Source organism: Aegilops tauschii, chromosome 2, assembly GCF_002575655.3.
Source record: "Aegilops tauschii subsp. strangulata cultivar AL8/78 chromosome 2, Aet v6.0, whole genome shotgun sequence".
NCBI classification, from domain to species: domain Eukaryota; kingdom Viridiplantae; phylum Streptophyta; class Magnoliopsida; order Poales; family Poaceae; genus Aegilops; species Aegilops tauschii.
In genome coordinates this window covers 631,814,539-631,886,064 of record NC_053036.3, presented here as the reverse complement: position 1 = coordinate 631,886,064, position 71,526 = coordinate 631,814,539, and the positions used below count along the sequence as shown (strand labels likewise).

The 71,526-nt window shown below is 46.1% G+C and overlaps 3 protein-coding genes and 1 pseudogene across 3 annotated transcripts; 2 read left to right on the top strand and 2 right to left on the bottom strand.

Moving 5' to 3' along the window:
- The first annotated feature begins 35,389 nt into the window (after positions 1-35,389).
- On the top strand, positions 35,390-37,438 carry LOC109765117 (2-methylpropanoate--CoA ligase CCL4-like; annotated as a pseudogene).
- Positions 37,439-39,109: 1,671 nt separating this feature from the next.
- Positions 39,110-41,963, bottom strand: LOC109769574 (CASP-like protein 5A1). Its single transcript, XM_020328304.4, has 3 exons — positions 40,973-41,963; positions 39,801-39,933; positions 39,110-39,640 (listed from the first exon to the last, which is right to left on the bottom strand). The coding sequence occupies exons 1-3, from the start codon at positions 41,257-41,259 to the stop codon at positions 39,437-39,439; spliced, it is 624 nt and encodes a 207-aa protein (XP_020183893.1). The 5' UTR covers positions 41,260-41,963; the 3' UTR covers positions 39,110-39,436.
- A 7,821-nt stretch (positions 41,964-49,784) lies between these two features.
- Positions 49,785-52,855, bottom strand: LOC109769572 (2-methylpropanoate--CoA ligase CCL4). Its single transcript, XM_020328302.4, has 3 exons — positions 52,835-52,855; positions 51,595-51,921; positions 49,785-51,452 (listed from the first exon to the last, which is right to left on the bottom strand). Exons 2-3 carry the CDS (start codon positions 51,790-51,792, stop codon positions 49,986-49,988), a joined length of 1,665 nt encoding a protein of 554 aa, XP_020183891.1. The 5' UTR covers positions 51,793-51,921; positions 52,835-52,855; the 3' UTR covers positions 49,785-49,985.
- A 10,048-nt stretch (positions 52,856-62,903) lies between these two features.
- LOC109769573 (palmitoyl-acyl carrier protein thioesterase, chloroplastic-like) lies at positions 62,904-64,859 on the top strand. Its single transcript, XM_040401169.2, has 4 exons — positions 62,904-63,296; positions 63,383-63,799; positions 63,973-64,041; positions 64,405-64,859. Exons 1-4 carry the CDS (start codon positions 62,904-62,906, stop codon positions 64,711-64,713), a joined length of 1,188 nt encoding a protein of 395 aa, XP_040257103.1. The 3' UTR covers positions 64,714-64,859.
- The last annotated feature ends 6,667 nt before the right edge of the window (positions 64,860-71,526 follow it).

The following is a 71,526-nucleotide window of genomic DNA, read 5'->3' as shown; positions in this document are numbered from 1 at the left end:
TTTAGTATGTTGCTATTGCTTTCTTCATGACTTATACATGTTCCTATGACTATGAGATTATGCAACTCCCGTTTACCGGAGGAACACTTTGTGTGCCACCAAACGTCACAACGTAACTGGGTGATTATAAAGGTGCTATACATGTGTCTCCGAAGGTACTTGTTGGGTTGGCGTATTTCGAGATTAGGATTTGTCACTCCGATTGTCGGAGAGGTATCTCTGGGCCCTCTCGGTAATGCACATCACTTAAGCCTTGCAAGCATTGCAACTAATGAGTTAGTTGTGGGATGATGTATTACGGAACGAGTAAAGAGACTTGCCGGTAACGAGATTGAACTAGGTATTGAGATACCGACGATCGAATCTCGGGCAAGTAACATACCGATGACAAAGGGAACAATGTATGTTGTTATGCGGTCTGACCGATAAAGATCTTCGTAGAATATGTGGGAGCCAATATGAGCATCCATGTTCCGCTACTGGTTATTGACCGGAGACGTTTCTCGGTCATGTCTACATAGTTCTCGAACCCGTAGGGTCCGCACGCTTAACGTTTCGATGACAGTTATATTATGAGTTTATATGTTTTGATGTACCGAAGATTGTTCGGAGTCCCGGATGTGATCACGGACATGACGAGGAGTCTCGAAATGGTCGAGGCATGAAGATTGATATATTGGAAGCCTATAGTTGGATATCGGAAGTGTTCCGGGTGAAATCGGGATTTTACCGGAGTACTGAGGGGTTACCGGAACCCCCCGGGGGCCTAATGGGCCACAGTGGGCCTTTGTGGTGAAGAGGAGAGGCGGCCAGGGCAGGGCCGCGCGCCCCTCCCCCCTAGTCCGAATAGGACAAGGAGAGGAGGCGGCGCCCCCCCCCCTTTCCTTCCTCTCCTCCACCTCTTTCCCCTCCACTCCTAATCCAACTAGGAAAAGGGAGGGAGTCCTACTCCTGATGGGAGTAGGACTCCACCTGGCGCACCCCTCCTGGCCGGCCACACCTCCCCCCTTGCTCCTTTATATACGGGGGCAGGGGGCACCCTAGAGACACAACAATTGATCGTTTGATCTTTTAGCCGTGTGCGGTGCCCCCCTCCACCATAGTCCACCTCGATAATACTGTAGCGGTGCTTAGGCGAAGCCCTGCGTCGGTAGAACATCATCATCGTCACCACGCCGTCGTGCTGACGAAACTCTCCCTCAACACTCGGCTGGATCGGAGTTCGAGGGACGTCATCGGGCTGAACGTGTGCTGAACTCGGAGGTGCCGTGCGTTCGGTACTTGATCGGTCAGATCGTGAAGACGTACGACTACATCAACCGCGTTGTGCTAACGCTTCCGCTTTCGGTCTACGAGGGTTCGTGGACAACACTCTCCCCTCTCGTTGCTATGCATCACCATGATCTTGCGTGTGCGTAGGAAATTTTTAAAATTACTACGTTCCCCAACAGTGGCATCCGAGCCAGGTTTTATGCGTAGATGTCATATGCACGAGTAGAACACAAGTGAGTTGTGGGCGATATAAGTCATACTGCTTACCAGCATGTCATACTTTGGTTCGGCGGTATTGTTGGATGAAGCGGCCCGGACCGACATTACGCGTACGCTTACGCGAGACTGGTTCTACCGACGTGCTTTGCACACAGGTGGCTGGCGGGTGTCAGTTTCTCCAACTTTAGTTGAACCGAGTGTGGCTAAGCCCGTTCCTTGCGAAGGTTAAAATAGCACCAACTTGACAAACTATCGTTGTGGTTTTGATGCGTAGGTAAAAACGGTTCTTGCTAAGCCCGTAGCAGCCACGTAAAATTTGCAACAACAAAGTAGAGGACATCTAACTTGTTTTTTCAGGGTATGTTGTGATGTGATATGGTCAAGACATGATGCTAAATTTTATTGTATGAGATGATCATGTTTTGTAACCGAGTTATCGGCAACTGGCAGGAGCCATATGGTTGTCGCTTTATTGTATGCAATGCAATCGCCCTGTAATGCTTTACTTTATCACTAAGCGGTAGCAATAGTCGTAGAAGCATAAGATTGGCGAGACGACAACGATGCTACGATGAAGATCAAGGTGTCGCGCCGGTGACGATGGTGATCATGACGGTGCTTCGGAGATGGAGATCACAAGCACAAGATGATGATGGCCATATCATATCACTTATATTGATTGCATGTGATGTTTATCTTTTATGCATCTTATCTTGCTTTGATTGACGGTAGCATTATAAGATGATCCCTCACTAAATTATCAAAGTATAAGTGTTGTCCCTGAGTATGCACCGTTGCGAAAGTTCTTCGTGCTGAGACACCACGTGATGATCGGGTGTGATAGGCTCTACGTTCAAATACAACGGGTGCAAAACAGTTGCACACGCGGAATACTTAGGTTAAGCTTGACGAGCCTAGCATATAACAGATATGGCCTCGGAACACGGAGACCGAAAGGTCGAGCGTGAATCATATAGTAGATATGATCAACATAGTGATGTTCACCGTTGAAACTACTCCATCTCATGTGATGATCGGACATGGTTTAGTTGATATGGATCACGTGATCACTTAGAGGATTAGAGGGATGTCTATCTAAGTGGGAATTCTTAAGTAATATGATTAATTGAACTTAAATTTATCATGAACTTAGTACCTGATAAAACCTTGCTTGTCTATGTTGATTGTAGATAGATTGCCCGTGCTGTTGTCCGTTGAATTTTAATGCGTTCCTTGAGAAAGCAAAGTTGAAAGATGATGGTAGCAATTACACGGACTGGGTCCGTAACTTGAGGATTATCCTCATTGCTGCACAGAAGAATTACGTCCTGGAAGCACCGCTAGGTGTACCACCTGCGCCAGCAACTAAAGACATTGTGAATGCCTGGCAGTCACGTGTTGATGACTACTCGATAGTTCAGTGTGCCATGCTTTACGGCTTAGAACCGGGACTTCGACGACGTTTTGAACGTCATGGAGCATATGAGATGTTCCAGGAGTTGAAGTTAATATTTCAAGCAAATGCCCGGATTGAGAGATATGAAGTCTCCAATAAGTTCTACAGCTGCAAGATGGAGGAGAATAGTTCTGTCAGTGAGCATATACTCAAGATGTCTAGGTACTGCAATCACTTGATTCAACTGGGAGTTAATCTTCCGGATGATAGCGTCATTGACAGAATTCTCCAATCACTACCACCAAGCTACAAGAGCTTCGTGATGAACTATAGCATGCAAGGGATGGATAAGATGATTCCCGAGCTCTTCGCAATGCTAAAGGCTGCAGAGGTAGAAATCAAAAAGGAGCATCAAGTGTTGATGGTCAATAAGACCACCAGTTTCAAGAAAAAGGGCAAAGGGAAGAAGAAGGGGAACTTCAAGAAGAACAGCAAGCAAGTTGCTGTTCAGGAGAAGAAACCCAAGTCTGGACCTAAGCCTGAGACTGAGTGCATCTACTGCAAGCAGACTGGTCACTTGAAGCGGAACTGCCCCAAGTATTTGGCGGATAAGATAGATGGCAAGGTGAACAAAGGTATATGTGATATACATGTTATTGATGTGTACCTTACTAATGCTCACAGTAGCACCTGGGTATTTGATACTGGTTCTGTTGCTAATATTTGCAACTCGAAACAGGGGCTACGGATTAAGCGAAGATTGGCTAAGGACGAGGTGACGATGCACGTGGGAAATGGTTCCAAAGTCGATGTGATCGCGGTCGGCACGCTACCTCTACATCTACCTTCGGGATTAGTTTTAGACCAAAATAATTGTTATTTGGTGCCAACATTAAGCATGAACATTATATCTGGATTTTGTTTGATGCGAGATGGTTATTCATTTAAATCAGAGAATAATGGTTGTTCTATTTATATGAGTAATATCTTTTATGGCCATGCACCCTTGAAGAGTGGTCTATTTTTGTTGAATCTCGATAGTAGTGATACACATATTCATAATATTGAAGCCAAAAGATGCAGAGTTGATAATGATAGTGCAACTTATTTGTGGCACTGCCGTTTAGGTCATATCGGTGTAAAGCGCATGAAGAAACTCCATACTGATGGACTTTTGGAACCACTTGATTATGAATCACTTGGTACTTGCGAACCGTGCCTCATGGGCAACATGACTAAAACGCCGTTCTCCGGAACTATGGAGAGAGCAATAGATTTGTTGGAAATCATACATACAGATGTATGTGGTCCGATGAATATTGAGGCTCATGGCGGATATCGTTATTTTCTCACCTTCACAGATGATTTAAGCAGATATGGGTATATCTACTTAATGAAACATAAGTCTGAAACATTTGAAAAGTTCAAAGAATTTCAGAGTGAAGTTGAAAATCATCGTAAGAAGAAAATAAAGTTTCTACGATCTGATCGTGGAGGAGAATATTTGAGTTATGAGTTTGGTCTTCATTTGAAACAATGCGGAATAGTTTCGCAACTCACGCCACCCGGAACACCACAGCGTAATGGTGTGTCCGAACGTCGTAATCGTACTCTACTAGATATGGTGCGATCTATGATGTCTCTTACTGATTTACCGCTATCGTTTTGGGGTTATGCTTTAGAGACGGCCGCATTCACGTTAAATAGGGCACCATCAAAATCCGTTGAGACGACGCCTTATGAACTGTGGTTTGGCAAGAAACCAAAGTTGTCGTTTCTTAAAGTTTGGGGCTGCGATGCTTATGTGAAAAAACTTCAACCTGATAAGCTCGAACCCAAATCGGAGAAATGTGTCTTCATAGGATACCCAAAGGAGACTGTTGGGTACGCCTTCTATCACAGATCCGAAGGCAAGACTTTTGTTGCTAAATTCGGAATCTTTCGGGAGAAGGAGTTTCTCCCGAAAGAAGTGAGTGGGAGGAAAGTAGAACTTGATGAGGTAATTGTACCTGCTCCCTTATTGGAAAGTAGTTCATCGCAGAAACCGGTTTCTGCGATGCCTACACCAATTAGTGAGGAAGTTAATGATGATGATCATGGAACTTCAGATCAAGTTTTTACTAAACCTCGTAGGTCAACCAGAGTAAGAACCGCACCAGAGTGGTACGGTAATCCTGTTCTGGAGGTTATGCTACTAGACCATGACGAACCTACAAACTGTGAAGAAGCGATGGTGAGCCCAGATTCCGCGAAATGGCTTGAGGCCATGAAATCTAAGATGGGATCCATGTATGAGAACAAAGTGTGGACTTTGGTTGACTTGCCCGGTGATCGGCAAGCAATTGAGAATAAATGGATCTTCAAGAAGAAGACTGACGCTGACGGTAATGTTACTGTCTATAAAGCTCGACTTGTTGCAAAAGGTTTTCGACAAGTTCAAGGGATTGACTACGATGTGACCTTCTCACCCATAGCGATGCTTAAGTTTGTCCGAATCATGTTAGCAATTGCCGCATTTTTTGATTATGAAATTTGGCAAATGGATGTCAAAACTGCATTCCTGAATGGATTCTGGAAGAAGAGTTGTATATGATGCAACCAGAAGGTTTCGTCGATCCAAAGGGAGCTAACAAAGTGTGCAAACTCCAGCAATCCATTTATGGACTGGTGCAAGCCTCTCGGAGTTGAAATAAACGCTTTGATAGTGTGATCAAAGCATTTGGTTTTGTAGAGACTTGAGAAGCCTGTATTTACAAGAAAGTGAGTGGGAGCTCTGTAGCATTTCTTATGTGGATGACATATTGCTGATTGGAAATGATATAGAATTTCTGAATAGCATAAAGGGATACTTGAATAAGAGTTTTTCAATGAAAGACCTCGGTGAAGCTGCGTATATATTGGGCATCAAGATCTATAGAGATAGATCAAGACACTTAATTGGACTTTCACAAAGCACATACCTTGACAAAGTTTTGAAGAAGTTCAAAATGGATCAAGCAAAGAAAGGGTTCTTGCCTGTGTTACAAGGTGTGAAGTTGAGTAAGACTCAATGCCCGACCACTGCAGAAGATATAGAGAAAATGAAAGATGTTCCCTATGCTTCAGCCATAGGCTCTATCATGTATGCAATGCTGTGTACCAGACCTGATGTGTGCCTTGCTATAAGTCTAGCAGGGAGGTACCAAAGTAATCCAGGAGTGGATCACTGGACAACGGTCAAGAACATCCTGAAATACCTGAAAAGGACTAAGGATATGTTTCTCGTTTATGGAGGTGACAAAGAGCTCATCGTAAATGGTTACGTTGATGCAAGCTTTGACACTGATCCGGACGATTCTAAATCGCAAACTGGATACGTGTTTACATTAAACGGTGGAGCTGTCAGTTGGTGCAGTTCTAAACAAAGCGTCGTGGCGGGATCTACGTGTGAAGCGGAGTACATAGCTGCTTCAGAAGCCGCAAATGAAGGAGTTCATATCCGATCTAGGTGTCATACCTAGTGCATTGGGTCCAATGAAAATCTTTTGTGACAATACTGGTGCAATTGCCTTAGCGAAGGAATCCAGATTTCACAAGAGAACCAAGCACATCAAGAGACGCTTCAATTCCATCCGGGATTTAGTCCAGGTGGGAGACATAGAAATTTGCAAGATACATACGGATATGAATGTTGCAGACCCGTTGACTAAGCCTCTTCCACGAGCAAAACATGATCAGCACCAAGGCTCCATGGGTGTTAGAATCATTACTGTGTAATCTAGATTATTGACTCTAGTGCAAGTGGCATACTGAAGGAAATATGCCCTAGAGGCAATAATAAAGTTATTATTTATTTCCTTATATCATGATAAATGTTTATTATTCATGCTAGAATTGTATTAACCGGAAACATAATACTTGTGTGAATACATAGACAAACAGAGTGTCACTAGTATGCCTCTACTTGACTAGCTCGTTGATCAAAGATGGTTATGTTTCCTAGCTATAGACATGAGTTGTCATTTGATTAACGGGATCACATCATTAGGAGAATGATGTGATTGACTTGACCCATTCCGTTAGCTTAGCACTCGATCGTTTAGTATGTTGCTATTGCTTTCTTCATGACTTATACATGTTCCTATGACTATGAGATTATGCAACTCCCGTTTACCGGAGGAACACTTTGTGTGCTACAAAACATCACAACGTAACTGGGTGATTATAGAGGTGCTCTACAGGTGTCTCCGAAGGTACTTGTTGGGTTGGCGTATTTCGAGATTAGGATTTGTCACTCCGATTGTCGGAGAGGTATCTCTGGGCCCTCTCGGTAATGTACATCACTTAAGCCTTTCAAGCATTGCAACTAATGAGTTAGTTGTGGGATGATGTATTACAGAGCGAGTAAAGAGACTTGCCGGTAATGAGATTGAACTAGGTATTGAGATACCGACGATCGAATCTCGGGCAAGTAACATACCGATGACAAAGGGAACAACGTATGTTGTTATGTGGTCTGACCGATAAAGATCTTCGTAGAATATGTGGGAGCCAATATGAGCATCCAGGTTCCGCTATTGGTTATTGACCGGAGACGTGTCTCGGTCATGTCTACATAGTTCTCGAACCCGTAGGGTCCGCACGCTTAACGTTTCGATGACAGTTATATTATGAGTTTATATGTTTTGGTGTACCGAAGGTTGTTCGGAGTCCCGGATGTGATCACGGACATGACGAGGAGTCTCGAAATGGTCGAGACATGAAGATTGATATATTGGAAGCCTTTATTTGGATATCGGAAGTATTCCGAGTGAAATCGGGATTTTACCGGAGTACCGAGGGGTTACCGGAACCCCCCGGGGGCTTAATGGGCCATAGTGGGCCTTTGTGGAGAAGAGGAGAGGCGGCCAGGGCAGGGCCGCGCGCCCCTCCCCCCCCCCCTTTCCTTCCTCTCCTCCACCTCTTTCCCCTCCACTCCTAATCCAACTAGGAAAAGGGAGGGAGTCCTACTCCTGGTGGGAGTAGGACTCCACCTGGCGCGCCCCTCCTGGCCGGCCGCACCTCCCCCCTTGCTCCTTTATATACGGGGGCAGGGCGGCACCCTAGAGACACAAGAATTGATCGTTTGATCTTTTAGCCGTGTGCGGTGCCCCCCTCCACCATAGTCCACCTCGATAATACTGTAGCGGTGCTTAGGCGAAGCCCTGCGTCGGTAGAACATCATCATCGTCACCACGCCGTCGTGCTGACGAAACTCTCCCTCAACACTCGGCTGGACCAGAGTTCGAGGGACGTCATCAGGCTGAACATGTGCTGAACTCGGAGGTGCCGTGCGTTCGGTACTTGATCGGTCGGATCGTGAAGACGTACGACTACATCAACCGCGTTGTGCTAACGCTTCCGCTTTCGGTCTACAAGGGTACGTGGACAACACTCTCCCCTCTCGTTGCTATGCATCACGATGATCTTGCATGTGCGTAGGAATTTTTTTGAAATTACTACGTTCCCCAACAAGTTCCGCCAGCACGACGGCGTGGTGACGATGATGATGTTCTACCGACGCAGGGCTTCGCCTAAGCACCGCTATGATATTATCGAGGTGGACTATGGTGGAGGGGGGCACCGCACACGGCTAAGAGATCAATGATCAATTGTTGTGTCTTTGGGTGCCCCCTGCCCCCGTATATAAAGGAGCAAGGGGGGTAGAGGCGGCCGGCCAGCAGAGGGGTGCACCAGGAGGAGTCCTACTCCCTCCAGGAGTAGGACTCCCTCCCTTCCTTGTTGGATTAGGAGAAGGGGGAAAGAGGAGGAGGAGAAGAAGGAAAGGGGGCGCCCCCCCCCCCTCCTTGTCCAATTCGGACTAGAGGGGGAGGGGCGCGCGGCCTGCCCTGGCCGCCCCTCCTCTTCTCCACTAAGGCCCATGTAGGCCCATTGATCCCCGGGGGGGTTCCGGTAACCCCCCGGTACTCCGATATATATCCGATAACCCCCGGAACCATTCCGGTGTCCGAATATAGTCGTCCAATATATCAATCTTCATGTCTCGACCATTTCGAGACTCCTCGTTATGTCCGTGATCACATCCGAGACTCCGAACAACCTTCGGTACATCAAAACATATAAACTCATAATATAACTGTCATCGAAACTTTAAGCGTGCGGACCCTACGGGTTCGAGAACTATGTAGAGATGACCGAGACACGTCTCCGGTCAATAACCAATAGCGGAACCTGGTTGCTCATATTGGCTCCCACATATTCTACGAAGATCTTTATCGGTCAGACCGCATAACAACATACGTTATTCCCTTTGTCATCGGTATGTTACTTGCCCGAGATTCGATCGTCGGTATCTCAATACCTAGTTCAATCTCGTTACCGGCAAGTCTCTTTACTCGTTCTGTAATACATCATTCCGCAACTAACTCATTAGTTGCAATGCTTGCAAGGCTTAAGTGATGTGCATTACCAAGTGGGCCCAAAGATACCTTTCCGACAATCGGAGTGACAAATCCTAATCTCGAAATACGCCAACCCAACAAGTACCTTCGGAGACACCTGTAGAGCACCTTTATAATCACCCAGTTACGTTGTGACGTTTGGTAGAACACAAAGTGTTCCTCCGTTAAACGGGAGTTGCATAATCTCATAGTCATAGGAACATGCATAAGTCATGAAGAAAGCAATAGCAGAATACTAAACGATCGTGTGCTAAGCTAACGGAATGGGTCAAGTCAATCACATCATTCTCCTAATGATGTGATCCCGTTAATCAAATGACAACTCATGTCTATGGCTAGGAAACATAACCATCTTTGATCAACGAGCTAGTCAAGTAGAGGCATACTAGTGACACTCTGTTTGTCTATGGATTCACACAAGCATTATGTTTCCGGTTAATACAATTCTAGCATGAATAATAAACATTTATCATGAAATAAGGAAAGAAATAATAACTTTATTATTGCCTCTAGGGCATATTTCCTTCAGTCTCCCACTTGCACTAGAGTCAATAATCTAGATCACATCGCCATGTGATTTAACATCAATAGTTCACATCACCATGTGATTAACACCCATAGTTCACATCGTCATGTGACCAACACCCAAAGGGTTTACTAGAGTCAATAATCTAGTTCACATTGCTATGTGATTAACACCCAAAGAGTACTAAGGTGTGATCATGTTTTGCTTGTGAGAGAAGTTTAGTCAACGGGTCTGCCATATTCAGATCCGTATGTATTTTGCAAATTTCTATGTCTACAATGCTCTGCACGGAGCTACTTTAGCTAATTGCTCCCACTTTCAATATGTATCCAGATGAAGACTTAGAGTCATCTGGATCAGTGCCAAAACTTGTATCGACGTAACCCTTTACGACGAACCTTTTGTCACCTCCATAATCGAGAAACATATCCTTATTCCACTAAGGATAATTTTGACCGCTGTCCAGTGATCTACTCCTAGATCACTATTGTACTCCCTTGCCAAAAATAGTGTAGGGTATACAATAGATTTGGTACATAGCATGGCATACTTTATAGAACCTATGGCTGAGGCATAGGGAATAACTTTCATTCTCTTTCTATCTTCTGCCGTGGTCGGGCTTTGAGTCTTACTCAATTTCACACCTTGTAACACAGGCAAGAACTCTTTCTTTGACTGTTCCATTTTGAACTACTTCAAAATCTTGTCAAGGTATGTACTCATTGAAAAAACTTTTCAAGCGTTTTGATCTATCTCTATAGATCTTGATGCTCAATATGTAAGCAGCTTCACCGAGGTCTTTCTTTGAAAAACTCCTTTCAAACACTCCTTTATGCTTTGCAGAATAATTCTACATTATTTCCGATCAACAATATGTCATTCACATATACTTATCAGAAATGTTCCTATGACTATGAGATTATGCAACTCCCGTTTACCGGAGGAACACTTTGTGTGCCACCAAACGTCACAACGTAACTGGGTGATTATAAAGGTGCTATACATGTGTCTCCGAAGGTACTTGTTGGGTTGGCGTATTTCGAGATTAGGATTTGTCACTCCGATTGTCGGAGAGGTATCTCTGGGCCCTCTCGGTAATGCACATCACTTAAGCCTTGCAAGCATTGCAACTAATGAGTTAGTTGTGGGATGATGTATTACGGAACGAGTAAAGAGACTTGCCGGTAACGAGATTGAACTAGGTATTGAGATACCGACGATCGAATCTCGGGCAAGTAACATACCGATGACAAAGGGAACAACGTATGTTGTTATGTGGTCTGACCGATAAAGATCTTCGTAGAATATGTGGGAGCCAATATGAGCATCCAGGTTCCGCTATTGGTTATTGACCGGAGACGTGTCTCGGTCATGTCTACATAGTTCTCGAACCCGTAGGGTCCGCACGCTTAACGTTTCGATGACAGTTATATTATGAGTTTATATGTTTTGGTGTACCGAAGGTTGTTCGGAGTCCCGGATGTGATCACGGACATGACGAGGAGTCTCGAAATGGTCGAGACATGAAGATTGATATATTGGAAGCCTTTATTTGGATATCGGAAGTATTCCGAGTGAAATCGGGATTTTACCGGAGTACCGAGGGGTTACCGGAACCCCCCGGGGGCTTAATGGGCCATAGTGGGCCTTTGTGGAGAAGAGGAGAGGCGGCCAGGGCAGGGCCGCGCGCCCCTCCCCCCCCCCTTTCCTTCCTCTCCTCCACCTCTTTCCCCTCCACTCCTAATCCAACTAGGAAAAGGGAGGGAGTCCTACTCCTGGTGGGAGTAGGACTCCACCTGGCGCGCCCCTCCTGGCCGGCCGCACCTCCCCCCTTGCTCCTTTATATACGGGGGCAGGGCGGCACCCTAGAGACACAAGAATTGATCGTTTGATCTTTTAGCCGTGTGCGGTGCCCCCCTCCACCATAGTCCACCTCGATAATACTGTAGCGGTGCTTAGGCGAAGCCCTGCGTCGGTAGAACATCATCATCGTCACCACGCCGTCGTGCTGACGAAACTCTCCCTCAACACTCGGCTGGACCAGAGTTCGAGGGACGTCATCAGGCTGAACATGTGCTGAACTCGGAGGTGCCGTGCGTTCGGTACTTGATCGGTCGGATCGTGAAGACGTACGACTACATCAACCGCGTTGTGCTAACGCTTCCGCTTTCGGTCTACAAGGGTACGTGGACAACACTCTCCCCTCTCGTTGCTATGCATCACGATGATCTTGCATGTGCGTAGGAATTTTTTTGAAATTACTACGTTCCCCAACAAGTTCCGCCAGCACGACGGCGTGGTGACGATGATGATGTTCTACCGACGCAGGGCTTCGCCTAAGCACCGCTATGATATTATCGAGGTGGACTATGGTGGAGGGGGGCACCGCACACGGCTAAGAGATCAATGATCAATTGTTGTGTCTTTGGGTGCCCCCTGCCCCCGTATATAAAGGAGCAAGGGGGGTAGAGGCGGCCGGCCAGCAGAGGGGTGCACCAGGAGGAGTCCTACTCCCTCCAGGAGTAGGACTCCCTCCCTTCCTTGTTGGATTAGGAGAAGGGGGAAAGAGGAGGAGGAGAAGAAGGAAAGGGGGCGCCCCCCCCCCCTCCTTGTCCAATTCGGACTAGAGGGGGAGGGGCGCGCGGCCTGCCCTGGCCGCCCCTCCTCTTCTCCACTAAGGCCCATGTAGGCCCATTGATCCCCGGGGGGGTTCCGGTAACCCCCCGGTACTCCGATATATATCCGATAACCCCCGGAACCATTCCGGTGTCCGAATATAGTCGTCCAATATATCAATCTTCATGTCTCGACCATTTCGAGACTCCTCGTTATGTCCGTGATCACATCCGAGACTCCGAACAACCTTCGGTACATCAAAACATATAAACTCATAATATAACTGTCATCGAAACTTTAAGCGTGCGGACCCTACGGGTTCGAGAACTATGTAGAGATGACCGAGACACGTCTCCGGTCAATAACCAATAGCGGAACCTGGTTGCTCATATTGGCTCCCACATATTCTACGAAGATCTTTATCGGTCAGACCGCATAACAACATACGTTATTCCCTTTGTCATCGGTATGTTACTTGCCCGAGATTCGATCGTCGGTATCTCAATACCTAGTTCAATCTCGTTACCGGCAAGTCTCTTTACTCGTTCTGTAATACATCATTCCGCAACTAACTCATTAGTTGCAATGCTTGCAAGGCTTAAGTGATGTGCATTACCAAGTGGGCCCAAAGATACCTTTCCGACAATCGGAGTGACAAATCCTAATCTCGAAATACGCCAACCCAACAAGTACCTTCGGAGACACCTGTAGAGCACCTTTATAATCACCCAGTTACGTTGTGACGTTTGGTAGAACACAAAGTGTTCCTCCGTTAAACGGGAGTTGCATAATCTCATAGTCATAGGAACATGCATAAGTCATGAAGAAAGCAATAGCAGAATACTAAACGATCGTGTGCTAAGCTAACGGAATGGGTCAAGTCAATCACATCATTCTCCTAATGATGTGATCCCGTTAATCAAATGACAACTCATGTCTATGGCTAGGAAACATAACCATCTTTGATCAACGAGCTAGTCAAGTAGAGGCATACTAGTGACACTCTGTTTGTCTATGGATTCACACAAGCATTATGTTTCCGGTTAATACAATTCTAGCATGAATAATAAACATTTATCATGAAATAAGGAAAGAAATAATAACTTTATTATTGCCTCTAGGGCATATTTCCTTCAGTCTCCCACTTGCACTAGAGTCAATAATCTAGATCACATCGCCATGTGATTTAACATCAATAGTTCACATCACCATGTGATTAACACCCATAGTTCACATCGTCATGTGACCAACACCCAAAGGGTTTACTAGAGTCAATAATCTAGTTCACATTGCTATGTGATTAACACCCAAAGAGTACTAAGGTGTGATCATGTTTTGCTTGTGAGAGAAGTTTAGTCAACGGGTCTGCCATATTCAGATCCGTATGTATTTTGCAAATTTCTATGTCTACAATGCTCTGCACGGAGCTACTTTAGCTAATTGCTCCCACTTTCAATATGTATCCAGATGAAGACTTAGAGTCATCTGGATCAGTGCCAAAACTTGTATCGACGTAACCCTTTACGACGAACCTTTTGTCACCTCCATAATCGAGAAACATATCCTTATTCCACTAAGGATAATTTTGACCGCTGTCCAGTGATCTACTCCTAGATCACTATTGTACTCCCTTGCCAAAAATAGTGTAGGGTATACAATAGATTTGGTACATAGCATGGCATACTTTATAGAACCTATGGCTGAGGCATAGGGAATAACTTTCATTCTCTTTCTATCTTCTGCCGTGGTCGGGCTTTGAGTCTTACTCAATTTCACACCTTGTAACACAGGCAAGAACTCTTTCTTTGACTGTTCCATTTTGAACTACTTCAAAATCTTGTCAAGGTATGTACTCATTGAAAAAACTTTTCAAGCGTTTTGATCTATCTCTATAGATCTTGATGCTCAATATGTAAGCAGCTTCACCGAGGTCTTTCTTTGAAAAACTCCTTTCAAACACTCCTTTATGCTTTGCAGAATAATTCTACATTATTTCCGATCAACAATATGTCATTCACATATACTTATCAGAAATGTTGTAGTGCTCCCACTCACTTTCTTGTAAATACAGGCTTCCCCGCAAGTCTGTATAAAACTATATGCTTTGATCAACTCATCAAAGCGTATATTCCAACTCCGAGATGCTTGCACCAGTCCATAGATGGATCACTGGAGCTTGCACATTTTGTTAACACCTTTAGGATCGACAAAACCTTCTGGTTGCATCATATACAACTCTTCTTTAATAAATCCATTAAGGAATGCAGTTTTGTTTATCCATTTGCCAGATTTCATAAAATGCGGCAATTACTAACATGATTCGGATAGACTTAAGCATAGATACGAGTGAGAAACTCTCATCATAGTCAACACCTTGAACTTGTCGAAAACCTTTTGCAACAAGTCGAGCTTTATAGACAGTAACATTACCGTCAGCGTCAGTCTTCTTCTTGAACATCCATTTATTCTCAATGGCTTGCCGATCATCGGGCAAGTCAACCAAAGTCCACACTTTGTTCTCATACATGGATCCCATCTCAGATTTCATGGCCTCAAGCCATTTTGCGGAATCTGGGCTCACCATCGCTTCTTCATAGTTCGTAGGTTCGTCATGGTCTAGCAACATAACTTCCAGAACAGGATTACCGTACCACTCTGGTGCGGATCTTACACTGGTTGACCTACGAGGTTCAGTAACAACTTGATCTGAAGTTTCATGATCATCATCATTAACTTCCTCACTAATTGGTGTAGGGGTCGCAGAAACCGGTTTCTGTGATAAACTACTTTCCAATAAGGGAGCCGGTACAGTTACCTCATCAAGTTCTACTTTCCTCCCACTCACTTCCTTCGAGAGAAACTCCTTCTCTAGAAAGATTCCAAATTTAGCAACAAAAGTCTTGCCTTCGGATATGTGATAGGAGGTGTACCCAACAGTCTCTTTTGGGTATCCTATGAAGATACATTTTTCCGATTTGGGTTCGAGCTTATCAGGTTGAAGCCTTTTCACATAAGCATCGCAGCCCCAAACTTTAAGAAACGACAACTTTGGTTTCTTGCCAAACCACAGTTCATAAGGCGTCGTCTCAATGGATTTCGATGGTGTCCTATTTAACGTGAATGCAGCCGTCTCTAAAGCATAACCCCAAAACGATAGCGGTAAATCAGTAAGAGACATCATAGATCGCACCATATCAAGTAAAGTACGATTACGACGTTCGGACACACCATAATGCTGTGGTGTTCCGGGTGGCATGAGTTGCGAAACTATTCCGCATTGTTTCAAATGAAGACCAAACTCGTAACTCAAATATTCTCCTCCACGATCAGATCGTAGAAACTTTATTTTCTTGTTACGATGATTTTCGACTTCACTCTGAAATTCTTTGAACTTTTCAAATGTTTCAGACTTATGTTTCATTAAGTAGATATACCCATATCTGCTCAAATCATCTGTGAAGGTGAGAAAATAACGATATCCACCACGAGCCTCAATATTCATCGGACCACATACATCTGTATGTATGATTTCCAACAAATCTGTTGCTCGCTCCATAGTTCCGGAGAACGGTGTTTTAGGCATCTTGCCCATGAGGCACGGTTCGCAAGTACCAAGTGATTCATAATCAAGTGGTTCCAGAAGTCCATCAGTATGGAGTTTCTTCATGCGCTTTACACCGATATGACCTAAACGGCAGTGCCACAAATAAGTTGCACTATCATTATCAACTCTACATCTTTTGGCTTCAATATTATGAATATGTGTATCACTACTATCGAGATTCAACAAAAATAGACCACTCTTCAAGGGTGCATGACCATAAAATATATTACTCATATAAATAGAACAACCATTATTCTCTGATTTAAATGAATAACCATCTCGCATCAAACAAGATCCAGATATAATGTTCATGCTCAACGCTGGCACCAAATAACAATTATTCAGGTCTAAAACTAATCCCGAAAGTAGATGTAGAGGTAGCGTGCCGACCGCGATCACATCGACTTTGGAACCATTTCCCACGCGCATCGTCACCTCGTCCTTAGCCAATCTTCGCTTAATCCGTAGTCTCTGTTTCGATTTGCAAATATTAGCAACAGAACCAGTATCAAATACCCAGGTGCTACTGCGAACATTAGTAAGGTACACATCAATAACATGTATATCACATATACCTTTGTTCACCTTGCCATCCTTCTTATCCGCCAAATACTTGGGGCAATTCCGCTTCAAGTGACCAGTCTGCTTGCAGTAGAAGCACTCAGTCTCAGGCTTAGGTCCAGACTTGGGTTTCTTCTCCTGAGCAGCAACTTGCTTGCTATTCTTCTTGAAGTTCCCCTTCTTCTTCCCTTTGCCCTTTTTCTTGAAACTGGTGGTCTTATTGACCACCAACACTTGATGCTCCTTCTTGATTTCTACCTCCGCAGCCTTTAGCATTGTGAAGAGCTCGGGAATCGTCTTATCCATCCCTTGCATGTTATAGTTCATCACAAAGCTCTTGTAGCTTGGTGGCAGTGATTGAAGAATTCTGTCAATGACGCTATCATCCGGAAGATTAACTCCCAGTTGAATCAAGTGATTGTTATACCCAGATATTTTGAGTATATGCTCACTGACAGAACTATTCTCCTCCATCTTGCAGCTGTAGAACTTATTCGAGACTTCATATCTCTCAATCCGGGCATTTGCTTGAAATATTAACTTCAACTCTTGGAACATCTCATATGCTCCATGACGTTCAAAACGTCGTTGAAGACCCGGTTCTAAGCCGTAAAGCATGGCACACTGAACTATCGAGTAGTCTTCAGCTTTGCTCTGCCAGATGTTCATAACATCTGGTGTTGCTCCTGCAGCAGGTCTGGCACCCAACGGTGCTTCCAGGACGTAATTCTGGTGTGCAGCAATGAGGATAATCCTCAAGTTACGGACCCAGTCCGTGTAATTGCTACCATCATCTTTCAACTTTGCTTTCTCAAGGAACGCATTAAAATTCAACGGAACAACAGCACGGGCCATCTATCTACAATCAACATAGACAAGCAAAATACTATCAGGTACTAAGTTCATGATAAATTTAAGTTCAATTAATCATATTATTAAAGAACTCCCACTTAGATAGACATCCCTCTAATCCTCTAAGTGATCACGTGATCCAAATCAACTAAACCATGTCCGATCATCACGTGAGATGGAGTAGTTTCAATGGTGAACATCACTATGTTGATCATATCTACTATATGATTCACGCTCGACCTTTCGATCTCCGTGTTCCGAGGCCATATCTGTTATATGCTAGGCTCGTCAAGTTTAACCTGAGTATTCCGCGTGTGCAACTGTTTTGCACCCGTTGTATTTGAACGTAGAGTCTATCACACCCGATCATCACGTGGTGTCTCAGCACGAAGAACTTTCGCAACGGTGCATACTCAGGGACAACACTTATACTTTGATAATTTAGTGAGGGATCATCTTATAATGCTACCGTCAATCAAAGCAAGATAAGATGCATAAAAGATAAACATCACATGCAATCAATATAAGTGATATGATATGGCCTTCATCATCTTATGCTTGTGATCTCCATCTCCGAAGCACCGTCATGATCACCATCGTCACCGGCGCGACACCTTGATCTCCATCGTAGCATCGTTGTCATCTTGTCAACTTATGCTTCTACGACTATCCACTGGTAGAAAAAAGCCCTTTAGTCCCGGTTCGCAACAGCCTTTAGTCCCGGCTGTGCAACCGGGACTAACTATGCGCGACTAAAGACCCCCCCCCCTTTAGTCGCGCCTCTTACGGACCGCGACTAAAGGCTTTAGTCCCGGTTCTTGTGGCTGACCGGGACTAAAGGCCCGTCCACGTGGGCGCCCGTGGTCCGTCGGGGCGGAGGACCTTTAGTCCCGGTTCTCGTGGCCAACCGGGACTAAAGGCCTCCTCCGCAGGTTTAGGGTTTTAGCCCCCCTAAACCTGGTTTCTTTTTAATTGGGAGTGTTTTATTTCTTTTATATTTTATTTTGTGTTTTATTTTAATTTTGATGAAGTTTCAGTACACATGTTCTACGCTACTATATACATGCATATGAAATTTCAAACAAGAAGAATTCAAGAGGAATATATAATATATATTCAATCTCGGGTGACCATATACAACTTCGAACAAGTTTCCATACACAATTAGGATGGATGACCATATACAACTTCGAACAAGTTTCAATCTCGGGTATGCATATAAATTTCTTCGTCCTCGGTATAGTGTTCTCCTTTAGGATTGATGACTTCCCTCATGAAAAATCCTGCTAATTCTTCTTGAATTGGTCGGAAGCGAGCTTCTGGACTAAGCCTCCTCCGCAAGTTATCCGTCGCGTTCCGCACGCTATCCGATGCCTTCCGCTCAGAGGTGTGTCTCCGGATGTTCTCACAAACATAGTATCCACATAGATTGGTCCCCGGTGGCTGCTTATCCACATTAACTAACCTTCTGAAATCTAGCTCATGTTTGAATTCACCGACAATTTCTTCTGAGAACCGTCTCCAAACCCTACAGGGCAAAGAAAATTAAATGAACAAGGGAGTTATTAGTTACTTTATATTAGGAAATGAACGAAAGAGACCGATCGATATAGAGCTCAAATGATTGAAAATAATTACTTTTGCAGCATTTTTCTCATGTCGGCCCAACGCTTTGGATCCGAATCCATAGAGTCCATGATTAGAACTCTGGAGGTGTGAAGTTCAATATTTAGCAGAATCCAGTGGAACCTGCGGACACGTTACATGCACAGTCATGCATAACTCATCGATTAGACATACCATGCATGGAGTAAACAAAAGAGAATGGGCACAAGAGAGAAACACTCACCCAAAATGGTAAGGAAATAGAATATGACTTTTGAGTTGATGCTTTCTAAGAAACTTGTACAAGTCTTTCTCCACGTCTTCGGGGTGATGTTGTAACACATGTCCATTAACGATATGTGGGTCAATGAACCCAACATCATGGATGTTTCTTATTTTGCATTCCCAAATCTTCAATCTGCATAATAGCGTACGCAACAATATAGTTAGCCCACTTCTTTTGCTTCTCAGTGAATACTTGCTTGGGCTCAGGCTCTTTTATCGCCTTCATATCCGCCTTCCATTTCTCATAATCAGCAGACGCGGCCAATTTGGTTTCAGCTTCACTAAGTTCCCAAGGCCTTGGGAGGAGAGGCTTCAGTGATGGCTCCGGTACCCTTGTGGTCTTAGGTACATAAGGGTCCGGGTTAATAGTCCAGGAGCGGGTTTCCTTGCTGTCCGCCTGCTTCTGCTTCTTCGCCGGAGGTGGATTGGGGGGCGTCGTACCCGCCGGAGGAGGATTGGGGGGGCGTCGTACCCGCCGGAGGTTGTGGATCGGGGGACGGCGTCGAATGGCGTGAAGGAGGTGTAGGTGAACCACCACGACCACCACCACCGCCACCACCGCCACCACCACCACCACCACCATCGGAGGGGGTGGACTTGCTAGCCTTGGCGCCTCGCCTGGAAACACTATGTACTTCTTTTTCCATAGAATGATCTGGCGCTTGACATCTCCAAGTCTTCTCTCCCCTTCGGGTGTAGGTTTGTCAATCTCCAGGTCCTCAAACCCTTGGACTATGTCTTCCACCGTGACACGAGCATAGCCATATGCAATGGGGTTGTTGTGGTGGAGTGCTCCAGGTGTACAGGGTAAAGCACTGCCGCTAGCTACCTTCGTGGAAACGTTCCCCACGGGATAATGCAGATCACATTCTTTCATCTCCTTTACATCATCCACGGGTTAGTGAGGCTCCGGTGCACGAATCTCGATCATCGGTGCACTAGCACCAGGCGGGGCATCCGTGGAAGCCACGCTGCTTCTCCGCTGCTGGCTTCCGCGATCCGCTTCATGATCTTCATGCGGCCCTGCAGCCGATTTTTCTTTTACTAGTTCATGCACGGTCTGCTTCAACTCATGGAGTTCCGATGCAAACTTCGTCATAAGATCTGCATCCCGGTCCGTCTTTCTCTTACGGCTTCTGTAACAGTACGGGTCATTGTCCTGGGAAAACCCTACTTTCCACGGAACTTTGCCTTTGCCTCGTACACGTCCTCCGTGTTCATCATTCCCGAGGGCTGTTGTCAGTGCGTCTTTCTCTCTGTTGAACTTGATCAAGCCCTCTTGAGCTTGGGTCATTGCGTCAATAAGGGCTTGGGTGGGAGCAAACTGTCTCTGCCGGTGAACACACACCCCTGTCTCCGGGTCTAGCGATCCCCCATGCCCGTACCACCAGCTTTTGGCCCTTGGGTCCCATCCGTCTGTACCTAGAGGGATTCCTCGCACCCTCAGGTCCTCCTCCATCTTCTGCCACCTAGGCTCCGAAAGGCGGTATCCTCCTGGCCCCATAATATGATGGAACTTTTTCTTACTCGCATTATCCTTATTTTTTTCGATATTTCCTTGAAATGCTCCGATTGCTTTTGCCTCACAAATTCTGGCCAATCATCTTTCAGTTTCTCATGTTGTCCATTGAAATCCGGAGTCTTGCCCTTGTTGACATAGTCACGGGTTAAATTTTTCTTGAAGTTCCGGAATGCTTCGCCCATCTTCTGAAGAGCGAACTCTTTAACTAGCCTCCTCCTCTGACGTCCACCCGGAACCTCGTTACCGAATTCATCGACTTTGTTGTATTCCGGAGGTAGAATGAAATGTTCCATAAGCTTTCTCCAGCAATCTTTTTTCGTTCTCTTGTCGACAAAACCGAAACCAAGACGTGCCTTCTTTGGCTCCTTCCATTCCTGGACGGTGATCGGGACGTTGTCTCTAACAACGACTCCGCATTGGTTGATAAACTTTGAGGTGTGCTGTAGGGGCTTGCCGGTTTCACTGACAAACTCAATGGCATATGTTTCTCTTGTTTTCATCGCCTTGGATTTGCCACGCTTTGTCGTACTCGATCCGGAGGGCTAAAAAAAGAAAGAGAGTCGCGCGCGTTAATACATATGTATTCACATTTCAGTAAGTTTGTATCACGAGAGGCTCAATGTATATATATATACCTCGCCGGAGGTGGTTGCTAGTTGCAATTCGAGATCGTCGGTTGTTGACGGTTGACCTCCGTCGACAATGTCCGTTCCTTCACCTTCTTGATCATCGACAATCTCTGTTCCACCGTCAAGGTTCAGAAAAGAAGAGACTACATCCTCTTCTTGCTCATATTCTGAGCCCGGCACATAAGGAATCTCGTTGTTGATGATGCCCATTAAATAACGTTCAGCCTCCGGATCCCTAAGCGGCTCGGCTCTATCGTCCGCCATATGTCACTCCTGCATGTAGTAAAAATTCTTTAAGTATAAAGGAATTAAAAAATAAGATTAAGGGGACATAGAGGAGGAGGAATTAAAAAATAAGATTATTGAGCACTGCCAAGTATTTTGTTTTGTTTTCTTTGTTTTTCTTTTTGGTTTTTATTTGGTTTCTTTCTTCTTCCTTTTTTCTTCTTTTCTTTCTTCTTCTTCCTTTTTTCTTCTTTTTTTCTTCTTCTTCCTTTCTTCTTTCTTTCTTCTTCCTTCTTTCTTCTTTCTTTCTTCTTCTTCCTTTCTTCTTCCTTTCTTCTTCTTTTTTTCTTCTTCCTTTTTCTTTCTTCTTTCTTTTGGTTTTCATTTGGTTTTCATTTTTTTCTTCTTCCTTTTTCTTTCTTCTTTTTTTCTTCTTCCTTTTTCTTACTTCTTTTTTTCTTCTTCCTTTTTCTTTCTTCATTCTTTCTTCTTTCTTTTTTTCTTCTTCCTTTTTCTTCTTTCTTTCTTCTTTCTTTTTTTCTTCTTCCTTTTTTTTCTTCTTTCTTTTGGTTTTCATTTGGTTTTCTTTCTTCTTTTTTCATTTGGTTTCTTTCTTCTTTCTTTCTTCTTCTTCCTTTTTCTTTCTTCTTTCTTTCTTCTTCTTCCTTTCTTCTTCCTTTCTTCTTCTTTTTTTCTTCTTCCTTTTTCTTTCTTCTTTTTTTCTTCTTCCTTTTTCTTTTGTTTTCTTTAGTTTTTCTTCTATTTTTTTCTTCCTTTTTTCCTTTTTCCTTTTTTCTTCTGTTTGCTTTTCTTCTGTTTTCTTTTGTTTTCTTTTTTCTTTCTTCTTCCTTTTTCTTTTGTTTTCTTTTTTTTCTTCCTTTTTCCTTTTTTCTTCCTTTTTCTTGTTTTTCTTCTGTTTTCTTTTGTTTTCTTCTTCCTTTTTTCTTCTTCTTCTTCCTTTTTCTTTCTTCTTCTTCCTTTTTCCTTTTTTCTTCTGTTTTTTTCTTCTGTTTGTTTTTCTTCTGTTTTCTTTTGTTTTCTTTTTTCTTTCTTCTTCCTTTTTCTTTTGTTTTCTTTTTTTCTTCCTTTTTCCTTTTTTCTTCCTTTTTCTTGTTTTTCTTCTGTTTTTCTTTTGTTTTCTTCTTCCTTTTTTCTTCTTCTTCTTCCTTTTTCTTTCTTCTTCTTCCTTTTTCTTTCTTCTTCTTCCTTTTCCGGCGGTGGGAGGCGCGCGAAGGACGGCAGGCAGGGGCAGGCGGCGGGTGGCGGGCGGCGGGCGGCAGGGCGTCGGGCGGCGGGCGGCGGGCGGCGGGCGGCAGGGCGGCGGGCGGCGGGCAAGGGCAGGGGCTGCGGCGGGCAGGGCACGGGCGGCGGCGGCGCTCACTGGGGACGGGGGCGGCGGCGCGCAGGGCTTCGGCGTCAGCGTCGGCGTCGGGGCAGGGCTTCGGCGTCGATCGGCGTCGGGGCAGAGCTTCGGCGTCGAGAGAGGAGAATGGGAAGTGGCGGAAACCGCTAAGTGCAGTATATATAGACATACCTTTAGTCCCGGTTGGGGAGGCGGACCGCGACTAAAGGTACCCTTTAGTGTCCCGGTTAAAGGGTACCCTTTAGTCGCGCGACTAAAGGGTACCTTTAGTCGCGGTCCGCCTCCCCAACCGGGACTAAAGGGTTTTGGCGCCGCTTTCGTTCCCGCGCAGAAAGAGCCTTTCGTTCTCCGCCTCCCGAACCGGGACTAAAGGTCCTTTTTTCTTCTGTTTTTTTCTTCCTTTTTTCCTTTTTCCTTTTTTCTTCTGTTTTTTTCTTCTGTTTTCTTTTGTTTTCTTTTTTCTTTCTTCTTCCTTTTTCTTTTGTTTTCTTTTTTTCTTCCTTTTTCCTTTTTTCTTCCTTTTTCTTGTTTTTCTTCTGTTTTTCTTTTGTTTTCTTCTTCCTTTTTTCTTCTTCTTCTTCTTCCTTTTTCTTTCTTCTTCTTCCTTTTTCCTTTTTTCTTCTGTTTTTTTCTTCTGATTTTTTCTTCTGTTTGTTTTTCTTCTGTTTTCTTTTGTTTTCTTTTTTCTTTCTTCTTCTTTTTCAAATAAAATAAAACTAATTCATTTTAAAATCTTAAAAATACAATTATATATCAAAAAAATCAGAAAAATAAAACTAATTCATTTTAAAATCTTGAAAATACAAATAATATATCAAAAAAATCAGAAAAATAAAACTAATTCATTTTAAAATCTTAAAAATACAATTATATATCAAAAAATCAGAAAAATAAAACTAATTCATTTTAAAATGTTAAAAATACAAATAATATATCAAAAAATCAGAAAAATAAAACTAATTCATTTTAAAATCTTAAAAATACAATTATATATCAAAAAAATCAGAAAAATAAAACTAATTCATTTTAAAATCTTAAAAATACAAATAATATATCAAAAAAATCAGAAAAATAAAACTAATTCATTTTAAAATCTTAAAAATATAATTATAGATCAAAAAAATCATAAAAATAAAACTAATTCATTTTAAAATCTTAAAAATACAAATAATATATCAAAAAATTCAGTTCATCGATCCCTTGAAGGTTTGACAAAAGGTTTGATACATCATTCTGTTCATCGACCAAATACAAAGTTTGGTACAATAAATTATTACACATCAATTCTTCCCTTGTGTCCCTGCTTGCTTACGATTGTGCCGTATCCATGGAGCATCCTCATCATTTAACTTAATGCTTGGGTCAGTGTTCAATTTGAAGGGCGGAATTTCACCAAACATATTATAATCTTCTGACATGTCTGTCTTGTCCTCCACTCCCACGATGTTTCTTTTCCCTGAAAGTACAATGTGGCGCTTTGGATCATCGCATGATGTACAGATCGTTTTCTTATCTTTCCGTTTCCTCGGTTTGCTACTCATGTCCTTCAAATAAAAAACCTGAGCGACATCTTTGGCAAGGACGAATGGTTCGTCAAGGTAACCAAGATTGTTGAAATCCACCATTGTCATTCCGTATTGCTCGTCCACCTTTACCCCACCTCCTGTTAGCTTGAACCATTTGCACCGGAACAAAGGGACCTTAAAGGAGGGTCCATAGTCAAGTTCCCATATCTCCTCTATGTAACCATAATATGTGACCTTTCGCCCATTCTCGGTTGCTGCATCAAAGCGGACACCACTGTTTTGGTTGGTGCTCTTTTTATCTTGGGCGATGGTGTAAAATGTATTCCCATTTATCTCGTACCCTTGGAAAATCGTTATAGTCGAAGATGGTTTCTTGGCCAACATGTACAGCTGATCTCCAACATCATTGTCATTCATTAAATGTTTTCGCAACCAACTGCCGAAAGTCTCCATGTGGGCCTTTCTAATCCAGGATTCAGGCTTCCCCGGGTTGTCCGAGCGTAAAATATTCTTGTGTTGCTCGAAGTACGGAGCCACAAAGCTGGAATTTTCCAGAACTGTGTGGTGTGCTTCAGTCATAGAATGACCGTCCATACATATCGTGGATTTCCTTCCGATCTTGCCTTTTCCACTTAGTCTCCCCTCATGCCGCGATTGAGGAATACCAATCGGCTTAAGGTCAGGAACATAGTCAATACAGAACTCAATTACCTCCTCATTTCCATAGCCCTTGACGATGCTTCCTTCTGGCCTAGCACGGTTACGAACATATTTCTTTAATACTCCCATGAACCTCTCAAAGGGGAACATATTGTGTAGAAATACAGGACCGAGAATGGAAATCTCTTCGACTAGGTGGAGCAGGAGGTGCGTCATAATATCGAAGAAGGATGGTGGGAACACCAACTCGAAACTGACAAGGCATTGGACCACATCGTTCTGTAACCGTGGTAGATCTTCTGGATTGATTACCTTCTGAGAGATTGCATTGAGGAATGCACATAGCTTCACAATGGCTACTCGAACATTTTCCGGTAGGAGCCCCCTCAAAGCAATCGGAAGCAATTGCGTCATAATCACGTGGCAGTCATGAGACTTCAGGTTTTGGAACTTTTTCTCCGCCATGTTTATTATTCCCTTTATATTCGACGAGAAGCCAGACGGGACCTTCATACTGCTCAGGCATTCAAAAAAAATGACCTTCTCTTCTTTGGTAAGAGCGTAGCTGGCACGACCTTGAAACCATTCCGGATGCCGGTCATCTGGGTCTTTCAAAAGTTGCCGGTCCTGCCGTGCTTCCTTTGTATCATTTGTCTTCCCATACACGCCCAAGAAGCTTAGCAGGTTCACGCAAATATTCTTCGTAACATGCATCACGTCGATTGCAGAGCGGACATCTAGGACTTTCCAATATTCTAGCTCCCAAAATATAGATTTCTTCTTCCACATGGGTGGGTGCCCGTCAACTCCCCGCGGAACTGATTGTCCGCCAGGACCCTTTCCAAAGATGACTTTCAAATCCTTGACCATATCAAATATCTCAGCACCAGTACGTTCCGCAGGCTTCGGCCGGTGATCTGCCTTGCCGTTGAAATGCTTGCCTTTCTTTCTTACGTTATGATTTCGGGGAAGAAATCGACGATGACCCAGGTACACGTTCTTCTTACAATTAACCAAACGTACACTTTCAGTCTCATGTAAGCAGTGCGTGCATGCATTGTATCCCTTATTTGTCTGTCCCGAAAGGTTACTGAGAGCAGGCCAATCGTTGATGGTTACAAAAAGCAACGCTCGTAGGTCAAATTCCTCTCCTTTGTGCTCATCCCAGACACGTACACCAGGTCTGGCCCACAACTGTAAAAGTTCATCAACTAATGGCCTTAGGTACACATCGATGTCGTTCCCGGGTTGCTTTGGACCTTGGATGAGCACTGGCATCATAATGAACTTCCGCTTCATGCACAACCAAGGAGGAAGGTTGTAGATGCATAGAGTCACGGGCCAGGTGCTATGGCTGGAGCTCTGCTCGCCAAAAGGATTCATGCCATCAGTACTTAGACCAAATCTTATGTTCCTTGCGTCAGCTGCAAAATCTTTGAATACTCTGTCGATCTTTCTCCATTGCGTTCCATCAGCGGGGTGTCTCAACTCCCCGTCGGACTTACGGTCCTCTTTGTGCCATCGCAACGACTTGGCATGCTTTTTGTTCATGAACAGATGTTTCAACCGTGGTATTATAGGAGCATACCACATCACCTTGGCGGGAACCCTCTTCCTGGGTTTCTCGCCCTCAACATCGTCACCAGGGTCATCGCCTCTGATCTTATAACGCAATGCAGTGCATACAGGGCATTCATTCAAATTCTCGTATTCACCGCGGTAGAGGATGCAGTCGTTAATGCATGCATGTATCTTCAGAACCTCTAAACCTAGAGGGCAGACAACCTTCTTTGCTTCGTACGTACTGGCGGGCAACTCGTTATTCTTCGGAAACATATTCTTCAACATTTTCAGCAAATTTTCAAATGATGAGTCACCTACACCTTTTCCTATGCCTTCCATTTTAGCAAATCCAGTGTGCAGCCCAGCTTTTTCAGACTATTATCGCATCCTGGATACAACGACATTTTGTGATCCTCTAACATGCGATCCAAATTCTCCCTATCCTTGTCAGTTTCGCAGCGTCTCCGTGCATCAGCAATGGTCCGACCAAGATCATCAGCGGGCTCATCATGTGCCTCTTCTTCACCTTCACCTAACCCTTCCCCACCTTCAGCATCATCCTCCATGAAAGTATCACCGAAATGATCATGATAGTTGTCATCGATATCATCCCCTTCTTCATCTTCTTCCATTCTAACCCCTCTTTCTCCATGCTTGGTCCAACAATTATAGCTTGGCATGAAACCGTGCCGAAGCAGGTGCATGTGAACGTCTCTTGAGGAGGAGTAACCCTTCTGATTCTTACAGACAGCACATGGACAGATAATAAAACCTTGCTGCTTGTTCGCATTTGCCACTACGAGGAAATCTTTCAAACCCGTAGTGAACTCGCCGGAGAGTCGGGGACCGTACATCCATTGCCGATTCATCTGCATTATTATTATATAAAGTATATAATTAACCATCATGCATTTGTTAAACTAACTAGCTAGAAATAATACAAATTAAACAATGAACTACACACATGCATATTTTATCAATGACACATGAAAGGTTCAAGTTGCTAACCGCGATCGCGGAGGAAAAATAAATGAGAAAGCTCAAGTGTGGCTCGGACACTTCATATCATGTTTGTTTCAGGCTCTCGGGCATTTCATCGAACACCTTGTGTGCATAGGAGGAACCAAAAGCAAACCCACCACCCCCTTCTGAAAATTGTGAAGTGAGCTGAGTGAAGTGAACTGAGCTGAGTCCTATATATAGGGATGGGCCTTTAGTCCCGGTTGGCCTGGCCAACCGCGACTAAAGGCCTTCGGGGACCTTTAGTCCCGGTTGGCCAGGCCAACCGGGACTAAAGCCCCTCCCGTCCGCCAGCTGGATGGGCCTTTAGTCCCGGTTGGCCTGGCCAACCGCGACTAAAGGCCTTCGGGGACCTTTAGTCCCGGTTGGCCAGGACAACCGGGACTAAAGCCCCTCCCGTCCGCCAGCTGTCGACCGAGCGCGCTGGGCCCAGATAGTTGGTCGCGGGTCTCCTCCCGAACCGCGACTAAAGGCCCCTTTTGTCGCGGTTCGATTGTTTTGGGGACTAATGGGGGCGTATGGAAGCCTCTTTTTCTACTAGTGATCGCTACCGCTTAGTGATAAAGTAAAGCATTACTGGGCGTTTGCATTGCATACAATAAAGCGACAACCATATGGCTCCTGCCAGTTGCCGATAACTCGGTTACAAAACATGATCATCTCATACAATAAAATATAGCATCATGCCTTGACCATATCACATCACAACATGCCCTGCAAAAACAAGTTAGACGTCCTCTACTTTGTTGTTGCAAGTTTTACGTGGCTGCTACGGGGCTGAGCAAGAACCGTTCTTACCTACGCATCAAAACCACAACGATAGTTTGTCAAGTTGGTGCTGTTTTAACCTTCGCAAGGACCGGGCGTAGCCACACTCGGTTCAACTAAAGTTGGAGAAACTGACACCCGCTAGTCACCTGTGTGCACAGCACGGCGGTAAAACCAGTCTCGCATAGTGTACGCGTAATGTCGGTCCGGGCCGCTTCATCCAACAATACCGCCAAACCAAAGTATGACATGCTGGTAAGCAGTATGACTTGTATCACCCACAACTCACTTGTGTTCTACTCGTGCATATAACATCTACGCATAAAACCAGGCTCGGATGCCACTGTTGGGGAACGTAGTAATTTCAAAAGAATTCCTACGCACACACAGAATCATGGTGATGCATAGCAACGAGAGGGGAGAGTGTTGTCCACGTACCCTCGTAGACCGAAAGCGGAAGCATTAGCACAACGCGGTTGATGTAGTCGTACGTCTTCACGATCCGACCGATCAAGTACCGAACGCACGACACCTCCGAGTTCAGCACACGTTCAGCTCGATGACGTCCCTCGAACTCCGATGCAGCCGAGCTTTGAGGGAGAGTTCCGTCAGCACGACGGCGTGGTGACGATGATGATGTTCTACCGACGTAGGGCTTCGCCTAAGCACCGCTATGATATTATCGAGGTGGACTACGGTGGAGGGGGCACTGCACACGGCTAAGAGATCAATGATCAATTGTTGTGTCTTTGGGGTGCCCCCCTGCCCCCGTATATAAAGCAGCAAGGGGGGAGAGGCGGCCGGCTAGGAGAGGGGCGCGCCAGGAGGAGTCCTACTCCCACCGGTAGTAGGACTCCCTCCCTTCCTTGTTGGATTAGGAGAAGGGGGAAAGAGGAGGAGGAGAAGAAGGAAAGCGGGGCACCCCCCCCCTCCTTGTCCAATTCGGACTAGAGGGGGAGGGGGCACGGTCTGCCCTGGCCGCCCCTCCTCTTCTCCACTAAGGCCCAAGTAGGCCCATCCATCCCCCGGGGGGTTCCGGTAACCCCCCCGGTACTCCGGTATATATCCGATAACCCCCGGAACCATTCCGGTGTCCGAATATAGTCGTCCAATATATCAATCTTCATGTCTCGACCATTTCGAGACTCCTCGTTATGTCCGTGATCACATCCGAGACTCCGAACAACCTTAGGTACATCAAAACATATAAACTCATAATATAACTGTCACCGAAACTTTAAGCATGCGGACCCTACGGGTTCGAGAACTATGTAGACATGACCGAGACACGTCTCCGGTCAATAACCAACAACGGAACTTGGATGCTCATATTGGCTCCCACATATTCTACGAAGATCTTTATCGGTCAGACCGCATAACAACATACGTTGTTCCCTTTGTCATCGGTATGTTACTTGCCCGAGATTCGATCATCGGTATCTCAATACCTAGTTCAATCTCGTTACCGGCAAGTCTCTTTACTCGTTCTGTAATACATCATTCCGCAACTCACTCATTAGTTGCAATGCTTGCAAGGCTTAAGTGATGTGCATTACCGAGTGGGCCCAGAGATACCTTTCCGACAATCGGAGTGACAAATCCTAATCTCGAAATACGCCAACCCAACAAGTACCTTCGGAGACACCTGTAGAGCACCTTTATAATCACCCAGTTACGTTGTGACGTTTGGTAGCACACAAAGTGTTCCTTCGGTAAACGGGAGTTGCATAATCTCATAGTCATAGGAACATGTATAAGTCATGAAGAAAGCAATAGCAGAATACTAAACGATCGTGTGCTAAGCTAACGGGATGGGTCAAGTCAATCACATCATTCTCCTAATGATGTGATCCCGTTAATCAAATGACAACTCATGTCTATGGCTAGGAAACATAACCATCTTTGATCAACGAGCTAGTCAAGTAGAGGCATACTAGTGACACTCTGTTTGTCTATGTATTCACACAAGTATTATGTTTCCGGTTAATACAATTCTAGCATGAATAATAAACATTTATCATGAAATAAGGAAATAAATAATAACTTTATTATTGCCTCTAGGGCATATTTCCTTCAGTTGGGCCTCCAAGTGCAGAGGTTTGTAGGACAGTAGCAAATTTCCCTCAAGTGGATGACCTAAGGTTTATCAATCCGTGGGAGGCGTAGGTTGAAGATGGTCTCTCTCAAACAACCCTGCAACCAAATAACAAAGAGTCTCTTGTGTCCCCAACACACCCAATACAATGGTAAATTGTATAGGTGCACTAGTTCGACGAAGAGATGGTGATACAGGTGCAATATGGATGGTAGATATAGGTTTTTGTAATCTGAAAATATAAAAACAGCAAGGTGACTAATGATAAAAGTGAGCGTAAACGGTATTGCAATGATAGGAAATAAGGCCGAGGGTTCATACTTTCACTACTGCAAGTTCTCTCAACAATAATAACATAATTGGATCATATAACTATCCCTCGACATGCAACAAAGAGTCACTCCAAAGTCACTAATAGGGGAGAACAAACGAAGAGATTATGGTAGGGTACAAAACCACCTCATAGTTATTCTTTCCGATCAATCCATTGGGCTATTCCTATAAGTGTCACAAACAGCCCTGGAGTTCGTAGTAAAATAACACCTTAAGACACACATCAACCAAAACCCTAATGTCACCTAGATACTCCAATGTCACCTCAAGTATCCGTGGGTATGATTATACGATATGCATCACACAATCTCAGATTCATCTATTCAACCAACACATAGAACCTCAAAGAGTGCCCCAAAGTTTCTACCAGAGAGTCAAGACGAAAACATGTGCCAACCCCTATGCATAGGTTCATGGGCGGAACCCGCAAGTTGATCACCAAAACATACATCAAGTGAATCAATAGAATAACCCATTGTCACCACGGTTATCCCACGCAAGACATACATCAAGTGTTCTCAAATCATTAAAGACTCAATCCGATAAGATAACTTCAAAGGGAAAACTCAATCCATTACAAGAGAGTAGAGGGGGAGAAACATCATAAGATCCAACTATAATAGCAAAGCTCGCGATACATCAAGATCGTGCCACCACAAGAACACGAGAGAGAGGGAGAGAGAGACCAAACACATAGCTACTGGTACATACCCTCAGCCCCGAGGGTGAACTACTCCCTCCTCGTCATGGAGAGCGCCGGGATGATGAAGATGGCCACCGGTGAGGGTTCCCCCCCTCCGGCAGGGTGCCGGAACAGGGTACCGATTGGTTTTTGGTGGCTACAGAGGCTTGCAGCGGCGGAACTCCCGATCTATTCTGTTCCCCGATGGTTTTAGGGTATATTGGTATATATAGGAGGAAGAAATACGTCAGGGGAGCCACAAGGGGCCCATGAGGGTGGAGGGCGCGCCCAGGGGGGTGGGCGCGCCCCCCTGTCTCGTGCCTTCCTCGTTGCTTCCCTTACATACACTCCAAGTCTTCTGGATTGCTTCCGTTCCAAAAATAACTCTCCCGAAGGTTTCATTCCGTTTGGACTCCGTTTGATATTCCTTTTCTGCGAAACACTGAAACAAGGGAAAAAACAGAAACTGGCACTGGCACTGGGCTCTGGGTTAATAGGTTAGTCCCAAAAATAATATAAAAGTGTTTAATAAAGCCCATAAACATCCAAAACAGATAATATAATAGCATGGAACAATCAAAAATTATAGATACGTTGGAGACGTATCAGGATACCACGATCCCTCTAACCATCCAACCACAGATTGGTTCGCCACTACGCAGGTAGCTTCATGGACTCTTCACCACTAATATAATTGCGGATACGTAGGTACGTATGTATGAGTAGATAGGTAGTATTGGTATGCATGTAGTCGCGACCATGATACTGACTACGGAGTACGCACATCGGGTCGGGCCATCACGGTTCAGACAGGATCGAAGGACCTACATGATCATGCAGGCCTGGTCATCGGCGCCGGCGCCGGCTAGGGATCCTAGATGTGGAACGGAGGCACCACCATGCGGAAACCCTCTGGCACGGGGATGTGGCGCTCCTCCACGTGGGGCTGCTCCTCCAGGTCCTCCACCCGCTCCGGCGATGAAGGCGCAGACGAGGATGAGGAGGAGGACGAAGATGGCGGCGGCGATCGGCGACGGTGAACACGATGGTGACGATGACGCCGGCGGCGGCGATTGAGCTCGTCCTTGAGTCCGGAGAACAGTGGGTGCAGCGACCAGAGGACTACTTCCGCGCTGATGACCATGGCACACATCTCGCCGGCAGAGAATCGGTGTCCGCCGCCGCCGTGGTCGCTGGTCTCCGGGGAGGTGGTCGCGTTGCCGGTGCATGGTCGGGCTGCAGCTGTGCAATTGATCGTCGGGCATGGTATGCCCCTGCCTTCATGGCAGGAGCATATGCAGCACACCATCGTGGTGGAGCCGGCAGGATTGGACTGCGGTTGCTTGGCCTTCCCGAGAGCAGGAAACCTCCCCTTCACCAGTGGCGGACCGTCGTCGTCCTCGTCAGGCGCCGGCTGGGTGTTGCTGTTGGCATTGGTCACCACCATGCAGGGATCGCTGGGGCAGTTGGGCAGCGCAGGACACGCCGTCTCGCTAGCGCAGGACACGCTGTCTCGCCAGCGCAGCGAGGGCACGACGGTCAGGGGGACTCGCAGTAGAGCTGCTGCCCCTGCCCATTCGTGAGCAGCGCAGCAAGCAATGGCGGAGTTATGTGCATTTGGGGGGGGGGGGGCTGTGCCCCCCCTATGCAAGCACTACTGCGAGGCCGACCAGGCGCGCCATGCGAGCTGGCATGGCCGTTGCGAGGTGGGAGAGACGGGTTCTTGCAGGTGCAGCTGCGAGTGAAAAAGAGGGCGGGCGCGAGGAGGGAAACATGAGAGAGGAGGGCGATCGAGGACGGAGAGAGGGCGGCCTAAAAGTGAACTCCGGTGGATCGATGACGATGGACGTGCTAGTGCCAGGAAATTTCCTGTAGGCGAGGCTTACAGAAATGGAAAGGCGCGTCTGCTACTCTCGAAGAGCATTGGGGGCCAAGGAATCGTGGCGGCCGACCAGTGCTGCAGTTCACTCCCAACAATCCCTCTCGTTCGCCCCTTGATCTCCGACCTCTGCAATGGCGAGGTGTTTCATGACGATTTGTTCATGATGCCTTAGGTGTTGCGGTAGCGGCGGCGTGTCCACGACAGCTTGGTCCAATCTGCTTATAAGAGGTGGGAGGTGCGCGACGGTTCAAATGAAAATCCTGCTCGTCTTTGGTTGGAGCTGGCGGCGACGATCCCCATGAGACTACCACCCTTTTATTTAGGGCCGATGGAACAAATATCAAACATGGCATTGTGTTTGTTCCACTGAGACATCTTAAAAGTTCCTCTCCAATTTCAACCAGACTTGGCGTGTGTTGATTGTTGACCGTGTACAATTTATGTCTGATTCTAGTGCCTCACTCATCTCACCAAAAAAGCCGTCGCTTATCTGCTACCCTTGACTGAGAACAGAGGCTAAGAAAAGCTACATTTGTACATAAATTTCCCGTGATTGGTTTTGAGAAACGCTAATGACACCGTGCAGCAAATCCCAGGGGTTGCAACATACGTACCTCTATAGAAGCAAACATCATAGATCCTAAAGGTAGGTAGCTAGCTAGCTACCTCGAGCATGATTGGTTTGTTATCAATATTTTGCTAGCCAAATGTTGGCATTCTCAAATATTAACAATTTTATACTCCCTCCGTTCTATATTACTTGTCGCTGAGTAATATGGAACGGAGGAAGTATGAGATAGGAAGATAACTTAGTAACCAACCAATTAGTAGCCAATATTTGGCACAATGCCAAATATTGGCATGCTAATTATTGGCACCAAATCAATTATGCTCCATCCATCGACATCCTACTGCATATTATACCAACCACCAAATCAATTATGCTCCATCCATCGACATCCTACAGACTGAAACGTCTAGAAATTTAAACTGAATTTCCAATATACCTTTTGATCCATGCCAACCACAAAACTTACATCACGTGAAGAGAAGAAAAAGATGATTCTGTATGAGAGTTTTTTTTCATAGTCTAAATGTTTGGTTGCGCAGGAACCGTAATGAAGTAAAATTAACTAGCATCGGCACTAGGGCATTCCGGTGATTCGCATGTCCTTGATGGTGCTGATAATTGTATTTGGTAAATTCATACTGGTACATGTACATGTACTATGTGGAAGGCCGTGCTTAGCACCGTAGTGCTCAGTCGAGCAGTTCTGGTCAGCTGAAATCAAGCAGACAAACAAGTAGTACAAATTGTTACTCCCTCCGTTCCAAAATAGATGACCCAACTTTGTATTAAAGTTAATACAAAGTTGGGTCATCTATTTTGGAACGGAGGGAGTAGCTTACAACTGATTGTAGTTACACAATTGTTAGTGCAACGTGAATGCACTTGTGTGATTTTGGGCAGGTCGGCTGGAACTTGACTACAGTTCTGTGTGTGCAAGATTAGAGTTGTAGCATTTGCTGCTCAACTCAGTTACAGTTGCCTGACAACTGTGTGTCTTTCTGCTTACTCTCTCTTGCTCAACTGAACCACCTCGCGTGCATTTGTGTGCGCCGACGAGTTGCCTCGACGGCGTAACTCGTAAGCGCCCTTCCATCCCTCGTCATTTCGCAAGCGCCTCTGAGTTCGCTGCCGAACGTGCCGGACATGTACGAGGCGCACTTCGGCCGGCGTGCCCATGAGCGGCGCCGTGCTCAACACCATCAACACCTCCGCCGCGTCGACACCAAGGAATGTCTACGCCGCCATCAGGGATCACGGGGTCACGCACCTCTGTGGCGCGCCCGTCGTGCTCAGCCTCAACATGCTGGCCAACGCGCCGGAGGGTGTGCGCAATCCTCTGCATAGGAAGGTACGGGTCATGACAGCCGGCGCGCCGCCGCCGGCAGCCGTGCTGCACCGCGCGGAGGCATTGAGCTTCGACGTAAGCCACTGGTACGGGCTGACCGAGACAGCGGGCACGTGGTGTCGTGTGCGTGGAAGGGGGAGTGGAAGTGGAACAAGCTGCCCGCGTCGGAGCGCTCGCGGCTCAAGGCAAGGCAGGGCGTGCGCCCGCCCGGCATTGCCGAGGTGGACATCGTCGACGCAGCGTGCCCCGGGACGGCGCCACCATGGGCGAGATCGTGCTCCGCGGCGGGTGCATAATGCTTGCCTGCTTGGGTACCTCAACGACGGCGAGCCGACCAGGGCGGCGATCCGGGACGACGGGTGGTTCTACACCGGGGGCATGGGCGTGATGCACCCGGACGGTTACCTGGAGATCCGCGACCGATCCAAAGACGAGATCATCAGCGGCGGCGAGAACATCAGCAGCGTAGAGGTGGAATCCATGCTCTACAGCCACCCAGAGGTGAGCAAGGCGTCGGTGGTGGCGCGGCCGGACGAGTTCTAGGAGGAGACACCGTGCGCGTTCGTGAGCCTGAAGGAGGGCACGTCAGGCGTGGTGAGTGGTGACCGTGCAAGAGCGCATGGCGGGGTACATGGTGCCCAAGACCGTGGTGTTCCGCGCCGAGCTGCCCAAGACGTCCACCGGCAAGATTCAGAAGTACGTGCTCCGGAACCTCGCCAAGGAGATGGGACCCACTGGGAGCAGCGGCAGCAGCAAGATGTACTGTACGGCATGGCGATGGGCAAAGTGCTTGTCTCTAAATTTTCATCCATTTTTGCTTTGTGGGTGGGCAAAGTGCTACTCCCTCCAATGTACTACAAATATACAGTTTAGCTACACGCCAGTCAGCTGAATTTTCGATTTCGGGTCAGTCGATTTTGAGTGAAGGAAGGAGAAGGAATGGCCTCGCCGGAGAGAAGGAAGAGGCTCGCTGTCATCACCCCATTATCTATTTTAGGGTTCAGGGTGGGGGCGGTGGTGGTGGGGGCGCGGTGGTGGGGCAGTGGTGTGGCTTCGCCGGAGAAGAAAACTAGATGGCGACGGGGCTAGAGGGATGGCCGGGGGGCGGCGGTTGAGGGGAGGGCGGGGTGGCGAGGCTGGCGCGGGAGCGCCGCCGGCCGCGGGCGGTGATGGCTAGCGGTCCGGCCGGTGGTCCGTGGGGGCGGTTGGAAGAAAGTGTCGGGAGGAAGAAGAGATGCGCTCTGATCTGTTTTCAGAAACGGTTGGAGGTGGAAGATGACAGGTACCCGTTAGATTAGAGATCAAGGACGGAGAACATCGACCGACCTAAATAGGGATTTTCAGTCGACTCGCACATAGCCTCCCCCACAAATATAAGACAGGTTTTGCATATCACTGGAGAACTTGGACTTGATTGGAGAAGTTGGGCTAAAATCCTTTATCTCGGGACAGAAGGAAGAATACTACTCCCTCCATATAGAAATATATAAGAGCGTTTAGATCGCTTTCCGCTCTTTCTTTAGTGATGCAAAGGAGGATCCCTACTAATGCATCTTACTCTGAATTCTTAGTCAGTGATAACTCAAGCTATGTGCAAAATAACTTAAACTATTTTGTTCTTTGCTCGGTTTATACTGAACAACTTTTTATTTGTATGCTAAACAGGGCTTGTTTTTATTTTATTTTGTTATAAAGTTGACATCAAATCTTTACCAATTTTATTCATGTTGTTGGTTAGCAATTGCTGAAGCTCAATCAGGAGAATTATATCTAACTGTCTTTTAATATATTTTATTTTTAAAAATCAGAGTAATTCTGAAGTCATTAAACTCATTACAGAGGATGCAACTTCAGAACGCCGCAATCAGTCAGCCGTAGATATAGAGGCGAACTAGGAGATATAAAGTTGACGTCAAAACGCCTCGCTGGCCTAGCAGTAATGACGGAAGCATTCATAGACGACGCATCGATGGTGCAACACATGAAGTTTTTTCAGGGTTTTTTTCTCGGAACAATCCAACGACCGTTGAGGTGCCGTAATATCAAAGATTTCCTGGCTGGTGGGGGGGGGGGGGGGGGGGGGATAAAGAAAATAGGGTCGATGGTGGTTTCTTGCCAGAGTTGGGAGGGATTGAGATGAGAATTAATGGTTTCAATTAAGTCGTATGTTTCGTATGAGCATACGCATCCTGTAAGCAATCGGCCACTGCCTCTTATCAATAAACACCACACGGCTCTCCCTGTTGGAGAGTAGGAACGCTTCAACCATTTTCCAGGACGAAGCATACTTCTTAAACCATGACCAACAAAATGCAAGATAGACTTCAGACAAATGATGATGGTACTCCTTTCCTGATCTGCATGGAAGTGTAATACAACTAGGCTTGGTAATACTACATTGGCAGGGCACTAGAATGGTTCATTCTTTCACAGCTGTATAAAATTTTCAGTTTGCCATGTTTTATGTTGTTCTTGATGATTGTAGTTTTGCTTTCACATTTTTGCTACATTATGGGTATGGGCACCATCTAAGAGCTCTAACTTCTTGGTGCTAACACTAAACTCACTATAAACATAATTGAAGCATTATGTATCAGTCAGCATGATCTTTCGTTGAGTTTATATGATGTTGTTTCGCCACTTCTGCTGGAAGAGGGATAGGCTCCTGTAGCACTTTGACATTCTCTTCATGATATAGCTTAAATTACATACATAACCTAGTGTCTTCACGTTTGTTTCAGGAGCTCAATCAGTTGCTCAACTTCGTTGTAAAAGGGTATGTGTATGTTCTGACTTGAGATTCTTAGAAAGTTCTTGACGATATGTTTAAGATAACCTTATTTCCTGTTAGTTATACTCCGGTGTACAAACAAGTTCTTTTATCTTTTGTAGCTTTAGTTCTGAATGGCTGTACCAGAGAAGCCTGCAGGAGATGCAGGAGTAAGGAAGCGACGACGCTGACTTGCAATCACCCGATGGCGCGCCCTTGCTTTTATCATGCTGTGTAGGCGTGGCCCCTATGACATTTTTTACCGCAAGTGAACAAATTACATAAGTTCGCTCGATTGACAAAAACTTCCTCATGGATGAGGACAGGGAAACCTACTGATAGTCTTGTATGGCGTGGGTGGCCCTTTGTCTGTCTGCTACTCTGCTCCCAAACAACCTGTGGTTACTTTTGTTACGAAGATTACATGAAAAACTTGTTGTTCTTACTGATGTTGATGAGAACTTATGAGAATTATGAGGATGCTGTTCTTTGCAAGATTTGCATCAATCGAATATATACTCTGTTTTCCCTCAAAAAAATATACTCTGTTTTTTCAATAAGAATTCTCTTTTGTTTGGTGCAAACTGTTGCCGGCTTCAGAGGGTGCATATTGATTATACTGGAGCCTCTAGTTCATACTTCAGAAAATAATTAAGGTGGCCGGAGTCTCTATATGCATTTTTATTTAGAAAAACAACCAATAATCTGGCAATCGTACTAAGTGAGTGATCTCCTGACCTAAGATCCAGATATCAATAAAGAAAAATATGAGTAGCAAGATAAAAAGATATAGCGTATCAGCAACCTTGAGCTCTACACAAGTAACCCATCAGTTCATCCCCACCAGAACAGAACCGGCAGTCCACCCTCATATAATAAGAAGTCATACTGTCCTCAAAAGAAGAAGAAAAATCCAGAGCAGCACAACCACCCTTTCAAACATCAAGCTACTACCTAATTTATACAGAAACATTGATGGCATATGTTGTTCGACGGGAATCCATCCGTTGCTTCCTGGTCATGCTATAATTAGATGTATCGATGCGTCCAAGTTGGTCACGAAACGGGATGGGGTCGCGCAAAATGCCCGATTCTCGTTTCGCAAACTATGATTTTTGAATTCGGTGGACCGCCGTCCAAAGGTTCCCGATAAAGGCCGGTGCACGCGCAAGCCAGCTCAAGAAAGCCATGGCGGTAGCGTTCATGAAGCTTGCACAGGGATTTACCGAGCAAGCTCCGAAATCATTGGAAAGGAGAGTGGTGATAGCTGCTGATCCACACGCTGCACTGAAGATGAGTGTACCTGTGACCTACGAACAAAACATCAGGGTCAAAAGCGGATCGTTTTTACTTTTTACAGTAGGAGAAATAAAGATACACATGATCCTCAATTTGCATATTCAAAACACAATGCATGACAGATGGGTTGCTGTTATGTTTGGTATGCCTGAGAAAATACGTACGACTTACCCAGTCCCCGAGGGCAAGTATGATGACAGCCCGGCCAATTCGGAAGGAACGTTTGACAACAATTGCATAGGCATCCAGAATGGCCACGGCGAGGCTCCACAGGCATTGCACACTTGCTGCTGCTACGAGGTAGCTGCTCAAACGAACAAGAATAAGTTCATCTACAGAAGGGCAAACAAACAAATAAAAATCCCCTATTCTAATTTGTAACAGCAACATCTTAAGTGCAAAAACCTTCGATTTGCACCATCTAACTGGGTCGCAGAAATAATGTAAACTAACATACTAGTACTTGTTTCGCATAGTTCTCAATATACTGTACTAGCCCCAACACTAAATGTAGATCTTCAAATGTTGTCCTCAAGGAAGGAAATGTATGCTATGCACACGATTGTCCATTACAATTACACCATTCTGTATTCCGGATTGTCTACACACATGCATTTGTAGATCAAACTCCTGATTTTCGCACAAATGCTAAACATTGCTGCATCCAAACAAGACAGCTGAGAAACATCACATGGAGCATGATCTAATCGTACTGCCACTTTCAGGATGCCAGAGCAATCCAAAAAGGCGTAGAAATGTCGAAATGCGCGATTAAATGAACATTTCACTTCGGAGGACCCAATAATAATTTCTACTGGGAAACTTATGTCTTGCAGAGAGAGACAGTACGGGAGAATAGGTCAATGCACTGTACTACTCCCAACACTAAAGGAAGGAAATGTATGCAATGCACACGATTGTCCATTAGAATCACACCATTCTGAATTCCGGATTGTCGACACGGATGTGAAGATCGAACGCCTAATTTTCGCAGAAATGGTAAACATTGCTGCGTCCAAACATGACAGCAGGGACAACATTTGCAGATGAATCAGCTGAGATAACATCACAGGGAGCATGATCATGCTACTATGGCATCATCTAATCGTACTGCCTCTTTCAGGACTAGAAGATCCAAAAAAGCCGTACAGTACAAATATCAAAATGCGCAAATAAATATGAGCACTTCACTTTGGATAATTAAGAAGGACTGAATGCAAGTTGGTTGGACGACAGGCGGCCGCTTGTTATGAAACAGAATTGAATTCCTAAGAAGAAAATTGCTTAGCAGGGGAGGAGAAGGGGGCCCGGCCCATCCATCCAAGAAGCATTGGAGGACGCACCGGAATGTGGTGACGGAGGGGAAGTCGTCGGTCGACGCCATGACGGCGAGCGCGGCGGCCGCGAAGGCGGCCTGCAGGAGGCGGAACACGAGCCCGCACCTAGTCCACGGGTCCCTCATGATCACGCCAGCAGGCGCGTTCCCGTCCCCGTTCGCCCCCTCCACCTGCACCGCCTGCCCCTGCGCCGGCGGCACCATCTCCACCTCCGCCTGCCCCTGCCCCTGCGTCGGCGGCGGCACCACCACCGGCGGGGAGGGGTGCACCACAGGATGGCTGAAGTGCAGCATCGTCTTCCCCTCTCCTCCCTCCTCGATCGTCGTCCTCGAGCCAAAAGTGCTAGGATACCTTGCTTCCTCCGGTGGTTTTCTACTCTTTTTCACTCTCCAATGACAGCGAGCGGAGCCGGAGAGTGAGTGAGCGCGTTCAGTAAGGGAGGAGAGTGAGGCCAGTTCTTTTGACAGAATCCGACCCCGACTCAGTTTCTTCCAGAATCTTTAAGCCCCATTTATTTTATAATCCCCAGACTCTGATAAAAGAACTGGGCCTCAAGGTCAGGTCCTCAGAGTCGACTCTGGGTCGGGTCTGCACGTGGCACACGGCATGGCTAGCAGCCTAGCACTGCACTGTGCTCCACGGCGTGCGCCTGCACTCCACAAACCAACCGACTTTCGTCCGTCCGTAGTCGTCAATGATTCACACTTGACAGCATCGAGTCCGAGTGTATCGTCTATGGATGCTTTCCCACTTTGATCTATGGCGACTGCTACAAATCATCCGTTGATTTCCTGGGAAAGCAGTCGGGTCACACGTCGTTGGATTCATCCTCGCACATCCGTTGGATCTGGTCAACACGTCGGACGGGGCTTTCTTCTCTCATCACAGCCACAGCAAAAAAACAACGACCGTGTCGCCGACTCGCCGTGGGGAAGCAGCGCCGCCTGGCAGATAGCAGCAGTCATGCCCCCTCATCGGCAGCGCGGCGACGCTCCACCAATGGGCGCCCTGGAAGCTCGCCACCACCGGCGTGGCCGTGCTCCATCGCAGCACCCCGACGGCCGCCGCGTGCTTCACTGCAGCCCCTCGCCGCGCGGCGGTGCTCCATTGCAGCACCGCCTGGCATGGCATCTCCCATCGCCGTATCCGTTGGCCGCCGGCAAAACTTCAGTGTAGCGCCGCCACCGGCACGGCGGCGCTCCATCGCAGCACCCCAACAACCACCGCATGCTTCACTGCAGTGCCCACGGCACGGTGGTGCTCCACGACGGCTGCCGTCAACTCCCACTTCAGCACCCAATACCACCGGCGAAGCTTCAATGCAGCGCCACCGCAGGCGTGGTGGTGCTCCATCACATCACTCCGACGGCCACCGCAGGCTTCACTGCAGCGGCCTACCGCGCGGGCGCGGGTGTCGCTCTATCGCAGCACCGGCTGTCGTCGCATCTCCCATCACACCACTCGATGGCTGCCGGCAAAGTTTCAGTGCAGCATCGCCATCGGCACGCACGGTAGTGCTCCATCGCAGCACCGGCTGCATCCTCCTCCCGTCCTCCGCGTCGCAGCACGCACGTTGCCAGTGGCTTCATTTCCGCTCTTTGCAGCGGCCGGTGGCTGGCCTCGAACAAATCCGGCGTCCACTTGCAGTAGTCGGGACGGCGTGGTGACGGTGTGCTTGGAGCAGGTCTGCAGGTGGCCTGTGCAATGGTGGAGAAGGAAAGGGGATGGGGAAGGATGATGGCTCACGATGTTTCTGTGGAGGATAGAGACGTGTTGGGCCACAGGGCACGTGGCAGCCGAGGAAGGAGGTTGATGCGTGAGGAAATCATCCGGTTGATTTACATACTTTTCCTTGATATATCCGCCCGCGTCCCCATCTTTGCCTGCCGGCCTCATCGCAACACGAAGCCGCTATCTACGAGATGTCTTTATCATTCACTATGCCGTTCCGATCGCCACGTTTAGCCGATCCTTACCGATTGCGCATTCAAGAAAAAGTGTTCATAATGTATTTAAAAATATGTGTCGTTCTATTTTAGAAATGTTCATGGTACAGTTCAAAAAATGTTTACGTGCACATTTTCCAAATATTGTGCATTTAAAACGTGTTCATCTTGTATGTTCAGAAATGATCATCATGTATTTATCAAAGATATTTACCAAGCGTTTAAAATGTGCATCATGTATATTTCCAAACTATTTATTGCACATTTAAAATGTGCATCGTGTATTTTCGGAAATAAAAGCTTGTTGCGTACCTGAAAATATAAATAGCCTATTTCAAAATTTGTCCAAATGCGTATTTTTTTGATCATTTTTGTTTGGAAAATATGTTCATTGCGTATTTAACAATATTCATTGTATATTAAAATATGTTTATCGTGTGTTAAAAGAGTCCCACGTGTATTTAAAATACTCTTGTATTTAAAATGTGAATCATGTATTAACGTATGATCGTCGTGTATAAAAAATGTCTATCACATACTGAAAAATGTTTAGCACATATTAAAATATCCATCATGACCTACAAAAATGTTCGTCGCATATTGAAGTGTTGTATTTCCAAAATATGAATCATGATAATCGTGTATTAACATATCTATCACATATTGAAAAATGTTTGGCGCATATTAAAAAAATATTCATCGTGGGCTGAAAAAACTGGTGCGGCATATCTAAATGTTGTTCATCATGTATGTAAAAAAGTTCATTGTGTACTTCAAAAATGTTTGCAGTGCAATAAAAATGTTTATCATGTATTTAAATTATTCATCATGTATTTGAAAATGTTTTGTAGTGTAATAAAACGTGCTTATGCATTTGTTGGTGAAAGGCTCATTGACATTTTAAAAGGAAAACAGTGCACGTACATTCTCAAAAAGTGCCTGTATTTGAAAATGTTTTATGTAACTTAAAAAGTGTTTGTGATTTTTAAGAAGATGTTCATGTACATTTTAAAAGGAAAAAAAAAAGTGCACGGACATTTGAAATTTTGTTCATGATTTTTCAAGTAAAAACTAAGAAAAGAAAAAAGGGAAACTAAAAAATTGAACACACACGCTTCATACGTAAATAGTCTGAAAATAGCAACAACTTGATGGATATTTAGTGTTAGGTACATAGTAAAATTTATTTTACAACTTTGGAAGGGTTGCCATGGCACCCACGGCAGCCTCACTAGATCCGCCCCTGGTTAGGCCTTGGGGCGATCCTAATGAGCAAGTATACTACTGGTGGAAATAACAACGTCTTTTTCTTTAACCAGAAGTGACCCCTCTACCTAGCAAATTATGCAACCGACTGAAGTTCCCAAACTGCTGGGATGTCATTGGCATGTTGCATGCTGGAGCAGATATTTACGGGATGATTTGCTTTGTTAGCAGTCTCTGTTGGGTTTATGCGAAACATAACATGCATATTTCACCACACTATATACGAAGCTAAGGGCGTCTTCAATGCCGACTCTCAAACCGCCCGTAAACATCCCGACTGCGTGGTCCAGACGTGTTTTGCCATCCAACGCGGTCATGTATCCCTTCGCTCGGCAGTTCGAGCGCACTATTTCCCGCAAACCAGAGACAAAATAGGGGGCTTTGTGGGCGTCCGGACCGATGCCACGTCCGCTTCTGACTACCCTGGCCCACTAAATAACTCAATCCACCTCTCTCCCGTTTCCCTTCCAATGCAGATGCCGCTTCCCGCGCCGCATTAATGTCGGTCCAGAGCCCGCGTCGGTTGGCATTGATGCCGCGTGATGTGTCGAGACAACACTTCACTGAACGGTTTTGCGAAGGTTCTACAAACTTCCCTAGAACAGCTTTTTCCTTTCTCTTACTTTTTTCGTTTTTTCTCATTTTTCTTTTCTGTTTCCCTTTTCTTTTTCTTCCTTATTTTTCATTCTTCATTTTTGATTTTTAATTTCTTTTATTTTCAATTTGAGAACACCTTTGAAATTCATGAACTTTATTTAAATGATGAACAGTTTTGAAATAATTGAAATAATGAAAATGTTTCAAACACATGATCATTTTTTTGAAACCTAGAACAGTTTTTGAATTCATGAATATTTTTTACAATTCCGTGCACATATGTCCAAATTAACACACATTTTTTCCAATTGCATACATGTTTTTGGAACACGTGAACAATGTTTTGAACCAGCAAACATTTTTAAAATTTTGGAAGAATTGCCGAAATTCAAGATTTTTTTGTTTTTGCCAAACATTTTTTGGAGTTCAGGAATCCTTTTTGTACATGTGAGCACTTTTTTATTTTTGTGATTTTTTTCAAATTTTGCAACATTTTTTCGAAATCACCGATCATTTCTTAATATTATGAATTTATTTTACAAATTCAAGAGCGTTTTTTGAAACTATGAACATTTATTTGAATAGAAACACCTTTTTCTGAAACTTGTGAACATTTTTTTGAAATGTTGAGGAACATTTTTGAATTTGCGAACATTTTTTCAAATTGACGAGCAGTTTTTCCTTAACATTTTTATATGAAATGATGAACTTGTTTTTAATACACGGGCATTGCTTCAAATTCGTGAACATTTTTTAGTTTCTTTAAAAAAATTAAATATATTAACACTTTTAGAAAAATCACGGACAATTTTGGTTCCGTGAACATTTAGGACTTCTTGAACATTTGTTTTCGCAATTCACAAATTTTTGAAATTGTAGAACCTTTTTGTAAACCCGAACTATTTTATCAAAAAATAAAACAAAAATAGAAAAATAAAAGGAAAGAAAAAACAGGGGGCGGCCAGCCTCGCAAATGGGCCAGCCCAAATTGGCGTGCTGGGGGAAGTGCGCGTTCGCACGCGCACCGCGCCAAGATAGAGGGTCCCAAAAGCCTAAAGAAAAGCAGAGAGCAACTAGTTAATGAGCGCTCTTTCGGGAGCCTCGCAACGATCAGCGTGACTTGGCGCGCTCTCAGCCATTCGCCACGTCTCGCGCTCTGGACGCTCCCTCCGGATTTTTTTTTATTTTTCTGCACGCGTTTTTGGCTTTTTAAACTTTTTTTTCGGGGTTTTTTTGACGTTTTGGTTTTCCCCCAGTCTTCCTTAGCTTTTCGATTAAAAAAATTTCAAAAAAAAACATTTTTTGCGCGAAAAAACGCGTTCTTTTTCGAGAGGCACGGTTGTGCTTTAACGAGAGTCACGGCCGTGCCTTTCGGAAACAAAAAAATAACGCATTTTCTGTTTTTTTTTCTTTCACGAGAGTCACGGTTTTGCTTCTGCGCGAGGCACGGTTGTGCTTTCGCGGCCGTGCCTCCCGGAACGGGAAAAACAAAATGCGTTTTCTGTTTTTTTTCTTTCACGAGAGTCACGGTTTTGCTTCCGCGAGAGGCATGGTTATGCTTTCGCGAGAGTCACGATTTTGCTTCCGCGAGAGGCATGGTTGTGCTTTCGCGAGAGTCACGGCTGTGCCTCTCGGAAAGGGAAAAACAAAACGCGTTTTCTGTGTTTTTTCTTTCACGAGAGTCACGGTTTTGCTTCCGCGAGAGACACGGTTGTGCTTTCGCGAGAGTCACGACCGTGTCTCTGGAAAGTAAAAAAAACACATTCTCTGTTTTTTTTTCTTTCGCGAGAGTCACGGTTTTGCTCCCGCGAGAGTCACGGCCGTGCCTCTCAAAAACGAAAAAAAAACGTGTTTTCTGTTTTTTTTCCTTCCACGAAAGTCACGGTTTTGCTTCACGAGAGGTACGGTTGTGATTTCGCGAGAGGCACGGGCGTGCCCCTTTCGGAAAGGGAAAAAAAATCCGTGCTCCCGGTTCGGTTTTTTCGTCTTTTTTGTGAAAAAAAATTCATCAAAAACTAATCAATATGGGATCAAGTTTTGAAGATCTCGACGCGAGGAATCCAACGGTGAAAATGGTTTGAGATTTGAACGCACGGTTTTTAGATAAAACGTTTTGAATAAACGGATTTACGAAAAAAGGGAAAACTCACAAGTTGCGACAAGTGGCGCACTGTGCGCCACTTGTCCACTTGTCGCGACCAGGAAGGCAAGTGTTCTTTGCAACGAGTACTCCTTAATTAATAATTTCAAGAAAAGCACCCATGCATGAAGCACGCCAAGTATACCTGGCCATGGGCCGGGCAGGGCCGGGCCTTAAAAAGCCCACGGCAGAAAACTGAGACCCAGGCCCTACCATCGGGCCTACTTTTCAAGCCTAAGCCCGGCCCATCTGGTAAAAAGCCCTTGGGGCTTAGGGCCGTGGGCCGGGCCTCTTCCTTAAACTGCCAATATGCCAAGCCCAAGCCCGAGATCGGGCCCCAAGGGCTTTTTACCGATGGTAGGGCCTGGGAGGGCCTGGGCCCCAGTTTTCTGCCATGGGTTTTTTAGGCCCTGCCCAAGCCCGGCCCGGCCCGGCCCATGGCCAGGTATAACGCCAAGTATATTTGTTTTGGCCGAGCTTTAGCTCTGGGCACCTTTTGCAGTCCAGCATAGGATCGTGTTTATGCCGACCATCTCTAGCAATTCACATTTTGAGATGGCTTTATTTCATCTTAACTGGTCCACAATGTTATCCGGTGTTGGTTCTATTGTCCTTTTACGGCGGGAGGATTTAACAGTTTTTGGATAGTCGGCCTTTATTCATCTATGTTCATGTGTTTTTAGGTTGGATCCTTTCAATCTAAAATCTTCTTCATCGGCGGCGGTTGCTATTCTAGGCGTTGGTCCTATGGGACCTTAACACGGTGATTTCCTGACTATCTACTACAACAAGTTGTGTCCGGCTCGGGCAAGGGAGGGGCGATGACGGCGACGCGCCTTCGGCTCGCTTCAGTGCTTGTAGTCGTTGCTTGGTGGTCTATGAATCTGGATGTATTTTATTATTATTTCTGGTGTTCGTTGTACTGCCATGATTGAAGATGAATATATCGACAATTTCCCAAAAAAAAATATCAAAGGTTTTAAAATAGCGGGTTATGTCATTTAACGACAGCCTGTCGTGCCACTAAGACAACTATGGCATATAGCGCCTAGTCGCTTTTTCCCTTACCAGATAGTGCCAATACCCACCTTAGTAGTGCCAAGATGACGGCTTTCTTCGGGCTATCCGAGTCCCGCCACCCATAACTCTTTCAGGCTCTCAACGGTGATTGGTGCGTAGGCAACGATAGTTTTTTTTGGAGTTGTTGCTCTTTGAAGATGACAGGCGTGGGTTGAGACACGGCTTTGTTTGGTCAAGTTAGAACCTTTTTTTTTGCGTTCTGGTTGTATTGTATGCGTTCGTGTCGAAGATCGACCTGCTTTTCACCGGAATGTGGTGGGATCTCTTTCTTGTTTTTATCCTCTTCTTACTATAAAAGTAAAGTCATGCAATTTGCATGCTCTCAAAAAAAAGAAAATTAGGTTTTTCGGGGGGGGGGGGGGGGGGGGGGGGTAAGAAAAGGGGTGCATTTACAGGCAAAAAGGAACAAAAGGAAGACATTTAAATTCATAAGGAATGAGACAAGTTCCGAACAAAAATGAATAAACAGAGTGCACGGAACGGGTCAACAACTATTCAAATCGTTCATTTGCAATGCATTCGCATTCACCAGTCTGTTCTATCGATTCTGATGATTCCTGTTCCGCGCCTGGGTCGTTGGATAGCGCACATGCGCACACCCTCCTGTACGCTTGTGCCGCTTATATGGGCCGACCCGTCTGTGGTTTGGTTCCCATTGCTTTTACATTTAAATGAAAAGAAATGTTATCATGGTTTTGAGAAGGTTCTAGAATCTTCCTTTTACCTTTTCTTTTGGCTTCTTCTTTTTAACTCTGTGTATAATTTTTTTGAATTTACGGATAAGTTTTAAAGTCAAGAACATATTTCAGTTTGTGAACATTTTAAAATTCACAAGAAATTTTTGAATTCATGACATTTTTCGAGGTCGCCAAAATTTATGAATTTGCCAAAAGTTGTACAAATTTCAAGCATTTTTCAAATTCATGATTTTAATAAATGTGCATATTCTTCTGAATCCAAGTCTCATGACCATTTTAAAAATTCATGAATTTTTAGAATATGCAGACATTTATTTATTTTTGTGAACATTTTTAAAATTTGTGAAATGTTCTTGAATTGTAAAAACTTTCAAGTTGCGATGAAAAATTCATATTTCAATTTTTTTAATACACAAACATTTTTTAAAATTCATGATTTCTTTTATTTCAATAACATTTTTAAATTCATAACTATTTTTGAATTCGTGAATATTTTCTTAAAATCATGAACATTTCAAATATAAGTGGCTGAGAAAATGTAAATCTGAATATGAAAGGCGGAAGGATGCAAACAGGCATCGCCGTATTGGGGTCTTTGACGTCATTCAGTAACTTTTGGTTCTTACTTTGCAACGCGTGATGGAATCATACAGAGCACTGGAAGGATTATATTTTTATCATCTAAATAAAAATTAGATAGTAGCTCATGTTCAACGCTTGCGGATGATGATATTTTTTACTTTTCGAAATGGAGTTCAAATCTTCAGGTTCGGTGTCATGAGCGAATTACAAAGACACGATGAAAGGATAGCATACGCGAAATCCGAACTGAACCCTAAGCAGACATGAGGAGAAAGGTGAATCAGAAAGGCGCACAAAGCACAGATTCACCTTTCTCCCCGTTTCTTACACTCAAGTCTCTAACCAACGATGACTTCAGCGTAAGAAATCACTTTTCCACGGCACGACCACGACGAATTTGCCGAAAGATAACTGAAACGACAGCGGCCTAATTCTCGGTTCAGTTTCAGACTTTCAGTCACATACGTATTTGCAAATTCCTAGTTTTATCAGTTGATTGATTAAACAAGTTTATCACAAGGGTGCTCTCATTTCTCACATACCCAGCAGGGAGACATGCATCATGCCTGCGCATAATAGAATCTTGCAGCTGCAGCAGACAGGCTTGCTGAATGCTGATATGCGGAGCAGACATGCCAATGCGATCTGCCATGGCGCTGCAGATCAAGCCAAGCAAGACGACACAACCCTGAATTTCTACAGCAATTATACTACATCTTGCTGACGCCCCTGCGGGTCGGCCCCATCTCCTTGGCGAGGTTCCGGAGCACGTACTTCTGGATCTTGCCGGTGGACGTCTTGGGCAGCTCGGCGCGGAACACCACGGTCTTGGGCACCATGTACCCGGGCATGCGCTCCCGGCTCCAGGCGATCACCTCCGCCGCGGTCACCGCGCCGGCCGCGCCCTCCTTGAGGCTCACGAACGCGCACGGCGTCTCCCCCCAGAACTCGTCCGGCCGCGCCACCACCGCCGCCTCGTTCACCGCCGGGTGGCCGTAGAGCAAGGACTCCACCTCCACGCTGCTGATGTTCTCACCGCCGCTGATGATCACGTCCTTGGACCGGTCCCGGATCTCCAGGTACCCGTCCGGGTGCATCACGCCCACGTCCCCCGTGTAGAACCACCCGTCGTCCCGGATCGCCGCCCGGGTGGCGTCCTCGTCCTTGAAGTAGCCCATGGTGACGCACCCGCCGCGGAGCACGATCTCGCCCATCGTGGCGCCGTCTCGGGGCACGCTGCCGCCGGTCTCGCCGTCCACGATGTCCACCTCGGCCATGCCGGGGGTGCGCACGCCCTGCCTCGCCTTGAGCCGCGCGCGCTCCGACGCCGGCAGCTTGTTCCACTCGCCCTTCCACGCGCACAGCAGCACCAGCCCCGCCGTCTCGGTCAGCCCGTACCCGTGGCTGACGTCGAACCCGATGGCCTCCGTGCGGCCAAGCACCGCCGCCGGCGGCGGCGCGCCGGCCGTGAGGATCTGCACCTTCCCCGGCAGCGGCCTCCGCACGCCCTCGGGCGCGTTGGCCAGCATGTTGAGCACGACGGGCGCGCCGCAGAGGTGCGTTACCCCGCGGCGGGCGATGGTGTCGTAGACCTCGGCGGCGTCGACGCGGCGGAGGCAGACGTTGGTGCCGCCCACCACGGCCATCCCCCACGGGAAGCTCCAGCCGTTGGCGTGGAACATGGGCAGCGTCCATAGGTACGTCGGCTGCTCCGGCACGGACCAGGAGACGAGCGAGTCCATGGTGACCACGAAGATGCCGCGGTGGCAGTGCACGACCCCCTTGGGCGCCGACGTGGTGCCGGAGGTGTAGTTGAGTATCATCGGGTCCCACTCGCTGGCCGGCCGGACCCACCTGAACTCCGGGTCGCCCATCTCGAGCAGCCTCTCGTACGTCAGGGCCGCGGCGGGCGCGGGAGGGAAGTCCTTCTCCTGGGGGTCCTCGACGAGCACGACGCGCGGCGCCGGGTGGCCCGGCGGGAGGAGCCGGAGCGCCTCGTCGAGCACCGGCACCAGCGCCGGGTCGACGAGGATGAGCCTGGACCCCGAGTGGCGGAGCAGGACGGAGACGGTGCGCGCGTCGAGACGCGTGTTGATGCTGTTGAGCACGGCGCCGCTCATGGGAACCCCGAAGTGCGCCTCGTACATGGCCGGCACGTTCGGCAGCAGCGCGGACACCTGCAGCGGTTGATTCACGGCATCGGTCATCACGCACCAGCCCAATTCAATCCGATTAAATTCACCTTGTCGCGGCGCAATCGACGACGGAGGCGATCAAGATTCAAGAATTAAGTTAGGGGACGGACGGGTGGGTGCTTACGACGTCGCGGCGGGAGACGCCGAGGGAGGCGAGCGCGGAGGCGAGGCGGAGGCAGCGGCGGTGGGTCTGGGACCAGGTGAAGACGGTACCGCCGTAGACGACGGAGGGGCAGTCGCCGTACACGGTGGCGGCGCGCTCGATGAAGCCGAGCGGCGTGAGCGGGCACGAGTTGGCCGGGTTCGCGCCGAGCTTCTCCATGGCCGCCGGATCGGACGCGGAGGCTAGCTTCAGTCGCCTGCGACCGCGGGCGCCTATCTCTTGAATGTTTGGTAGGGGAGATAGAACAGAGCAGATCGGAGCAGAGCAAGTGACACGAGGGCTTGGCCTCTGCCACGGCATAAGAAGATGAAGCCAGGCGCTACAGGAGCCGCCCGATGGGGAACCGACGGCCCTGATGGGGTCAAGAGGCGCCGGTCATTTCCAGCGGGGCCATGATATCTAGGAGTATGAATTTTTTAGTCAACGTGTATACAGTCGCTATAGGATGGTTGGAGCTGACTGACAGGCAGTTTGATTAGTGGTTGGTTGGCTGGATAATCCAACTTGGATTCCACTTGCTTGCTCGTGCCATTTCGGCCGAGATGCCAAACCCGGATTGCCTTGTTTTTTCTCCCCTCCCGGCAGACATTTCAACATTTTATACGGCCTTGAAATTTCTTTTGACTCATTGGCCATGTTGACTTTGAAATGTTAGTGACCATTCGACGATAGTTTGTACTACATCTTTGTAGGTTAAGCATTTGTTGATAGATTTATGATAGTGCGGCCTTAAGATGGGGAGCCCGAAAGATTTGGCTTTCTTTTTCCACATACGTAAAAAGGAGACTTAGGAACACCTCCCTTTACAAGTGGTTTAAAGGAGACCTAGGAAAATTCCATGTAGTGTGTTCATGCAAAATAGACCCAACCATGGGCGCGAACTTGGTGCTCTCGGGTACCCGCGCACCCTATATGCCGAAAAAATAAGTAATTAATTTTTTTTTAAAAAAATCCAAATCTTTTTTGGAATCAAACATGATCAGATATTGTACTCGTATAAAAAGTTTGGAGAAGAAATGATTCATATTGACTTTACAGCAAAAAAGACAAGTTTATGACGATAATATAGCGTGCATAATGCTTGTACATAGCGTTTTTTGCTGAATCTTCGATCCAGGATGCAACGGAAGTCATTCTCTGACGATACGACTACAATACTTGAGCATGTTTAATACCAAAAAAGATTTGGAATTTTTTGGACTTCTTTTGAATTACTTTTTTTTTTTTTGCATATAGGGTGCGCTGGTACCCAGGTTCTCCTTCATATTTTCCACCAAACCATGCCTTTTTTTCTTGCTCTATTTCACATGACAATAATAATGATGGCAACGATGATCAACTGAAACTATGCCCCCACTCCCCTCCCACCTCGCAGGCGCCACGGGGCGAGGGGAGCTAGCTAGCTGTGACAATGACATTTACACGAAAACCATACCCATCTCTTTGTTCCGACGACAATGACAACAAGCTCACCAAGGTTCTCGGCAAAGGCGTTGATTGTAAATTGTAATGTTACTGACATTTCAATACCTTTTTTTGGCGGGGGACATTTCATTTCAATCTATTTGCTATGAGAGGAATAAAGAAGATAAGTCACATACAAACAAAAGATAGTGATGCACCTACAAAAGTGTGTTTCGTGCAAGATGCCATCTTCTGCAAAAGAGATATTACTTCCTTCGATCCGAATTAATTAGCGTAGCCTCTATACAACATTATATAGAACTTATATAGAGGGCGCGCCAATTAATTTAGAGGGAGTAGTATTTTTTTTCCTCTTAGTTTGGTAATATGACGCTTCACATCTTTCCATTGAAAAGCTGTGATCGTGTGCATCTGATGCTGCCGAGGCCCCCAAAGATTTGCCTTCTTCTTGCACGTAAAAGGAGATTTAGGAGCACCGTCCTTTAGCTAAATGCTAAATCCCGTGTGCTACTACGTTCATGGAAAGCAGACCCTCTGGCTGATTTCTTCTCTCTTACTCACGATCTCCAAGCCCAGGTGTACCACATATCAAGAGAGATCAATGGCATAGCTCATAATGTGGCTCATCAGGTTCTGAGGAGTGCTTCAGAACTTGACATTTGTTGTTTCGCTTCAGCTCACAGAAACTTGTCTTGCCCTGTAGTTTCTCTTCCCTCTAATTTTAGTTTTCAAGGCTATTGAGCTGAATGGAATTTTGGCGCTTTGTGCGCCTTTCCAAAGAAAAAAAAAACTGAAGTCTTATTCTCTTGCTCGTTTTCGACAGATGAGATGACGATGATGATTCTGGTGCCAGTCAGCTCTACTCATACACTTAGCATCAACCAGACACGTACTAGTGGCCACGATCGACGTGCCATGCTTATCGGGATTATGGGACGCCATTCCGAGTGTCGCTTTCACAGTTCCGTGTAGTTTCTCTTTCTTAAAAGAAGAAAAGACAACGACAAGTGCGCATGCATACATACATACATACATACATATCCCATGGTAATCTCGGCTTGTTTCACCTGGCCTCTTCTCTTTCGCCTCCCGTTCTTATCTGCCGTCTCTGAAAATAACGGCCGGGAGAGAAGCTCGATCGTATCCAACTTCCGGCCACATGCACGTCGTCCCAGCTATTATCACCTGTGTAGGCCGGAGGCGTAAACAAAATCCACGGGGTCAGCATCGCGCCGTATCATCGCGCAGCTAGCGCGAGCGTCCTGGTCCTCGCGGTTCAGACTGACAGCGATCGGGAGCTGTATTTGTTCTCGGCCGTCGGATGTGAGTTGTACCACGTTCAGCCCGGACAGCGATATTCACCTATTCAGCCTCTACCGCTACACCGCGGACAGCATCATGTCTGCAAATTGGCCTCTGCATTTGTACTGTAGTTTGCACTTAATCTTTTGAGGTCTGGCATAGTCAACGCATATCTAAGTCTTCCAGCAAAAAAACAAACGAACGAATGTCTACCAGACAGACAGACAGGCAGGAAGCTTGATGAGCAGTTGGATACTTGGATTCCACTTCCTTATTGCCATTTCAGCTGAGGTGCCAAGCTGAACTTGCCTTTTCTTTGCTTCACTGCCAGACGTTATCGAAAATGGACTGGCATTTCACTCGGAAGACTGGTATGTAAAGAGCTACTACTCCCTCCCTCCTAAATTATTTATCGCAGAAATGTATAGAAATGAATGCATCTATAACTAAAAATACGTTTGCTCCCCCATTTTTAAAGATTTTTACCAGACTTGTCTGCATCGACCGAAACTCACGCGGCCCTCGCGTCGCCCCCTGGCGACTCGGGGGCGATCCCATCTATCGCTGCCCGCCTCCCCTCATCTCCCTTCCGTCCCTCGCCGCCGCCGGAGACGGCCGCCGGCAAAGCCCGCGCAGACGCCGGGGAAGGTGGCGGCGGGGATCTCGGCGCCCGGATCGATCTCGTCGGCCTGCGGGCTGGAGTATCGCTTCGGTGGCCTGCGGATCCTTGGGCGGCGGCCCTATCGGCGAGGCGGCGTCGTCCGGCGGCTGGAGACGTCTGCAGGCGACGCTGGCCAGAGTACTCGGCCGCGCGGGTGGCGGGTCGCTGGTGGAGTCCGGCCATGGCGCGGTTCTCCGTTGCGTCAGATCTGGAGGTTCCCCTTTCTCCTGCTGCCTCTGTCGTCGTCCCGGTGGTTTGCGGCTGCAGGCTCCGGTGGTGGTGAGCCTTGGTGGTGTACTTTGGGTCTGGGGGAAACCTTGGCCAGTCTAGCCGGCCCGGCGGCGGCGACACCCATGGGCGCCGCTTTCCTTCATGAAGGCGCAACTGAGGGCCCAATCTACCCACCCCGATCCCCGGCCGGGTGAAAACCTTCAATCCTTTTCGGATCTGGCGGCAGCGGCGCTTTTTGCGTCGTGACCTTCCTGGAGGTGTCGTCAGGGGCACTGGGGCTCGGTTGGGAGTGCAGAGGATCTACAGGTGGAGGGGATAGGACCAGTGGTAGAAGGTGGTGTTCGCGAAGGAGGAGCGGCGTTGCATCTGATATGTCGACAATGGCGGGTCTCAACGGCATGGAGCAGCGGGGTCTCGCTGCTGGGCGTGTGTTGATGGTCGAGCGCAGGATGGTGGCGTTGTCTGGCGTCGTGGTGGCGTCGACGGCAGCTAGACCGGGCAAGGTAGATGCAGCAGTACATTTCTGAAGATGGATTGGTGGCAGGTGGCTGCGGCGGCCTCATACTCGGCAGGCGTCCTGGTTGAGGAGTGCGCCGGACCGGTGGGTGACCCATACCCGGCAGGCGTCCTGGATGGGAACTCAGGCCTTAGATGTTAGGTTTGGCTGCGGGGTCTGTTTGGTATTAGGCCCAGACTATCAGCATCCCTTCATCTAATGAATAGGAGTAGCAACAGATGTTGCCTAGACGGTGGCTTCAGACTTACTGCTGTATTTCTTTGTAAGGTCTTTTGAGATTAATTAATAAAGTGGCTGTATGCATCGTCCAAATGCAGAGGCTGGAGGTCATCCTCCTTCTCCAAAAAAATATAACTAAAATACATCTAGATACGCCCATCTTTACGACAAGTAATTCCGGGTTGAGGGAGTATGATTTGTTGTTACTACAAATATTTTGATATAATATAAATTAGTATAACTGTACTATACCATATGCATAGGAAAAAAACAAAGGTCGGACATAATACATACTACCTTAAATACAAACTAGAAATACCATTCCAAGAAAAGAGATGAGCTCTACCTACTTAGGGCATCTCTAGCGGATCCCAATAATTTAGAGGAGGATACAACCGAGCATCCTTTAGAGTATCATATTTGCTCCTCTAAAAAATGGCGTTTCCAACCAATCCCTATTACTTAATGGAGTAAAAAAAATAGTGGCGCATCAACCAAGTACGGTGCAAATTTTGGTTCAAACTACTATATAAAACTTACTAAAATAAAATTTGGTGCAAATTCAAAATATTTTACATAAATCTTCTCTGATGCGCGGCTTCCCTCCCTTCATTTGCAACCCCCTTCTCCTCTAGATCGGTCTTCTCTCCCTCCTCACCCCCACTTCTTCACAATCATGGTCGCGGGTAGTGTTGGTTCTGCCATGCCGATGGGCCCCTGATGGCAGATGAAGGTGAACCTCCCCGTAGCTGAAGAACTCGAGCCGTCATGAAAGTTTTATGTGGACTCCAGCGCGATCACTAGAGGATAAGGTGGAATCCTAGAAAAATATGGAATTAGCTCATGCTTCTTGGAAATACATCGCTGTAGCGGGCCGGCCGTAGTGAATGAACAGCCGCGTCACCCATGTTACTCCTTTGTGGGCTAGGCCAGAAGCTCCCGCACGCTCGTTGTGGGCTCTTTTATATTTTACAATCTCTTTTTATAGGACCCGCTGTTTAATGCTGCATCACAGGAAAAAAATGACAATCGGTCTTTTAGTTTTGAAAAAGTTGGTGCAAATAAAAAAATGTTCATGGATTTTTTAAAAAATGTTCAGAGTTAAATAAAAGTTTGTGATTCTGAAATAATGATGTGAATTCAAAAAATGTTCAGGTATTCAAAAAACAATTCATGTATTATTTTGTTTTGCAGTTTTGAAACATGTTTGCATAATTGAAATATCAATCTTTTTGCCTTGAATTCAAATAATGTTCGCGAATATGAAATACCCCCTTCGTCACAGAGGCAGTATGTTCGAAGGAAATTCAAAAAATTCTTGCGTACCCAAAATATGTTCAAGTATTCAATAAAATATTTGGTAGTTCGAATAATATCCATGATTTTTTTTTTGCGAATTCCAAATCTGTTTGCAGCAAATTAAAAAAATCATGAATTTAAAAATTATTCATGAAATGTTCGGGGTGAATTAGAAAAATGTTAATAAATTTGAAAAATGTTCGCGAATTCCATGAGTGTTTCTGTGAAATCAGAAAATGTTTGTGTTTGGAAAATGTTTGCGAATTCAATAAATGTTTGCAGTGAATTAATAAATAGTCCACAAATTCAAAGAATGTTCAATATTAAAAAAAAATAAAATTCGCAAAATGTCGGTGAATTTGGAAAATGTTCTTGAATTCGTTAAAGATCCATGTTTAATTCAAAAGGTGGTCGCAAATTCAAAAAAGGTTCACATATTCCAAAATATTTGCAAATTCGAAAAATGATCAAGTATTCTAGAAATGTTTGTGGATTCTAAAAAATGTTTGGGACCTCAAAATGCTCGCATATTTAAAATATGTTCGTGGAAAATTCAAAAGATGTTTGTGGTTGCAAAATTTGTTCACGTATTCAAGAAAAATGGTCACGTATCCAAAGAAAGTTTTGTGTATTTGAATATTGTTCATGAATTCAAAAACATTTGCGAATACAAAATATGCTCATGTTTTCAAGAAAAAATGTTAATGTATGCAAAAGAAGTGAACATAGATATTATTCACAAATTCAGAAAAGCTCATGAATTTAAAAAGTGTTCACGTATTTAAGAAAAATGTTCACCTATCAATAAAAATTTCTTGAATTTTAATATTGTTCACGGATTCAAAAACAGTTCATGAAATCAAAAAATGATTTGAAATTCTAAAAAATATTGCAAATTTTACAAATGCTCGTGGATTTTAAAGAATAAAATGAAAAAGAAACAGACAAAAAATAAGAATAAAAAAACGACCAAAAAAGAAACAGAAAAGAAAAGAAACCCAAACAATGTACCAAAAGCAGAATTGTTTGCAGTGCCAGCATGGTACATTTGGTGGCCGCGCCGACAGTTTGTGAATGGTGAAACTATACAGCCTGAATATTCTGCTACTTCAATCAAGGTTCTGTGCACAAACTTCGTTCGAGCATCAAAACCCAACCATCCCATTCGGAAGCGAGATCACATGTTGTAGAAACTGAGTAGAAAGTTAGTGGAGGTGATGTTGATGCTTCTTACTGTGCCGAAACCAGGTTAGGAGCTACTGGGGCGGTTGCTCGAGATGATAGGGGGGACTTCATCGCGGCGGCTACATGGTTCATTCCCCATGTCAGTACTGCCGAGTCCGCGTAAATTCATGCAATCCGAAATGGGACTTGGCTAGCGCAAAGACTAGCCTGCAACTCTCCGATATTGGAGTCCGGTAGCACGAGCGCAGTGGAGGCATTAAATCTATACGAAGAATACAATGGTCCTGATGTGGCTGTTGTTATGGAGAGCAAGCAATTAAGTTCAGAGTTTGCAGCAGTAACCTATCTTCATTGCTATCGTGAGGCAAACAGAGTTGCAGATGTGCTAGCTAAATTTTCTTTTGAGAGTAGATCATCTGAATTCCGGGAAAGTTCCATCGCTGATTTTATTTCTCATGTTATTGTAAATGACATGTCCGTCATTTGAGGAATAAAATCTTATTGCTGTAAAAAAACAGCTAAGAAAGATACATGTAGAAATAAGAAGAGAAACCCTGGGCTAGAAGCTTCATGAAACCAGTTGCGAAGCTACCACACCTCCCAAAAATCACTTCGGAAAATTAACCAGCTCGCGTCAATTCTCGGAGCAGTTAATGGGCCGATCCAAGTGAGCACACATATGGGCGTTCGGACCGATATGTATTGCCACGAGGAATACTAGTAAGGTACATATGCATTGTACCCATGAGATTTGGCAACCAAATTATGAATAAATATCACACTATAGCATATAAGTTTTGAGTCATAAATGCATGATGTAGATGTTTCTTTAATTCTTATAGTTCATCTTAATCAAAATCAATTAGTTTATAAAAAGGTTAAGATTCATGGGATTGTGCATTGTAAAGCATAAAGTAAAAACAAATAATGATAATTCATTTAGAAAAAAAAAGTTTGGGCAATTATGATACGGAAGATTCTAGAACAAAGGAGAAGTGCTTGTGTTTTGAGGTTTGTGTATTATGCTTAAGTTCAATCATGGAGTCTTCTAGATTATACATGTGGCAGAATCTGGTGAAACGTAAATGATATCAAACAGCCAATAGTGCTCGGATTTGCCATCTCCGCGTCGTCGGATTGGCTTCATCCAACGACCATCTTTTAAAGTTATTCACATACTATATAGAGGTATAGACACAGTTACAGCATGCCCAATCTAAACATAAAAGGAAATGTAATCAGCTCATATAAAACACATGCTCGTATCTAACACCAGGCACACTCAAGGATGGGATAGGCGAATCCTATATGACGACCACGGGCGTTAAAGAGGTGAGAGGCTTTGCTGAAGGCATCCCAGCCGACACCCCAGTTTGGTCCGGCCCACAGCTGGCTTCCCTGTTTCTTTCTCTTTTATGTTTCTTTTCTTTTTCTCTTTCCATTTATTTTATTTCCTTTCCCTTTTTATTTTTTCCTTTTTGTGTATTATACAAAAATTCATTGTGTATTATAAAATGTTCATCGTATATTAAGAAAATATACACGACATATTACAAAAAGTTCACTATGCATTATAAAAATCTACATCATATATTAAGAAATTGTTCAACGAATACTACATAATGTTGACGGTGTATTTGAAATTTGTTCAGCGTATTTTACATAAATCTTCAATGTGTATTCGAAAGTTGTTCAATGTAGGGCTTCGTACAGAAGCTCCCGATGGGATGGGGAGCAACTATTAATGGGTACCCCTTTGGGGGTTCCCGGAGAGTTCACTTTTTGGGTCCCGGTGGTGCGCCCAACCGTCACATGTTGGGCGCATCCTCAGGATTTCTCTTTTTTTTTGCGTGCGTTTTTCGGTTTCTGTTATTTTCTTAGTTTTTCTTCAGATTTTGATGCATTTTTTAATTTTCTATTTAAAAATGATGGTTTTCCATGAGAAGAACAGAAGTGCTTCCTGAAAAGAGGAAAACACAATTGTGCCTCTCGAAAAAGGAAGAAGCACTACCGTTGCTTCTTAAAAAAGTGAAAAGCACAAATGTGCTTAAAAAATACAACCTATACTTCCACGAGAAGCACAACATTGCTTCCCAAAAAATGAAAGCACATTTATGCTTGCCTGAAAAAAGGATAAGCACAACATGTGATTTCATGATAAACACAATTATACTTACCAGAAAAGAAACCACAATCTGTAACTTACGCGAGGAGCACAAATGTGCTTCTCCCAAAAAAGTGAAAAAAGCACGAACGTGCTTCTCGGGTTTTTTTTCAGTTTCATTTTTTTCTCGGTTTTCATTTTTTTAGGTTTTATTTTTTTTGGGGTTTTCGGTTTTCTGTTTTTCCTTTTTAGTGATTATTTTGTCGAAACCTGTTAATATGAGATCTAATTTTGAAGATCTCAGTGCGAGAAATCCAACAGTGAATTGGTTTGTGATTTAGATGCATGGTTCAAAAGATAAAACCTTTTGAAAAAATGAATCAACAAAAAATAAAGGAAAAACTCTCATATCGCGAGAAACTGCGACCACCGCGGAAGAGACCTCCTAGTCAGCGCCCCTTGCGCCAAGCAGCAGATCGCGCAGTGCTCCTAATTGGTGCGTTCTGCGCCAGTCGTAAAGGAGCGCTCACGCGACGCCCGCTCGTAGGCCAGTTCAATAAACAGGGCGAGCAACTCACTTGATTCCCTACTTCGCTCAATTCACTCGGTTCCCTAGTTCCCTCAGTTCACCCGGTTCCCTAGTTCGCTTAGCTCACTCGCTCCTTGTTCGCTTGGTTCCCAGTTGACCGGTCGACCATTGACGAGTAACACAGTTGATCGTTTACTTTGCAAAAATAAAAACACAAAAAATAGAAGAAGTTAATGAGTTTAATAAAAATCATAAAAATGAAAAGTTGATGAATTTAAAATATTTAATTAAACTTTGAAATAAAGAATTTGACAAAAATGTGCATCTGATAAATTTCACATTTTTTCTAGAAAGTTCATGAATTTGAACTGTTTAAAAAATCCCACGTTCAAACAAGATGAGTAACACAAAAACCGGTCTAGAAAACAAAAAATGTGCATTTGATAAAGTTCACAATTTTTTCTAAAAATTTCATAAATTTGAAAAAAACGCTATTTAAATAAATCCCATGTTCCAACAAAATGAATAACACGAAAAAAAGAAAAAACTGCTTGAAGCCAAACAAAAACCGGTCCAGAAAACCAAAAAAAAAAGACCAAGCACTTCTAGAAGCTTCGCCAAACCAGGGGGAAGCTTCCAAAACCGTGACGATCTTATGTGCTCCAACTGCATTAGACGGGCCGGCGCATTGAGGTCGGCTTCAGGCACCACGTACAGTGCAATAAGAAAAGGAGTTAAATGGACCGAGCCCAATGTCAAACATGGTTGTGCGTCAGACTACGAGAACACTTGTAACTGACGCTTGAGACATTGAATAGGGTCTAACACAACAGCGAAGCGTCAAAACGGCATGACATTGAGACACCAGTGTGACGTATGCGCGAACAAAAACAAACTTTTTGCATTAATCTTGAAGCCCTGATTGTGTGGTGGATAAATTAGTTGTGACATATACTCCCTCTGTTCGAGTGATACTTATTTTGGAAAGGGGAGAATAGATAATAATTAGCAAAACCGTGAAAGTTTAAAACCCTGCTATACACACGACCATACCCACACGATTGAAGGATGATGCAGAAGATCACACCATCCAATGCACAGCAGCAGCGCTGGTCCACCGTAGGATACGAGTGTCGGCTGTATGTCGTCTCTAAAGTATCGTCTACACAGCAGCTTTGGAAAGTTTATGCAAACTACAAAGCCTAATACACGGTTCTACGAGTGAATCGTGGCGTGGTATCAGCTAGTAGGATATTTTTTGTGGCAGAGTTAGTAGGACTTTCTAGACCAATGAATATACATGAGCCTTCCCACGCATGATTTGTTCATACCATTGGATTGTATTCTATTGTAAAAGAATCTAAGGTGTCACTTTATACTCTTGCGATGGAAAAATCAAGGCACCTTGCAACAACACGGAGGCGTCAAAGTTTATGAGCGCCGTACCAAAACTTTAGTTTTCACAACTCCAATAACAAGTGCAGCAGGGAATGAGCACGCCATTCTTGTCCGGATTAATTTCGCTTCAATATATTAATTCCTGTCGTAACCGAAGTATGCGGAGTTTGCAGCATTGTTTGTAGCGAAGCAGGTACAAGAGGACAGTTTAGTTTCTTGTTCCTTGTCCTCGGGAGCGAATACTACCAAACCAAGTCCCTGGCTACTGCGAGATCCGCCATTGCGCCACTATAAGAAACCCACTGCTGCAATGATCGATCTCCATGTTCAATTAACTATTTACACCATCACACGAACAAGGAAGGAGATTAGTGAGGTGCAACTCTTTGCTCAAATCTGCATGGCTAACACAACCTTGTCTTCGGGTACCATCTACCACTCGCGCGTGCTCATCAGATGCTCCTCGTCGGAGAGGGGAGGGCAGCAGCGGAGCAACGCGGCCGTGAGGGTCAACGGGGCCGCGCACCGCGCCACGCTGCAGGTGGGGGCGGCGCTGGAGACGTCCATCAACGAAACGCTGGCGGAGCTCAGCGCCCCGCTGCTGGCGCCGGCGACGGACGGACGGGAGCGCAGTCGGCAGAACATCCCGACGGAGAAACAGGCCGAGGATCCCTTCCGGCAGGCGCAGATCGTGGAGGGCGGGGTCCGGTACCAGCAGACGGTGGTGGTGCGCTCCTACGAGGTCGGCCCTGACAGAACGGCCACACTCGAGACCATACTGAATCTTCTCCAGGTACGCACTACTCTATCTATCTTGTTTAGCTAGGCTCATTTCTGACGTTGAGGGCACATAACATATGCATGCACGTACGCACGCAGGAGACAGCATTGAACCACGTGTGGATGTCGGGCCTGCTTGGCGACGGCTTCGGCGCGACGCACGGCATGATCAAGAGCAACCTCATCTGGGTCGTGTCCAGGATGCACGTCCAAGTCGATCACTACCCATTATGGGGTGATGTGCTGGAGATTGACACGTGGGTTGGCTCGTCGGGAAAGAACGGGATGCGGCGTGACTGGCTCATCCGCGGCCGCGGCTCCGGCAACATCTACGTCCGGGCAACCAGCACATGGGTGATGATGAACAAAAACACCAGGAGGCTGTCCAAGATGCCCGAGGAGGTCAGGGGCGAGATCTCGCCGTGGTTCATCGACCGCCACGCCATCCACGAGGAGGCCACCGAGAAGATCATCAAGCTCGATAGCAACGCCAAGCACGTCGACTCTGACTTGAAGGTAATAAGCTTCATTCGTTTGATTTGATGCACACCTTTCCTGACGTTCCTAGGCTTAACTTGTTTATTTGTCTGACGTTCCTAGGCACCTTTTTAAGATCGTTCTGTTTGCAGTTGTCCTGCTTTGTTGCCTTGTTTCTCACATCTATCTATGACTTTGTGTATTTTTTGCAGCCGAAGCGAAGCGATCTGGACATGAACCAGCACGTCAATAATGTCAAATATGTACGGTGGATGCTTGAGGTAATATATATACCGCGCAACTTTTCTCCAGCAGGGAGCATAACCCTTGTATTCGTCGCTATACAACTTCCAGTCCTAACTACTACTACTCGATTATTTAATAGTGTATTTATTAGTCAAATTTATACTCAAGTTTGACCCTAAATTTGTAGTCAAATTTAATATTTTATTAGTATTTAATAAACTCAGACAGATGGAGTAGTTGGGTTGGGGAGCTCCTGGACGAGGAATAAAATGAACGACAACTAAACACACCCCTTGCTTAATTCATCGGGACACATAGTCCCTCCGAACTTTGTAGTAAATCAACGATAATTAATATGGATCGGAGAGGGTAGTAATTAGTTTGTTGATCGTGTGCAGACTATCCCCGATCAGTTCCTGCAGCACCACCAGCTTAGCAGCATCATCCTGGAGTACAGGAAGGAGTGTGGGAGCTCCGATGTGGTGCAGTCGATTTGCCAGCCAGACGAGTACTCGGTTTCGCCAAGCGAGAACGTTAGCATGGTGAGGGGACCCTCACTCTTGCCAGAAGTCATCAATGGCCACCACAGCTTGGCCGGTGCACTGCAGCAATGGCCAACAAAGTACACGCACCTTCTGCAACTAAAAGCAGGTGAAGGGTACGAGGAGATTGTTAGGGGCAGAACCACATGGAAGAAGAAGTTATAACAATCTGTGAGACCATGACATTGATTATTTCCCGTTTGGAGAAAATTGCGTGCCGGCGACAGCGATGGGAACTGTTTCTTTCCAACCGTCGGATGTTCGTAGTAGTGCCAGTACCATGTTGAACCGGACAATAAGGTTAGTAGTGTCGTGTTAGACGATACAATGAGGTTCAGTTTGTACAATGCATCATTATTTATGTGTGTTTGCGTGTGATGAAAACCTCTGTGTATGTTGTAAGTCTCTATGATCACTGCAATCCTAGCCGTGGAAGTCATGTGGGGATCCGAACCACATCTCTCTTAAGTTTCAGCACTATTTTTTTTTTTAGCAATTTTCAGCGCTCGCAGGTTCTTTTCGGTGAAGTCAACACCTGCTCGTTGACGAAAACCCCGAACGACCCAACGGGCCTTGTGTCGGTCAAGAGTACCATCCGGATGAAACTTGTGCTTGAACACCCACTTCCCGGTAATGATGTTGGCCCGAGGAGGACGGGGGACGAGCTGCCAAGTGTGATTGCGTTGCAATGCGTCAAATTCCTCCTTCATCGCGGCGAACCACATGGGGTCACGAAGCGCGGAACGGGCAGAGGTCGGCAGGGGTGACGGTGATGAGGAAGACGTCGAAGCCACGCAGGTGTACTCATCCGGAGGGTAGCGAGTGCTCGGCCGATGGACACCCAGGCGCGACCGAGTGACAGGGCCAGCGGGTGGTGGCACAATAGCAGCCACCGGGGCCGGCGCCAAGCCAGGCGGTGAAGAAGCCGGCGACACGCCCGGCTGCGAAGAGGCCGGCGACACGCCCGGCTGCGAAGAAGCCGGGGGAGAAGCGGGTGATCCCGGCGGGCGAGCTGGCACAGCAGCCGGCGAGACCGGCGAGGCTGGCGCTGAAGCCGGCGAAGAAGAGGCCGGAGAGGCCGACGCGGTGCCCGGCGGTGAAGCAGCTGGAGAGGCCGGCTCAGAGGCCGGCGCGGTGGCCGGCGCGGAGGCCGGCGTGGAGGCCGGCTCGGAGGCCGGTGAGCCTGGCGAAGCAGCGGGCAGGAGCCGTAGTGCCGCGCGTCCAGGGGGCGCCCTACGCCGTGGGGCAAAGCCAGGGCGAACAGGGTCGGCCAAAGAGGGGCCGGGCACCGATGAAGAAGCCGCCTGCTGTTCCTGTTTAAACATGTCGGGATGTGATGACACGGTGGGAAGCCGGATGATAGCATCTATAGCCCTTGGTGTTAGCTGGGTAACCGAGGAAGACACACGGAAGGGAACGAGGGGCAAGTTTATGAGGAGAGGTGGCGGCAATACTAGGATAACAAAGGCAACCGAAAATACGAAGACCGTCGTATGAAGGAGGAGACCCGAAGAGGAGGTGGTGAGGTGTAAAGTTCCACCGGGTGCGATAGGGACGAAGGTTAATGAGTAGGGTGGCAGTAGCGAGAGCGTCGGGCCAGAAGCGAGGTGGCATGTATGTGTGGAAGAGGAGGGTACGGACGCAATCGTTAAGAGTGCAAAGAATGCGTTCCGCCCGACCGTTCTGCTGTGAAGTGTATGGACAGGTAAGACGAAAAACAGTGCCATGTGTGGATAGAAGATTGCGGATGGTGGTGTTGTCGAATTCTTTCCCGTTGTCAGTTTGCAAAGCTAGAATGGGACGACCAAATTGTGTAGACACGTAAGAGTAGAAGGCCGTAAGGGTGGCAGCAACTTCGGACTTCTTATGTAATGGAAAGGTCCACACAAAGTGAGAATAGTCATCCAAAATAACAAGATAATATGAGAAACCAGTGTTACTAGCAACAGGAGAGGTCCAGACATCACTATGGATTAACTCAAAAGGTAACGACGCAACTGTGGATGAAGCACTAAAGGGAAGGCGAACATGTTTGCTCAGACGGCATGCGTGACAAGAGTGCGCATCCGTTTTATTACATGTAAAAGAAAAATCCCTAATAATTTGACGAAGAGCGGTGGAGCTAGGATGACCGAGACGGGCGTGCCAAAGATCAATGCCGGCGGAGAGTGCAACTGGTCCAGCATGTGAAGATGATGGAGGCTGGACGGAGTATGTATCGCCGGGACTGTCACATCGGTGAAGAACCATCCGGGTGAGGGCGTCCTTAACAGAAAAACCATCTTCGTCAAATTCCACAGTTACAGAGTTATCTCGAGAAAGTTTACGAACACAGACCAAATTCTGACTAAATTCTGAATAAGTTCAGGAGACATAAGAACATTATTGAGATAAAGTGGTCTAGAGTTCGAAGGAAAACTGGTAGAACCAATATGAGTGATAGGGAGACCAGCACCATTACCGACAATGATACGAGAAGAAGTGTGAATAGGAGATGCAGAAGAGAGGTTACCCGGGTAAGCGGCCATGTGCGAAGATGCACCGGTGTCCATAAACCAATCGCCACCGTCGGAATAAGCCCCGACCGGAGGCTGCTGATGAAGAGCAGCAAGGAGGGCCGGATCATAAGAGACCGGCGCGGGATAGCCTGAGGAGCCGGTCACGCCTGTGTTGGTGGTTGGCCCGCCATAGCCAACCGGAGCAGGAGAGTAGTAGGCCGGTGGAGCGTCCGGACCGGGTTGCGGACCGGCAAAGAATGCCTGATGGCTGGAGGGACCGGGCCTGAGGAGGCTCGGAGCGGGGGGGGGGGGGGGCACGGGCATGGTGTAGGCGTGCACAAACCCTGTCCAGGGGTTGTGGCCACCCCCCCAAGGCGGCGTCGGCTGCTGCTGGACAGGCCCGGCACGTGGCTGTTGCTGCTGCGTCTGGCCTTTGCCGCGGCCGCGGCAACTCTGACGCTACTGCTGCTGGGGCTGCTGCTGCGGCGGTTGTTGAGGAAGAGCCGCAGGAGGAGCCGGTGGCCGCTGCTGGTAGGGGGCGCCGTAGGCGCCTTGCGGCATGGAAGGCGCTGGTGGCCGGGGCGCCTGGTACGGTGCTGGGAAGCCGGGGGGCGCGCCTGAGGGCGCGGGGCCACCGCGCGAGTAGCCGACGGCGAAGGCGGTGTGAACGGCACGTGAGCGAAGATGCTTCAACCGGCGTTCCTCGAGACAAAGATAAGCCACCGCCCGCTCGTAGGTAGGGTTCGTCATGAGGGTGAGGTTGGAGGCGGCGTTGCCGAGATCCTCATTGAGGCCGGCGGTGAGGGTGGAGAGGAGCAACTCGTCGCCCACCTTGAAGCCGATGTCATTGAGCTCGTCGGAGAGGGTCTTGAGGCGCATGCAGTAGTCGTCGACGGAGGAGTCGTTTTGATGACACCCGAAGAACTCCTGCTGCAGGAAGACGATCCGTTGGAGCCTATTGTCGGTGAAGAGGCCGGCGATCTTGTTCCACACCGTGCATGCATCATCCTTGTCGCGAACGACGGTGTAGAAGATGTCCTTGGACACGGTGAGGAAGAGCCACCTGATGATGGTGGCGTCGATCGCCAGCCAGTCGGCGTCGCGGTTTAGGACGAAGAGGTTGGCGGTGCCGTCGATGTGGTCCTGCAGATTATACTCACAAAAGAGGAGATTGAAGTATGTATACCAAGCATAAAAATTCGCCTCTTTGTGGGAAAGGATGACCGGGACGCGACGTTCGATGGGAACATCGCGGATGTAGGCGGGATCGGGAAGGGTGGTGGCGGAGGAGCCGGCGGAGGAGTCGAAGGGGTTCGGCGGCTTCACTACGGGAGGAGTGGAGGCGGCGGACTGGTCGGAGAGGTGAGAACCCGACATGGCAGCGGCTAGGGTTAGGTACGGCCGGGGCGGGTTTAGGGTTTCTGGTGGATAGGAGGTGGATGGCAGCGGGGGTTAGGGTTTGGGAGGCATGTGGCTAGCGGCGAGGAGGTTGGTAGCTAGCGACGGCCTGGGAGGAGATCGCGAGTGGGGGGCGGTGGCAGGAAGCCAGCGGCGCGGGGGAGAAGCTACGGCGGCGGCGAGAACTCGGCGACGCGGGCGTAGGCTAGGAAGCGGCGGCGGCTGGGAGGCAACGGCGACGCGCTTATGGTAGGAGGGATCGGACTAAGGCTGATACCATGTAGAGAATTGTGCAACTCACGATATATTGATCGGGTGCAATATGCACGTATATATAAGTACAAAGGATAGGCACGTCCTCAACTATACATGGAAGAAGGAGGGCCTGTTGTACAAGAAATACACATGTATTATCTACATCTCAACATACCCTAATGCTAAACCTCCACCGCCTACGAGAGTCCACCGTGGATGCCCACGCATATGGAGGAAAAGTTCAGTATTCTGCTCAGTCGCTTTCCCTCCTGTTAGCCATGCAGTCAACATGACTCCTTTGATTAAGGGAATTTCATAGGATTTTTGAAGGTTTAGAATCCTTAGTATTTTTTCCCTATGTTTGTCATTTGATTCACGGGATTGAATCCTATAGAATTTTTTTCCTATGAAATCAAGTGTACTGCATTTTTATTAGAAAACTAGCATCCACTGTAACTTTTTTTTACAATTCCTTTGATTTTCCAATGATTCAAATGGACATGCCACTTAAATCTTGCATTTTCCTATTCCCACGTTTTGAAAATCACGCAAATCAAAAAGGGCCCAAAGGAAATTCCATGGGAAGGAGAGACAACCTTTTTTTTTTCCTTTGCGACTGCGGCTGAGCCTTCTTGTCCAGCTTCAACAATGGTGCACCCCTCCGTCACCATGGTCACCGCCCTCTCCTGTGGCAACAGGCCCACTCCATCGTCGCCTTGGCCGTCGTTCTGATCTTGGGCAACCCTCCTCCGAACGTGCCCCTTCGGCAACGGCTCGACATGCACTAGTTGTCGCTGTGTGTCGCCGAATAGAGCTCGAAGTGGAAGTCCGCCACGCGTGGGTCGCAATCAAGGCCACACCATCGATGGTTGCATCCTATGACACGTTCTCCAGCACCAAAGTCGACTTCACCGTCAAGATATGTGGCCAAGGGGGGTTCCTGCTCATCCTCTCCTCGAGCTGGTCAACCTCCTGGGCTCCATCGACGTGGCCGACGGTGAGGTACTTCCTCGCTAAACATAGCTACATTTTTTCAATTTGGTGATGTTCCTAAGATGTTTGGCCCATTGGCCCATCATTTTTGGAGCATGTATGTCACTCTGTGGAACGCCGTAATGCCAGAGTGTTCAACAGCAAAGCTTGGTCAAACGCTTCACCCTGACTAGCATCGATGATCTTCTCAGGCTTTGGAATAATAGAGCCAACAAGCCTGTGGTCATAGAGTCTTTGCTCCTATAAGCTCTTCGTCTAGGTTGAATATACCTGTCTCCAAATATATCTAGGTTGAATAAACGCTTCATTCGCTTCGTTTGTTTTATTTTCCACTATGTACTTTTGTTTTTTGTTGTTGCCACTATGGCATGCCGTTGGCTTTGCGTTTCTGTGGCATTGATATGCCTGTCTCCAAATATATAAAGTAGAGAATGCTCTATCTTCAATTTCAAGAAAAAAAATATTTTTTAAAGAGGAGTCATGCTAAACAATGATAACCTCGCTCGACGCAAAAAAAGGGTAGCTTTTGCACTCAAGACAAGACAATTAAACACCTCTTCTATTAATGCAAGTTTGCGTGCTCTACGTGGCGAGTCATCCAAATAGCATGAAATTTGTATCCACACAAAAGAGTTGACAATATTTATGGTCATTGTCCTGATGAAATAGCAAATGAGTTTAGTACCCTAATGTGGGTGGTAGCGTCTATGGTTGCTTTAGCTATGTAGAAATTATTGTGTTTTTAATGGCAAAATATCTCCTCTTTTTAGATTATTCATCATTGTATGCACTGCCTTCGTATGTGTCTATGATACATCGAACGAAGTACCAACTGTTGTTCAAGATAGAGTGTCTGCAGTTGGAGTGGATGGCCAGAGAGGATCTTACCCAACATGGATGGTAGAATAATCTCTGGATCGGTCGACCTCCTCTGTCGACATATGCATCGTTTCAGTTTCATATGGCTTTACTTTGTTAGACGGTTTTGTTTGGCACTCTGTGCATCTTAACTATGTGGTGGAGGCAAGCTCTCACTCATTATGCTTTCTATGCGCTTAATACTATATTTTGAATTAATAAAACCATTATTTATCAAAGGAAAATTATAATACTCTAGGATTGAAGTGTAAAAGATAGTTAGTGTGGATTAAGTTTATTTTTGGGATTACTATTCAGTCTTTGCCCGCTCGATTAAACCACGTGGTGAGGTAACCATTGATCGCCCCACGGTCTGGCACATCAAGGCCCCGGATGTGATGTTTGAATTAGTCGTGTTTGTCTTACACCAAACACAAAAGCGAACAATTCAACGTTCTCAACCACGAAGTCGGATTTTTACAGTGTTTAAAAGCAAAAATATGAAAGGTGAACAAAGAAAAAAAATTGTCACGCCATTTCCTAATTGTTCCATATCTCAGCACTCAGCCCGTCTTGTACTCAGCAACGGCAATCTTGGTTGCAGGCAGGTCGCCTTCCGGAATGTTCACGACGGTGAGCTTCTCGCCAGCGTCAAATTCATGAACATTTTCCTAATTTTGGAACATCTTTTTATTGGTGAACAATTTTTTGAATTAATGATAATTTTTTTAAAATTTACAAATATTTTTTTATTTTTGTGGACAGTTTTTTATATTGATGAACATTTTTCAAATTCGCAAAAAATTTACATTTCATAGAATAGTTTTGGAATTCGTTAACATTTTTCAAGTTGGCAAACATTTTAAATTCATTAATAGTTTTTAAAAATCGTGAACACTTTTTAAAACTCACGAACATATTTTTAAATCTATGACTTTTTTTTGGATTCACGAATTTTTTTCAAATTATGATTTTT

What these genes read in the sequence shown, in the direction of transcription:
- LOC109769574 (XM_020328304.4), bottom strand. Translation starts at nt 41,259, where the DNA reads ATGCTGCACTTCAGCCATCCTGTGGTGCACCCCTCCCCGCCGGTGGTG. An exon ending in CCCTCCGTCACCACATTCCG is followed by an intron (nt 39,934 to 40,972) that starts GTGCGTCCTCCA and finishes TCGTTTGAGCAG; the next exon opens with CTACCTCGTAGCAGCAGCAA. An exon ending in TACTTGCCCTCGGGGACTGG is followed by an intron (nt 39,641 to 39,800) that starts GTAAGTCGTACG and finishes TTTTGTTCGTAG; the next exon opens with GTCACAGGTACACTCATCTT.
- LOC109769572 (XM_020328302.4), bottom strand. Translation starts at nt 51,792, where the DNA reads ATGGAGAAGCTCGGCGCGAACCCGGCCAACTCGTGCCCGCTCACGCCG. An exon ending in GCGTCTCCCGCCGCGACGTC is followed by an intron (nt 51,453 to 51,594) that starts GTAAGCACCCAC and finishes CAACCGCTGCAG; the next exon opens with GTGTCCGCGCTGCTGCCGAA.
- LOC109769573 (XM_040401169.2), top strand. Translation starts at nt 62,904, where the DNA reads ATGGCTAACACAACCTTGTCTTCGGGTACCATCTACCACTCGCGCGTG. An exon ending in CCATACTGAATCTTCTCCAG is followed by an intron (nt 63,297 to 63,382) that starts GTACGCACTACT and finishes GTACGCACGCAG; the next exon opens with GAGACAGCATTGAACCACGT. An exon ending in ATGTACGGTGGATGCTTGAG is followed by an intron (nt 64,042 to 64,404) that starts GTAATATATATA and finishes GATCGTGTGCAG; the next exon opens with ACTATCCCCGATCAGTTCCT.